Source organism: Rattus norvegicus, chromosome 17 (assembly GCF_036323735.1).
Source record: "Rattus norvegicus strain BN/NHsdMcwi chromosome 17, GRCr8, whole genome shotgun sequence".
NCBI classification, from domain to species: domain Eukaryota; kingdom Metazoa; phylum Chordata; class Mammalia; order Rodentia; family Muridae; genus Rattus; species Rattus norvegicus.
The window spans coordinates 12862794-12934882 of record NC_086035.1 but is presented as its reverse complement, the minus strand read 5'-3'; the positions used below and the strand labels follow the sequence as shown (position 1 = coordinate 12934882).

The 72089-nt window shown below is 46.3% G+C and overlaps 1 protein-coding gene across 3 annotated transcripts; it reads right to left on the bottom strand.

Moving 5' to 3' along the window:
• Window positions 1-21516: 21516 nt before the first annotated feature.
• On the bottom strand, window positions 21517-52659 carry Diras2 (DIRAS family GTPase 2). 3 transcript variants are annotated; one of them, XM_006253671.5, is made up of 2 exons: window positions 52522-52659; window positions 21517-25461 (listed from the first exon to the last, which is right to left on the bottom strand). In XM_006253671.5, the coding sequence occupies exon 2, from the start codon at window positions 25423-25425 to the stop codon at window positions 24826-24828; it is 600 nt and encodes a 199-aa protein (XP_006253733.1). In that variant the 5' UTR covers window positions 25426-25461; window positions 52522-52659; the 3' UTR covers window positions 21517-24825. The 3 variants fall into 3 exon arrangements, with proteins under 3 accessions (XP_006253733.1, XP_038951403.1, NP_001163049.1); XM_039095475.2 differs by lacking the exon at window positions 52522-52659 and adding an exon at window positions 43186-43394; NM_001169578.1 differs by lacking the exon at window positions 52522-52659 and having other exon boundaries at window positions 24257-25457.
• Between the last annotated feature and the right edge of the window lie 19430 nt (window positions 52660-72089).

Below are 72089 nucleotides of genomic sequence, written 5' to 3'. Positions count from 1 at the left end.
ATGGCTCTGAGGAAGACTCTGCTTCATTACTGCTCCATTGCAGCTCCCTCACATTCCTGGTGTCTGGAGGCTGCGGGCATCGCTTTCAGTCAAGGCCTCTTTGCTTGTCTGCAAATTCATCAAGCTCACATCTCACTGACCATTCTTCATGGCCACAGCCTCTCTCTGACCTCCACTGGAATATTTTCATTTGCTGAGAACAGTGGTATTCGGCCTGGGCCTCCCTGCTGACCCAGGATCACCTCCTTTTCTCAAGGTGCTCAGTTTAGTCACAAGTACAAAGTCACTTAACCAGAGGAAGTTACTTACTTTCATATGGTATCTCTAGATTCCAGAGCTTGGGATATGGTGGCCATCTTTGAAGTCATTATCTCTCTACTGCCTTGCTCAGTTGAGTAAGACTTGATTGCAGGGCTGTGGTGTCAGTAAGAGGTAGAAAGCTATTCAACCAAGGCCTGATCCTGGAATGGTTCTTCCCAAAGGATTGAAAGGAACAGGGGGAGAGAAACTCTGAGCATCTCCGGAAGACGGGCAGAGGCTGCACTTGACTAGAGTCTTATCTGCAAAAGGAATGAGAGTGACAATCTCCCTCTATGGCCAAGTCAGGTCCATGTCCAGCGTGTGGGTGAGTATCTGCTTTTCTTTTCATCAAAGAGAGGATGACGTGTCCAGTTAAGCATGGGAGCTATTTCTACAGGGTCATAGAAGTGAAGGACTGTGTGATGTCACTTGGTCTTAATAGAAACAATGAGTCTCCATTCTCCTCTACCTTTCTCACTTTCTCAGGCCCCACTCACGGATATCAGGAAGTAACCAGAGAGTGGGAAGGCATTCTCAGAGGCTAAATGTTGCATAGCACTCACGATTTCCTCCCAAGTGAAGCATTTCTTCTCTTGGGGCTGCTCCTGAAGACTCTCTGAGTAAATTCAAGGTTGCATAAGCAATGACAACTACTGAGAATAAGGGACTCTCTGAGCTAATTGTATGGGAAGCTCCAGGGATGTAGCTTCTGTGAGTTGTCACCCATGCTGGGGTGGACTCTCCAATGATGCAGCTGCCTTTGAGTCAGCTCTGCTACTATGGGTCATCCCAATACACTCACTGGTTCACAACACCAGGTTTGGGTGCAATTGTTTCTTTGTTCTGGCATTGGTGCCCCATCTGAGAAAAACAGATTTGTTTCTCACAACACCCCACGAAGTCAACACAGCTTTGTGATGCTTTCCTTCCAATGCTAAGCTCTGGTTTCCAGAGATCATTTCAGTTCTCAGGATCTGTTCTATTCCCACGGGGTTCACAGCACAGCTATCTACTGTTCCGTCCTACTTTGTCATCGGAGTGGCATGGTGATTTTATGTATTTGTTTTCTCTTGGGGGAACTTTAACCAAGGTTCCACAAATATTGTATCATGTCGTATCAACCAGTGAGAAGAGGCAGAATCATTTTTTTTTATGTCATCTCTGATTTACAGATGAAAACTTGGAGGCTAATCGGTGTCCGGTATGAGTTGGTAACATCACAATCACGGGGGAAGCCAGCCATCGAATCCACGACCTATGGTGCTGAATTCCAAGAATCTGCCCTGGAAAAGGCAGAATAATGAATGATTCTAAAAAAGGTCCACAGGCTTATCCTGGATTCAGGGAATACATTGGTCCATGTGATAAAGGGACTTTGTGGGTGTGACTAAGGATCGTGGAGTAGAAAGTGCCCTAGTCTGATGTCTGTTACTATGACAAAATACCCTGACAAAAACAATTTAGGAAATAAAAAGGTTATGTGGTGTATAATTCCAGGTTATATCCACTGTTTTGGGGAAATTAAAGGCAAGAACTCAAAGCTTAATGTCCATGGTCAAAAGCAGAGAGATGCATGCATGGATCCGTGCTTGCCTGTTTACTTGCTCTCAGATAGTTTTCTTCTCTCTTACACTGTTCTAGACCCCACTGCTTAGGGATTGGTGCAACCCACAGGAGGCTGGGTCTTCCTAAATCAATTAGATGGCAAGACAATCCCACCACCACAGGCATGCCCACAGGCCAATCAAATCTTGATAATTCCTCATTGAACTTTCTTCTCAATTGATTCTAAGCTGTGCCATTTGACTAACCAGCACAGAGAGATTATCTTAATGCATAGCTTGGATATATCATTATAGTGGTTTGAATATGCTTGGCCTAGGTAGTGGCACTATTAGGAGGTGTTGTCTTGTTGGATTGGGTGTGCTCTTATTGGAGGCAGTGTGTCACTGTGGAGGTGGACAATGAGACCCTCTTCCTAACCACTTGGAAGCCAGTCTTCTCCTACCAGCCTTCAGATGAAGATGTAGAACTCTCAGCTCCCCCTGCACCATGCCTGCCTGGATGCTGCCATGCTTCCTGCCTTGATGATAATGGACTAAACCTCAGAACCTATAAGCCAGCCCCATTTGAATGTCATTGTTATAAGCATTGCCTTGGTCATGATGTCTGTTCACAGAAGTAAAACCCTATGATAACGGCCTTTACCAGAAGTCCTAATGAGACTAATGGAACTACCTAATCTTGGACTTGAAACTCTAGAACCCTGAGCCAAACCTTTTCACTTCGCTTCACCATCCATCTGTGCCAGCTATTGCATCAGAGCGGCACATGGCTGATGACTAAGAGAAGACTAATTATTGCCACAGAGCCAATTACTCAACACCAAGCAATCTAAACGACCATTTATTATCCTTTCATTTCTATGAGTCAGGAAGTCAAGCCAAGAGCCAGCAGGGTCCCCCTGGCTCATGGTTCCCTGTGAGGACACAGTGGAGCTGTTGGTGAGAATGGTAACCTAGCCAGCATGCAGGGACACAGCCTCAGTCCTGAGCTGCAATAGCCACTCAGCAAGCTACAGCAGGCTTAGCTAGAGAGAATATGGAGGGACGAAACTTCTCCTGTGCTAATCAGAAAGTGGCATCCTATCACTTCTGCCCTTGTCTGTCCATCAGAAGGAAACCAACCAGACCAACCCAGGGGAAATAGTCTGCACTGGGTGAGAATATCAAGAGGTACATCTGGTCACTGAGAGCCATTTAAGAGCCAGACTAGCAGAGATTCGATTTAAGATGAGGAAAGACTCTAATTCAGGCTGGTGCTACTCTTCTATGGCAGCTGGAACGGTATAAACAAAAGGGCTTTTATTTCCTCTAAATTGAATGAGAGTGAGGAACAAGAAAATGGTCCAGGAATTGGACTAGTTTGCTAGTGCACGCTTGTAACTGTGGCTGAGACAAATGAACTGCAAGCTAGAGGTGGGGCTAGGCTATGAGACTGTGATTCAGAGAAATACAAAGAAAAGGTAGACGGAGGAGGAAGAGGAGAGGAGAGGAAGAGGAGAGGAGAGGAGGGGAGGAGGGGAGAAGGGGAGGATAAAGGGGAGGAGGGGGAAGAGGAGGAGGCAGAGAAAGCTTAGATGACAATAATCAGAACTTGGAGGGAAGATAAAAGCCAAGATGCTGATGGTAAACACTGAGAGTAAAGGTAGAGAATGATCAAGGAAGACACCTGATGTCAGCCTCAGGTCTCCACATGCACACATCCCATACATACAGGCATTCACACACACCATTCATACTACACCAGAGAAAAGAAAACTAAACAAAAGAAAGGAAAGAAAAAGCAGAGCATACCCAGGAGGCTTCAGACAAGAAAAAAAGACTCGACCAGGAATTGGACTCGTTGTCATTCAAATATGTAACTCTCTGGCAAAACAGCAATAACGACAAAACAAACCTGTCTACATGCCTATGTGCTGAAGATTTGAGTGACACTAAATCCAAACGCAATAGGCTCACCAGACCAGCTTATTTCTTAGGGGAAGTTTTATGAGAGCATGGCATTCAAGCTGTGGCGTGGTTGCTACTCGATGCATTTATCCAGATTTAGAGTGATAATTCAGAGCTCAAAGAGGAGACGACAAATGGAGGAAAGGTACGGTTTGGTGAGGAAAGGGACATACACATTAAAAGCTGTAGACGAAGTGCCTGTCATTGTTAAAGAAATGGGTGCCATTAAAGAGAAAGCAGGAGAGATGGTGCTGGGGAGTGCTGCTCAGGCAGGGCAGCCTAAAGAAATGTTAGCTCAGATTCAGACACCCTGGCACATATAATGGCTGTCCGGGTGAGTCCAGCTTCTGCTTGAACATCAGCATAACTTAATATTGTCCATGAAATCTTGAAACAAGAGTTTTGGGGGACAAAAAAAAATCCAGAGACTAAAAAATATATGCAAGAGGACAGGGCACCATGTGTGGAATACGTGAGACAGCTGTGTATGCAGCTGGGTAGGCGAATCTGGAGCTGTCATGGAGACAGCCCCAGTGTGTTGGACATGGCAAGGATGTAGGACATCTACTGTGTAAAAGCACAAGAACTAGGTCAAGTTGACCCAAGAGGGCACATATGATGCTACACAGGTCTTGAATATATTTGTTCTTCCTGAGAGGAGGTCTACTTAAGAAGTCCCAGCTTCCCTTGCCTCTGGGACACTTGGCTAAATATCACTGATCAGCTTAAAAGGAATTGAATCCCAACTCACAGACTCTGAGCAAACTCAGGGTGACCCTTTCAGACACAGCTCTTCCAAAGTCACTGGCCCCATTCGGAGCTCCAGAAAGGGGCCTCAGAAGGGTCACTGTGACAAAGTGAACTGTTAACTTTCTGGATTTAGTAGGATTATTGCGAGGTAGAAATGAACTTAGGAAAAGTTTGACCAGGTCTTAATAATAAAAAGAAATTAAAATTTTAGTTCTTTGGAACCCTGGAAAAAGTTAATAACTATTTTCCAAGAAGAATCCTACCAAATGTGTGAAACAAGACTGGGACATTCTGTTAAATAAAGCAATTGGCCTTTGTGACAAAGATCCAGTTGAGCACCCCTCGTGCTCAAACAAGCCCTTTGTGTGGTGGTATCCTCTAGAGGGCTTCAGCCAGTTTGGACAAGAGAGCTATGTGACTAAGAAAATAGCAAATAATGGAGAGTTAACAACCATAAAAGAAAGACACTGATAAGATAGCTGAGACTTGCTGGAAGCATGGAGCTCAAAGGACTATTGAGCCTTAGAGGAAATGACATTTTAAAAGGAGCCAGAATTTTAAAAAGTGTTTCATTGTTAAATCTTGGGCCATGGTGTAGAACGTCCCTTTGGCTGCTCCAATTGCATGAGCTGGAATTGGGCAGCAAATCTGAACGGAAGATAGGGAAAGGTCATTGGTGATTGGTCTCAGATATGTCTGTAGGGTCCTGGGTATGGAAAGAAGTGGGGACAGTTCCTCACAGTACTACCCAATAGTGCACAGGTCAGTGTCCTCTACTCTGCGTCTCTCAGTGTCTGGAGAAACCTGAGAGTATGAGCAGAATCTCTGGCCACCACAGCCCACAGCTGAGGAGTGCTGAGCTCCCGCCTTTCTTCCCCAGTGTGGGACACAAGTGTCTGTCACCAGAGGACAAGACCCTGCATCCCGAGTCTGTCCAGGGTCATCCTGAGCAGACAGTGGACATCAACTGTCTAGTTTCTTTCTATTGTTTGTGTTTTCAATTTGTGAGATAAGGTCTCACTGTGTAGTCCTAGGGGGCTTATAAATCACTACGTAGACCAGGGTGGCCTTGAACTTTCAGTGATCCCCCTGCCTCTGCCTTCTGAGGGCTGTGATTACAGATGCACACTACCACACCTGGGTCTTATTTTTATCTATTTATTTATTTATTTGTGTGTATCTGTATGTGCTTACATACATGAGTCTATGTGTGTGCGCACATGTGAGCTCATGCGTGTGTGTGTGTGTGTGTGTGTGTGTGTACATTTACATGTGTACCTGAACCTGCGTCCCCTTGTATGAGTCTGAAGTATTTTCCTGAGGTTAGAGCTGTGATAAGTGGATGTCTGTGGCCTCTGATCTCCCATCTTTGATGGATAATTATTCTTTAATTAGAACATAATTTTTTGTATTCCCTGAAGGAATGTGTGCTCAGTAGGAACCAAATGAATGGTAAATAATAAAGCTATAATTAAGCTGATAGTCCGTAGTACTTCACTGCAAGCATGGGGCACACCACTTCTGGGTTTTTAACTCTATTTACTGCAGAGCCTCTCGGAGTTCACAGGATACTGTGCAACACACGAGACAGCTAATATCTTGATTTGATATTTGAGCTGTTCAGAACACACTCAAGTCATAGAACCTTATACTTGTACGCTGAATCTTTGCTATGCTGTGGGGTACTCACCAGAGAAGACTGCTCAGACATGGGTTTATGCCAACAGAAAAATCTCTGTTAACCGGCCAGGGACTACTACACTGGGTGTTTGGGATCCCAAGGTAGCCCTGAGAATTCCTCAGGTGAGCTTTAAAGAACAAAAATCATATCCTGGGTTGACATACTTCAGTTAGCAAGAACAGTTGGCCAGTACCAGAACTACAGAAGCAAAAAAAAAGCAAGGTGAGTGTACTTAGAGAGTTCCCCAGAACTCTGGATGCTGATGAATTAGGTCTTTGTTTTCATTTTAATAGGTGGTGGTGTCTACTTGCTGAGTTTTGCAGCCTGAATGGCACTTCCATTGTGGAGCCAGTTGTGCTAGGGGATGGGGAGCCTTTTACTGCCATAAGTAGCAACTAGATGCTCAACTGCTTAACGGCACCAAGATTGTTCTAGACATGTGCTGTGGGTGCACAGGTCCAACATCTCAACACGATACCCAGTGTGTACCTGTGCTCAGTTGAGTTACAACTTAGGCAGGCAGTGCTACACCCTACAGGCAAAGCCCTGGCAATCTTGGAGGGGATTCCCTTTCCTCAGGGTCTAATTCCTTCTTTTCTACTTTCCCTAGAATGTGGTGTGTCCACGGACGTCTTCCTTTACCGAGTGTAGACCCACAGACCTCCTTGTGTAACCGGAGTGATTTGATTTTCTTGTGTGGAAGCTGTTTGCAGGTCAAAGGAATTTCCTGCGGTTGCTGTGAGTATCCCGGGCCAATTCACACCTGACTGACTGATGCAGCCAGGAGTGGATGTTCTGAAAGGGACGGTCACACACTTGTCTTCCCAAGACCCGAGGCTGAGCTTTCAGCACCAAGGGCCGGAACGCAGGGAGTTTTGCATTTGTGACATTTTCAACACATCAAATTTTCGAATACCAAAAATCCTGCCATAGCCAATCAAGACCTTCCCTTTCTAGGGAGAAAGATAGCCATACTGCTTGGAAAAGGTGTGAATAACATAGTGTAGACTGACAATTAGCCAGTGTTTTGCTCTCTGTCATTGCAAGCTGAGTTGTGCAGGATTGAATCAGTTCCAACATGAATCACCCCACAGTCCCTGAGGGTTAGAAGCTTAGCTGTCACTCAGCTTGGACCGGGGCTATCGCTGGGATCTGCAAAGCTAGCATGGTGGCCATCCCAAACATGGCTGGTCCCGCGTTCTCAACCGTTGTTGGCTGGAAGCAGCCCTTGCTTCCTTCCTCTCCGTGCAGGTTTCTCTGTATGCGGGCTGCACGGCGAGCAAGCACAAAGAGCCAGAGAGAGAATAAGCAGGGAAGCTTCCATAAGCCACTCTCGGAAGTCACATCCCGTTGTTTTTCCAAGTTACATGTTAGAAATGAATCTTTCTATTCAGTCCTCACGGTCAACAGCTGATGACGTAGCACTGAATGCCAGAGGGTGGCGCTCGTCCGGAGCAAGATTCTCGTCACTTTTCTTAAGGCAAAACCGACGTCAGGATGGCAGGGATGATTTGGGCTCCATGTTCTGAGGAAATGCGATCCATCACGACAGGAAAGGCGTAATGGTGGGAATTTGTGAGGCAGCTGTTCACATTGTATCCATAGTCAGGGAAGTATAGAGAAATGGATGTGGGTCTTCTCCTTTATACTCAGCGGTGTGACGTCACCAGGGTGGGTCTTACGAGGGTGCAGAGGAAGCCCCGTGTGGGTCCTGAGTCAACGCGTGCTATTGACATGCGCATGGCCCATTCTCCCATGGGAAAACAGCGCAGCTTCAGTCTTGGTTGGAGTTCTAATGTTGCTAATGTCCACCGTAGCTTTCTTCCAGCAGGTATTTACAGCCCGAAGACCGCTCCCTCAGAGACTGCTCCCACTGAGATTAGCTAAATCCGGCTCCTTTATCCATACATATACCTCGTTTATCTGTATGCATCAGCATCTCCTCCTTGTTCAGATGGTTGCAAAAACACTCTGTCTCCTTGTTCGACTCTGTATAACAAACTAAGCTTCCAGGGTACTGTGGCTTCTCCACCAGAGAGCCCAGCCCACCTGAACCAGATTTGTCTGTAAGTCTCTATGTTTGTATTTCCTTCATTCTCTTGGCACCCGAGTCGGGTCAAGTCCCTAGAGCTGTGCCGAACATGGAAGGGTTTTTCCCTCCTCCATTAAAACCTCCCTGGAGACTCCGTCAAAGCCCAGAGGAGTGTCTTCGAGGTGACTCCAGACCTTGTAAAGTTGATTATCAGGATTGCCCACCACGGGAACCACCCAGAACTGATGGCTACAACTCGGCAGATAGGAAAAGATGCTAATGACGAAGAAATAGTATGCCAGCATTGGGTGTCTCTGACTGTGCTGATGGACCGGAACGCTCAACTCTGGGAAAGTTAAAAAGAGAGAAGTTAACGTATTATGTACTGGAAAGTTCAGAATCTCCAATGAGCTGTGAGAGTTTTTTGCCAAGTCACCATAAGAAAAAAAGCTAGAGAGGGCTGCCTGAGCTTGCCCTTAGTGTGCTTCTTCTCGCTTTAAGTTTTTAATAAATTATTGTAAAATTGTATGCATATTTGATACTTGGGAAGAGTAATACACTCCCTGGTAAATATGAAATAGTAGAAAATGTAAAATATGAATAAAAGCATTAAAATAATTTTATTTATAACAATGTGTATGTATGTACATGCGAATTGGTGTGGGTCCAGGATGTACATTTTGGAAGGCTCAAACATTCTGGTCACCTCAGCAAATCCCTCGCCCCTGAAGCCCTATAGCTCAGTGGTCACTAGCCTCAGAATAAGAAAACCAGCATTTTCTGTTCTTGCTATGTGCTGGCATTAACGCCTTATTTACAGAAGTCCCTCCAAGGGCTGGAGAGATGGCTTAGCATTAAGAAGGCTGCTGTTCTTACAGAGGACCTGAGTTCAGTTCCTAGAACCGACGTGGAATAGCTTACAACACCTGTAACTCCAGGTTCAAGGGACCTGACGCCTTCTACTGGTCTCTCCAGACAACGGCACAGGGGTGCACATACCAAGAATAAATACATACACAACACAAATAAAAATAACGACAAATCTATTTTAAAAGCAGTTACTTGGTGACTGAAGGCAGTCAAAAATGCGGACGAGAGATCTTAACGTCATAACACAAAATAATAAAGTGTAGTCGATTTAAAAACTTAGCTCCTTAGGAACATAGCCGGTATCCTTAGACAAAACCCGCCAGTTATCCAAAAATCTCTACAAAATTAAGGATGGAAAAGCAAATGCGCCGTAGATTCGTGTTTTAATCTTTTCAGTTCAGAGATTAGAAGGGCTTAGAATATATAAGCGTATTTTAAACTAAAATAATATGAACCAAAGAAGAGAGATGGGTTTATTTATTTATTTTTAGTTATATGAGTACACTGTCGCTATCTATCTTCAGACACACAAAAATAGGGTATCAGATCCCACTACAGATGGTTCTGAGTCACCATGTGGTTTCTGGGAATTGAACTCAGGACCTCTGGAAGACCAATCCCTGCTCTTAACCACTGAGCCATCTCTCCAGCCCCAAGAATGGAGATGTTAACAGAGCACTTGCCTACTGTGCCTGAAGCCCTGGGCTCCATCCCCAGCACCACATGACCAGACATGGTGGTTCGAGTGCCTGTGATACCAACGCTTGGGAGGTAGAGGCAGGCCACTTAGATGTTCAAGGTTAGCCTGAGTTACATAGGGAGTTAGAGGCCATCCTGGAATGTGCGAGGTGGGAATACATGAGATTGGGTCAAAGGAAGAAGAGGAGAAATGAAGGGAGGGCAGGAGAGGGGAGGGAGAGAGAGGAGGGAAAGGAAAACTGTGCTGTCTTTCTGGTTTACAGATTTAAAGAGACTTGTGGATCACCCACCATCAGCATGGTCCTGTATTCACTAAGATGCGTTTCAATGGATGAGGGTATTTCAGGAATATGGTGTTTGGTGCTGAGCCTGGACGTCTTACAGACAAGCAGGGTTCCCTGTGTGCCTCTGTGACAATCTCAGGAGCAGGTGCTGAGCAGTACTTCAGACTCTGCTGTGCTGGCATTGCTCCCAGCTGAGCCCAGTCTCTGTCCTTCCCAGCCTCCATAGAGCATCTCTGCTTTCCTCACAACCTCTGGTGTTCACACATAGTATCCTGCTTGCTGGTCAGCAGCAAAAGGTCCCCAATCTGACTGCCTTCCTTTCACTTCAAGCATTTGCAGAACAATCCACCCAACCCCAGAAAACAGCCGAGGAAAGACACAGATGGTAAGGGACACAGGAGGCCCAGGAGGTCAGTGTTCCTGCCACCAAGCACCCTTTAGTCCTGGCAGATGTACACATGTCCTTTCGGCAGGACAGCAGATCACAACAGTGTCCTGTCACCGTCAGATCTCAGATGCCAGCAGAAGCCAGCGGCCTCTGCGTACTGATCAAGGACGCGAGGGTCGTCTTCTCTCTCTATAGTTTCAGCTCGCACTTACTCCCTCTGCTAAATACTTATAGGGCAAAGGCATTGTCCCACTTCTGAGCTACGTGATACTAGAATCAGCTACTTAGGATTGCTGTAGGGTATGCTTCCTAGAAGAATAAAAGAGAACAGAGGCTGCAGAGGTGGCACAGAACTTCCAGGGGACCCAGTTTGATCCCCAGAATTCACACTGCAGCTCCCCACTATCTGTAACCCCAGTTGCAAGCAATCAGATGCCCTCTTCTGGCTTCTGTGGGCACCAGGCATGCATGCGGTGCACATACATACATAGAGACATACATACATACATACATACATACATACATACATACATACATACAGGCAAAGTACTCATATGCATAAAATAGGAGGAGGAGGAAGAGGAAGAGGTGGAAAAGGAGAAAGTGAGTCTGGCAAGATGAGTCATCAGGCAAAGGTGCTTGCTGTGGAAACCTAGAAAACTGAGTTTAACCCCCAGAACCCGCCCACACATAGATGGAAGGAGAGAGACAACTGCACGATGTTGTCCTCTCACGTTCACACTCATGCACATACACAACAAAAAGCTTTAAAGTGGAAATTTCAATAAATAAAGATAAATGGCGAAGCAACTGCTTAAACAGTCTGCTGTCAAGACGAACACCTTACAGTCAGTGCCTCCTCTGGAAGCCCGGAAGCCCTATCACATACACCAACCCACGCTTTTCTTCACCGTTCCCACCCAATGTTATCCAGTTCTCCTACGATCCTTGAGTTCACAGATCCCAGGGCTGGCGAGACGGTCTAAAGGTTTACAGCACTAGCTGCTTTTTTGAAAGACCCAGGTTGGGTTCCAGGAACCCACATGGCTGCTCACGTCCGTAACCCCACTTTCAGGGGATCTGATGCTCTCTTCTGGCCTCCTCAGGACGAAGCACACATGTGGGGGACAGACATACATGCAGGCAAAACGTGTGTGTAACATACAAAGTAAAACTTTAAAAATTAAATATCCTGGCTTCTAAAGCCCTACATAACCCTTTCCCTCCGTTCCCCTCCAGAACCATGACATCACAGCCACAGTGACATTTGCCCACAGTCACCACCAGCTAACAGCAGCCTGGTGGAATCAGCAGTTCTCTGCATGCTTTTGGGGAAACTGAGAGCTGACAGCCAAGGACCATGAGTCTCCTGTGCAGGCCCAGCACTAACATGGCTCACTGTCTTAGTCAGGGTTTCTATTCCTGCACAAACATCAGGACCAAGAAGCAAGCTGGGGAGAGGAAAGGGTTTATTCAGCTTACACCTCCACATTGCTGTTCATCACCAAAGAAGTCAGGACTGGAACTCAACCAGGTCAGGAAGCAGGAGCTGATGCAGAGGCCATGGAGGGATGTTTCTTACTGGCTTGCTTCCCCTGGCTTGTTCAGCTTGCTTTCTTATAGAACCCATGACCACCAGCCCAGGGATGGCACCATCCACAATGGGCTGGGCCCTCCCACCCTTGATCACTAATTGAGAAAATGCCTTACAGCTGGGTCTCATGGAGGCATTTCCTCGGGGAGTCTCCTTCCTCTGTGATAACTCCAGCTTGTGTCAAGTAGACACACAAAACCAGCCAGTACACATACCTATGTGATTTCTGATTGGGTCTAGTAAATTCACATATGAGAATGTTCTTTCTTGTGCTGCTAAGATTTCTCTTGGGTTTCCAAAATGCTTCCTAGAACAGAATGTAAAAAGAACGCTGAGCTTTTTTTAAATCCACTATATTTTAGATAGACCCTCAAGGGTTATTGGTGTGACCCACTGTCAGTGCCAGTGCAAATTGATCTGTACACCCGACCCCGAGGTGTACTCAGCTTTGTTCTTGCTGTTCTGCTGCTGCCGTTCTTGTTGACTTTCGCTGTATGAGTCTCCTGCCCACATGTATGTCTGTGTACCACCACATGTATGCCTGGTACTTACAGAGGCCAGAAGGTTTCAGATCCTCTGGAACTGGAGTAAGAGATGGTTGTAAGCTGTCATGTGGATGCTAGGAATCAGTATATATGAAATGACATATATATTATAGATATATTCCCATATATATATTGGGTTTATTAGAATGACTTACAGGTTGTGGTCTGATTAACCCAACAATGGCTTCCTTGGAAGGTTGAAGAATCCAAGAGTTGATCAGTCCACGAGGCTGGATGTCTCAGCTGGTCTTCAGTATATGCCAGAATCCAGAAGAAGTAGGTTCTGATGTCAGTGAAGGAATTGACTTGCTGTTGGTCTCCCCAGCTCCAAAGACCTGAACTAAAGGTGTGCCTTCCCACCTCAACCACCCAAATTAGTAGTGGATGTTCCCATTTCAAATGATTTAATTAAGCAAAAAACCCTCACAGGTAGGCCTAGCCATCTTTTGGGTTTCAGTTAATTCCAGATGTCATCAGACTGACAGCCCAAGTAGCCATCACAGTATTATGAGGCTTATCTGTGTAACCTATCAGTGGCTATAGCCTTGAGGAGTATGAGTCCTTCCCCTCAGCTGACAGTAACTCAGAGAGGAATGGAGTCGGAGGATCCCTTCCCCCATCCATGAGGGTGTGTGAGTGGCTCCAGTCTTGTGCAGGGAGACACTACTATGATTTAAAGAAGACATCAGCCATGGAATATCCACAAGACAAGTGTCTCACAGCACCCATTCCCACCCTCCAGCAACACAACCTTTCTGTTTCTTCTTTTCTGACGTTCCCTTGAGCTGTGGAAGGAACAGTCACTTGTTCTCAACACTCTGACTCATTGTGAGTCTCTACATTAACCGTGGACCACTGTGAACAGAAGCTTCGTGAGTCAGACTGACTATAAACATGTCCAGATATAAACGTCGCTACCAAGAAGGCAATTCAGCACCACGGTGACACACATACCTTTACCCAACGCTCGGGAACCAGAGGCAGGGGCATCTCTGGGTTTGAGGCCAGCCTGCTTTACAGAGTGAGTTCCAGTATAGGTAGGGATACAAAGTAACACTACCTCAAAAAAAATGGCAACAATTTTAACAGAAGTTTCCCAAAACTAACCAGGTGGAGAGGAAAGGGTTAACGGTGACCAAATTAAAGCCTGATCTGGCTTGGAGGACTGTGTGGCTCACATTATTCAAGCTACAAATGTGTCCATCTCTCTTAAATGATGCAACATGAATGTCTGAGTTGGAAACCAAAGAGAAAATGAAAGAGAATAATTTAAAACAGCCATGATTTATTGATGGCTGTTGGTGTCGGGAAATTTGCAAATATCTTAAGTCCCCTAAGCCAGCACATCTCAGAAGTTAATATGCTTGAGTGTTGACCATGGATCTTGTTAAAAGGCCGTAAAATTCAGTAGAACCATGGTCAGGCTCAGAAGGGCTCCTGGGGATTGGAAGTGTTTCCTATCCTAGATTCTGAAACTACGGGACTCTGTGTGCATTCAAATTCATAAAATTGTATACCAGAAAATAATTTACTTTCAAGGAACAAAACTTTAGGGCTTTAACAACAGGGGATATGAGCATTTGCTCTGTGGGTGCATAGGCCTGAGGGCCTATAACCCCGATGTTGGGAAGTAGAGACGGGTAAATCCTAGAAGATTTTGGTGAGCTTCGAGATTAGTGAAAGACACTGTATTGTAGAAATACAGCAAAGAATGACAGAGGAAGACACCTTACTTCCTCTTTTTGTCTCTGTATGTGTGCCCTCATGTGCATATCACACATACTCATACCACAAACACAAATATATGAACATAATTCGAAATCTCTCACACACACACACACACACACACACACACACACACACACACACAAACATTAGTGTGTCTTGTTCTAATGCCCTGGGAATTTCAAGATCCTGGTCATAAAGAAACAGAGCAGGTTCTGCAGAGAGAGAGAGAGAGAGAGAGAGAGAGAGAGAGAGAGAGAGAGTCTACAGGATAACTAGCTAAGAATCTGAAAAATGGGCAATACCATGAAAGGAGGAAAAGCAAAAACGTTTGAAACTGCTTAGATTGAAAAACTAACTATAGACACCTGACACCCAATGGCAAGGTGTAACCTTTAGTCTCTTCACGAGGGAACCGTGAGGCAAGAACTAGTGCTGGCATAATGTGGAAAGATGACTGTGAACTCTGAAGATTAAGTACAGACCGATGGGCACATCGCTGAAGGCAGTCACTGTGTTCGCACTAGGAAAATCTCTCTGCTCTTCAACTTACTCTGAAAGACGAGGTAGCAGCATGATGGTGTCTACAGCTCGTGTGCAAAAGCCTGGACAGGAGCCACACGGCAACAGAGGGATTTGGAACTGGCAGTCTGTTAACTGACGGGTATGTGAAACAAATGTCATACTAAATCAGAGTGCATTAATGCCTGGTCTGCTGCAACAACTTGGCCCAATGTTAGCGATTTAAAGCAATATGCATCTTGTCTTTTGGTTTTGGAATTCAGAAGCTCAAAATGGGTCTGGGGCACTGTTCACCCATGAAGGCTCTTAAAGAAAATCCATTTCTTTCATTCATCAATCTAGAAGCTCCTGCCTTGTGAATCTTGTAAGTTCCTGGCCTTTCCCCCTGTTGAGAGTTCTCTTCTTCTGAGGACCATTGGAAGCTCCAGAGTTGGCTCCCTATCTCCTAGCTTTTAATTCGTCATGTCTTCAACCCGTGGGTTTATTCAGCTTAGTTAGTTACTTTTCTAATGTTGTGGTAAGACACCATGACCAAAACAGCTCATAGAATAAAGTTTATTTGAGCCTTACATTTTCAGGGAGTTAGAGTCCACGATGGGTAGAGCAAAGACATGGTGGCAGGAACAGCTAAGAGCTCACATCTTTCTCCATAGTAGGATGCAGGGAGAGGGAGCACTAAGAATGACAGCCAGGGGCTTTTGAAACCTCAAAGCCTGTTCCCAGTGACACACCTCCTCCAATAAGGCTTTACCTCCTAATCCTTCTCAAACACCAGCTGGGATCAAGTATTAAAATATAAAAGGTTATGGAAGCCATTCTCATTAAAATACCACATGGGGTTATTTACAGCAGCAAGGGTGAATCAAGGGAAGTTTTGTCACCAAAAGACCCATGGAAGCTTGACTGAGAACCCAGAAAAAATGTGACTAGCTTGTAGTTGGCTCTGCTGATGAGTCTCCTACCCTACCCTCAGAAGTCATTCCTGCTTTGATAACATTGGGGAAGGTCCTTGTGAATCTTCTAACTTTCTGAGTTTCTTAGGTCTTGTAAGTTTTGTGAACTTCCTGAATCTTATAAGGTCCCTTCCTTCTGCCTAGATTGTTTCAATTCAGAGGAAATAGCTACATGACACAACGTAAGAATAAGAGAGCAGCCTCCACTACAGATCCCACTGACATTCAAAGGCTGATAAGAGAAACTCAACAACAAATGGCCATCTACCATTCCTTGAAAATGATAACTACTGAAGTTTCCTCAAGATGAAGGAAGTTCCATCCAGTGGTAATGCATGGAGTAGACTGAAGGACAGATAGCACTTGGTAAAAGTGATATAGGCTGTGGTTTTCTATGATGTTTCCATCTGTGGAGAGAAGTTTCCTTGAAAAGGGGAGAAGGCCACACTTATCTGTGGATATAAGGACAACAGTTTATAGGTTGTTGCTAGAGATTGTATGGATTATTGGTTATAGATCCTCCTCCAATAAGCATAACTTAACTAGCACTAACTAGTCAGCTAAGTTTCCAGGTATTATATCCATCCTATTGAATAAAACTTAAGTCCACAAACTGCCCAGATATGAGCTGAACAAGGATAATATAAACCTTGGTTATTATCTTCTTAATTTATAAAAATCTTGCATCTTCTCTCTGGACTTCGTATGTACTGAAGTTTGAAGATGGAATGTTTCCCCCAGTGACTCCTGTATTTGATCATCTGGTCTCCAGCTGCTGGCACTGAATTGGGAGGCTGTGGAACCTTTAAGGGGTAGGGTCTTGCTGGAGGAAGAGGATTTGATAGTATGGCCACAGTTCCTAGGTGCACTCTGCTTTTTGACTTCAGATGTGATGTGACCAACTCTTTTCTTCTACGATGACCATGCCTTCCCTGCCATGGACTTTATCATTTCCAACTGTAAGTCTAAATAGACCCTTACCCCTTTAAAGTGTTTCTTGTCAAGTATTTGGTCACAGTGATGACAACGATATAGTATTTGATCACTTTTCCCATTCCTATGCTTTGTCTCTTTTTGTTGTAGAGAAAGAAGAACTAGAAATCAAGCTTTGTCAGATTTTGACAGACTACCCACAGCTCCTAGTTGAGTTCATAATGTTCCTGCCATGCTCTGTAATGAAACAGATATTACATGAAAAACTTTAAGTGGCATTTAATTACATTCTCTTGCAGGATTAGATGATGTGAAAGCTGAGAGTCCATTCCTTCACATGACCTAGGACTCTTGAAAAACAGCCTCGCCATCCTCTGACTAATTGCCATGGCAACAAGCTTTAATATTTAGAGTCCCCTGTCTGCCCCTGAGCATCATGCCAGCATTGGCTGCCCCAAAACTTTCCCACCTCTTCCCTGTCTTTTCTGGTTTTTATTGTTTTTCTAAGACAGGCTGTCATATAGACTAAACTGGCCTCAAAATCCCTAGGCCTCAGAGGATGATCTTGGGTTATAGATCCTCCTTAGTGTTGGGATTACAGACATCCATGACTGCCCCCAGTTTATCATCATGGGATAGAATACAAGCATTTTTTTTAACATTTGGCAAACATCCTATTAACTGAGCTATATCCCTACCTCATCTCTCCTTTTCATTAAACAAAGAAATAAACTACTTTTCTTCTACCTACTGGAGAGGAGTCCTCTTGCCTCCAAGACCTTACTCAACAAAACCTCCTGTAGCAAGACTCTCTCATGAGACTTTGACCTTCTGTTCTTGTCTAAATCCTCAACAAATGGATAAAGTGTAGAAATAGGAAGTAACTGAAGCCTAGTGGCTATGCAATGTGTCACAGTGAGAGAAGCGATTGGCAAGCAGGCATCACTTTTGTCTTACTACGTGAGGTCCTGTTTCTTATTCTCACACCTGTCATGCCCCATATCCTCTGCTGCACAGTCTTCTGATTCTTCTTTATGAGTGCATATCTCAGTTAACATTATGGATTCCTGGTGGGTAGAATCCAACAGAAAAACAACTTTGAGTTTCCAACTGCAATGATATTTTGACCAGATTGAGAGATGCTGAAAGGGTTGGGAACGAAGTCCTCTTGGGGTTGTCTGCAAAAAAAATGCTTGCAGGAGACACTTGCAAGTAGGTCGGAGAGCTGGATATGCAAGAGCCACTCCCAAGAGGACAGCACTAGTCACATAGGTGGGAGTCTGGATGGCACAAACAAGCTCAGGTTGGCCTCCAACTTATGGTCCTCCTGCCTCAGCCCCCAAGCACCAAGATTACCAGTGTGTGTCACTGTGACTAGATTTTGTATTAAATAGTTTTTATTCTAGCATATGGAATTTTTAGCAAATGAAGAGTGGGGTCCACACTCACATGATTTAGTGCACGGAGATGTAAAGCAGATAATGAGTGGACAGTCAGCCATGTTGCCTGTTCCCAACCTTCCAGAATAAAAATTTGGTTGGGAGTTGTGTTCTACAACTGATGCTCTTTTCCAGCAGATGAGGTGGCCATGTTAATGATACCAAATGAAGCACTAGAGTAGCAGGCTAATGCCCTGGAATTCTAGAGAGCTCCCATACAGAATAATGACCTAGCTGGCATTCGTTCCTTTCCTTTGTTGCCTTATGCCTGTGGGCTCTCTACTGTGACTGCATTACCTGTAAGTAAGCTGGAAAAATACGGAAAAACAAAATCCCCAGATCCCCTCATAACCATAACCCGACTAGAAAATCTCACCCCATCCCTTGTCTTGGGGATGACACGCATTGCCCATTGCAGCCCCTATTGTTGATGATGGTTGGAAAGGACCTCCAGGAAGACTCCATCCCTCAGCTATGTCCCTTGGTCCTGGCTGATCCAGTCCCTGGAGCAAAGGTCTAGTGGACACGAAGGGGTCTGCTCTTGCACTGGGAGCAGGAGGCCACCACACGCCATCTCCACAGAGAACTCAAAAGGAAGGCGTCTTTTATGGGAAGGTAAATGGCAGTCTCAAGCCTCCTATATTTAGTGCTTCCTGAGAGCTGCTATTTTGGGCTATGTGTGAATGGAAGCAGACAGCCCGGGTTTGGAGTGTAGCGAGAAGCAGTAAAAATGTGACCTAAAAAAAGCCAGATCCCAGCAGAGCGATCCCAGACCACATGCCAGAGATGAGTCCTCGTCGACCAGTGGAAAGTCCAGCCTTGCAGCCAGAAAAGGAAAAGGAGATTTGGGTTTGGACGCTGGCTGGCTGGCTGGGAGCCATCTCCAGCTACTGGCCTGGAGAAGTTCTTTCTCAGGAGGATGTTGCGTGTGGAAGGCTCACTCTGGGACAGTGCAGGGCTGTCTCTAGTTGGTGGGCTTCCTCAATTAGAAGAGATGCTTGCTTCCTCGTTTCAACCATAGTTGAGGGAATTTGGCAGATCACTCTGCCTCAGCCATAGCCCTAGTCTCTCTCTCTCTCTCTCTCTCTCTCTCTCTCTCTCTCTCTCTCTCTCTCTCTCTCTCCCCCTCTCCTGAAAAGGCTGTACTACCTATAACAGAAAGCAACAGCCCTGTTCCAAAGACACTATAAGGCTCATTTACTCAAAGGTGATTAGAAAAAATAATCTCAATTAAGAGGAGTCTTCAATTCTCTGAGTGTTCTGGGCAATTTAATTCTCCGCTTGACTTAATTAAGCTCTAGCCAGTAAAACTTTTCCATTTCCATTAAAACATTGTGTGTGTGTGTGTGTGTGTGTGTGTGTGTGTGAGAGAGAGAGAGAGAGAGAGAGAGAGAGAGAGAGAAAGAGAGAAAGAGAGAAAGAGAGAGACAGAGAATATGTGTATATGTGTATATATGCATTCTTAATTTTGTGAGTCTAATTTAAGTCTTCTTTGATAAGTCACCAAGGGTGCCTGGAGATGACTGTTGTGAAAATAGTGTCTTGCCATCTAGGGATACACGGAACTCCATGCTGTCAGATGTGCATGTGCGTGCATGCGGGTGCGTGTGTGTCCGCACACATGCATCTTACATTAATTAAAACTGGAAGGACATCTCTTGCTGCTTGGGTGGGGTGCTCCTAAGTCTTGATACCTTTGTATCACTTCATCTTCTCAGGGAAGTCTGATAAATAGCAGCCAGCACATCCTTACGCTGTTGGGACCCGCTCGTTGGTGACTACCTCAGTAGATGGGAAAGGCTGGATAAAGCAGCATTGATTATGAAATGGCGAGGGCCAGTTGAAAGGCCGACAGGAACTGGAAGGCGTGGTGTGCAGACAGCATGGCCAGAAAGCTGCTCAAAGGACTTCTAAAATGGGAACGTTTCTGTGCCTTTGTATTTGCACAGAACAAATTCTGCACCGCAGACCTTGCTAAATAGTATGTAGCCCAGGGATTTTGCCTGCTTCCGCTGAAGGCTCACATGTGGCAAGCCAGCACCCAGGGCTTTCTGAATAGCATTAAATGAACCCCATGCCCACCCTGCAGATTCTGGCAAGCCCCAGTTTGCAGAAGCAGAGAGTAGAAGCTAGCCATAGTCACTCAGTCAGCAGCAGAGTCAAGGCTATCTTTCTGGTCTGTTTCCTGGGTTTTTTTTTTTTTTTTTACAACATAGGCTTTACTTCACAGTCTGTGGAGGTAGGAGGAATGGAGAGGTGGCAGGGCCCAAGGCTGGAAGCAATTGCTAGGGGCTTTGTCCTTAATTGCCTGAAGGGAGAGAATGCGTAGAGCTGAAAAGAAAGGGAAAAACTGTCTTCTCTGCTGTTTAGTCGGTGTCTTTCCCTCCTTCTCCCTCCTCTGTCCATGCCTGAGGCATCAGCCCTCACTTCCACCCAGGGGCAGGAGCAATGAGAAAACTTTCCTAGGATATCTCAAGGTAAGCTTGTTACTATCCAAGACAGATTTAGAACCTGCAACCCTCCAAGGCCACACGACTGCTACTGGCGGAGCAGCGGGTCCACATCACACCAGCCCGATCAGCCCTTAAAAATCGGAAGCACAGGGCTAGGGAGATGGCTCAGTCAGCCAAGTGCAGAGTTCAGATCTTCAGATACTCACATAAAAACCCAGACATGCATGGGGTAACCTGACTTTGTAGCCCTCTATGTCATGCCACAATGTGTGTGGCTTGAGTAAAATATATATCTGCTAATATACATAATGTGTGTGTGTATATATGCCATATATGTATACATATACATATACAAATACACACAATATATACATTTATGTATTTGTATTATGTATATGTATACATATATATGTCATTCCCTAGAGTTTGAAACTCATCAATTTAAACTTGAAAACATTATCTTCAGTTTTCTTTTTTCTTTTTTGTTTTAAGTAAGAGGTCTTGAGGCAGAAGGCGTAGCTTACTTGTTAATATAGGTGCTATGCAAGCATGAAACCCTGAATTGGAACCCATAGCCCATAGGTAGTTGTTGTTTGTTGTTATTGTTTAAGAAGCTGGACCTGAAAAATAGGGAGATGGACACAGGATGATCCCAGACACACTAGTGTAACCAGCGATCCTCACGTCCCGGTGATAGACACTGTCTCAAAACAACAACAACAAACAAGATAGTTGGCTCCTGAGACATGACACCTGATGTTAACCTCTGACCTCCACAGGCTCATACACGCACATACAAGCTCACACACTAAAAAAAGCCAAAACTCCAGTCAGGGTGCCGTAACTGAGCTTTATTGTAACTGGTTCCACGGATTGGGGCCATGGCTGCCGCTAGAACCTTATACAAGGTGATTCTCATAACCATAGAGTTATGTCAGACATACCCAAAAAAAAAAAAAAATGGAACCGGAACAGCAAGGGCCGGCGGAAGTGGGAGCATGTGCCGGCATCTCGCATGCCGATGCTCGCTCTGCAGATAGTTGGTTTGACACAAGGTCTTTGTGGGCTACTGAATCCCAGGAGGTGTCCTTCCTGTAGGAGTTCCACATGCCCCTTTGGCTTTGGGTATTTCCAGACAGCTCGTGTAGGAGCAGAGCTTTACAAACTTGGGGGGGTGGGGGTGGGGAGGGATATCACAGCGCAATTCTAAAATATTTAGTACATTTTGTTCTACAAAGGATGTTACAAATAGTGAGACCGATATACTAGCATGTGGATATATAGAGATTAGGTATATACAATTTACTACTTTATACCTCGAAAGTGCAGGAAGATAAATTACATTATATATATATATTGGTTTGGATCTAGTGGACACTTGGATATATTGCTCTTGTATGGACTTAATGCATTGGATGCGTGCCCATGGCTTGTCACTGAATGGAGAGGGGACCGTTGGGGATTAGGGAACTCATGGAGCCCCGTGCTTAACCCCAGAGTGCCATCTTCAAAGCAATATTTCAAGTTTTATAACGAGCCGGGGCTGGGTCAGGAATTTCCAGCCCCGTGTGCAGTGTGGGATGTTACCAAGAGGCCCAGCTTCCTGACTTGGGATGGGACCGAAGCAGAGCTGAAAGCCGCTGTCCTCGGCCCCTGAGTCAGAGGGAAGCTTGCCCAAAGGTGACATTAAGATAGCTACCCAGTGCTCAGCTCGATCTACAGAACACAGTGTCCCAATGAAGCCTGAGAAGGGAGGCTTCACTGACCTCCCTCCCATCCTCTAAACAAACAGGCAGCACAGAGAGGAGCAAAGACTCTTAATGGAACTGTAGCAAGATCCTCCTGCCAATGAAGACTGAAAGCCTTCGGGATCCGGAAACTGACTGACGGGGCTGAAAGAAACTTGATGTGTGGTCACTGGGGACGGGGAAGCATGTAGCAACACTCATGTCAAAAGCGTGGTTACAGTCGGTAGGACAGACAGGATTTTACTGCGAAGGGACCACCACAAACATATATATCCTCTAGGATGTGTATATATAATGTATATAATGTCACATCATCCACAGAGCCGTGGTCTTTCCCTCGCTGTTCCCAATCCAAAATGGCAAGCTGATATGTTTTCTCTGAGAGGAGAAATAGAGCAACAAATTAAAGACATTCTAGAAAATTCCACAACTCCATGTTACTGTGAGGGAATGGCCACTGGGGACAAACAGGGATGACGGGAGAGGTTCAGAGTGGGTCTGGAAGGGGACACAAGCGCTCCAGGCTCTTGCTTGGTTCCCAGACTTGCTCATTTCTCAGGGTGGCTGCTTGCCCAGGTAACCCCAAGGGTTTTGTTCTAGAAGTCTAAGGAGATGGGAAGATCGTTGAGGCATATGGTTTTCTGAGGGACCTCCCTGACCCTCAGCATATCACCAGGGTGGGTTGTGGTTGAAAGAGCAGAGAGGGCCAGACCAGACAAGAGGACTGAATCATAGAGGTCTGAAGGAAGAGAGGGTGTTTGAACACAGTGTGCTTCAGAGGCAATGGTGGAGCAAGAGGCCTACCAGAACACCCCGGCATTGGGACCTCTGCCCACTGGCCATGAGAGTACTGTTTAGGCTCACACAGTCAGTGCTACAACCTCCTCTACCTGCTGGCTGGTCAGTGGTAAGATGGCTAAGAGAGTGATCGAACTGGCACCAAAGACCAGCATGGGTTTATCCTACCGTGTGAAACACCTTCTCATTGGCTGTGTACATAAGAATTTCCAATAATCAGAATCCAGCTGGACTCCAAGATGGGAGGCAAATTACATTAAAGCATGGGCACTGGGCCCAGAAAAGAGAGACTAGACCAACCTATCTGCTGCTGGCCGCTGATCCCTCAAGCAGCGGCTGGGGCTCGTTCTAAGGAATATGGGGTGCATTCAATGTCCTGAGGAGAGGATTTCTTCTGGGGTGCATGCGGAACTGAGGAACTCTTCAGGACGTTTAGCAAGGTTGAAATTGAGAGGAGAAGGTTTACCGGGAAGTAGACGTACTCCCTAGCAATCTACTTCCGGTGTAGATAAATCGTTAAAAACACAGTGAATAGCGTCCGTTTCAAAGTATTTCGTTAAGTCGCGGTGCACAGCATCTACATGCTTGTGTCGTCTAGAAAAATGGATGTGCTTCTGGTTGTTAGACGCTCTTGGTTGGCTGGTTCCCAGCTGGGTACACATGGAGTTATTTAAGACAAGAAAACCATCTTGGGGGGAGGGGAAGAGGGAGTCTAAAAAAATGCCTACTTTTATTTCCTTTTATTTAAAAATCAGAGGGCTGGAAGAAGTGGCAACCCTCGAAGGTCAAAAGGAGGAAAGTTCACATTTCTAGAACCCTCAAAGTATAGCACACGCACACGCGCGTGCGCGGACACACACACACACACACACACACACACACACACACACACGGGCGTTATTGCGATGTTTACATGATGTCACAATGTCCCGACTCAGAAACCGAAGAAGTGCTGACACAGCATCGTGCCACAAGTGGCCTTGGCATTACAGGTGAAGTGTATACTCCTAACAGGCTGACACGGTACTTGCTAAGAAGGCTTTGAGGAATGAGGGGGCCAACCCCCTCAGTGTGTGTCAGTAGGAATGGCATGAGCATCGCTTAGATGGGGACTGTGGTATTTAATCTTTAATCCCACTAAAAATCCACTCATGGGAACCGCTGGGGTCCACGGGTTTCTCACTTCCTTCGACTGCCTGCTCCTCCCCCCCCCCAAAGATGTTAGTGGCTTCCAAACTAGGTTGCCTGATGTGGGGTGGTACCAGTAGCTATGTCACACGCACATGCATTACACAGTACCCTCAGTTTCTCCCGGGTCCACAGCTCTGAGTCCCCTCATCTTCCAATGGCTAAAGCCCATTCAGGACTGGCCTCCGCTCCCGGGGATGCTAAGAGCTTCCCAGATTCTGCGTCTCCTGAGGGGTGGGCTAGTGGGGCGTGTGGAATGCCTCTTAAGGACATTTGCAGGGTGTGTCGCAGCCAAATGCAATGTTTAACACACGGGCATCGGACATGCTGCCCTGACGACAGTGGGGTTCACAGAGGGGAGGAAGAGAGAGGCCCTGAGGGCAGCAGCAGCTCTTTCTGCACAAAGGCCTCTCACATGACCACACACTTGCCCTTGAGCTTCTCCTTCCTCTTCTGCTGCTTGCTCTTCTTGCCATCGATCTGGAGGCTCACGGTCCTGCGCTTCTCCAGGTTCAGTAGCTCCTGAAAGAGTTCCTTGACGTTGTGGTTGAGCTTGGCCGATGTCTCCATGAAGGCACACTTCCACGTGCGCGCCAGGGCCTCCGCCTCGCTGCTCTGGACCTCGCGGTTGGGGCTCTCGTCACACTTGTTCCCCACCAGCATGATGGGGATGCTCTCCACATCCCCCTTGATCTCGCAGATCTGCTCATAGATGGGCTTGAGTTCCTCCAGGGACTGCCGGCTGGTAATGGAGTAGACCAGGATGAAGGCGTGGCCCTTGGAGATGGACAGCCGCTGCATGGCCGGGAACTGGTGGCTCCCGGTCGTGTCGGTGATCTGCAGCGTACAGATGCTCTTGTCACAGCTGATCACCTGCCGGTAGGTGTCTTCCACAGTTGGGATGTAGCTCTCCCTGAAGGTCCCTTTCACAAACCTCAAAACCAGGGAGCTCTTGCCAACGCCACCTGCCCCAAACACGGCCACCCGGTAGTCATTGCTCTGTTCCGGCATGTTGCTTCAGAATTCCAGCTACTGACCAGGAGGTACCTAGCAGAGGAAGCAGACATTGAGAGAGTTAATTTGAAACCCCCCAAAACACAGGTTTTGCCTTCTTTTGCTAAAATTTAAAAAATGAAGTGAATAAGTTTGTGCTCATGATTTCTACCTAAAAAACACTCCCGATTACATTTGGCTACTTCCACAATTCAAAACCCAAAGTCTCTTGATTAGTCCTGTTTCCCGTAAAGCAATCGGTCTACTTGGTAGATAGCTGAAGTCGGTCCATTCTTCCCTATTGACCTTGACTCTGAGCATGTTTGCTAACATATAGGCTTTTTGCCCAGGAAGAAGATAAAGAGCCACCCTGAGGCAGACAGAATGAAGGCAGACCGTGGGTGGTGAGGAATCGTCATAGGCGCTAGATGTACATACAAAGTCCCCACAGCATCACGGTAGCATCGTGGTAGCATTGCATACACAACATGCTGGGCCCAAGAATACAGTGTGACAGGGCCATAGCGGTGGCTTAGTGTGCAAAGTGCTTGCTGCTCAAACATGAGAACCTGAACTCAGATCCTCAGCCCCCAGGTAAAAGCCAGGTGTGGTGGCACATGTCTGGAAGCCCAGCACAGGGTGGGGTGGTAGCGGAGACAAGAGGATCCGTGAGCGGCTAGCACAGCTGAATGTGTGAGCTCCAGATTCAGTGAGACACTGTCAAAGGAAGGAAGGGAGGAAGGAAGGAAGGAAGGGAGGGAGAGAAGAAGGAAGGGAGAGAGGGAGGAAAGAAGGGAAGGAGGGAGGGAGGGAGGGAGGAAGGAAGGGAGGGAGGAAAGAAGGAAGGAAAAGAAAGAAAAGAAAAGGGAAGGGAAGGGAAAGGGAAAACGTGAGCATGCTTCAGTTGATGGGCCCACACTCGTATGTATATGTGTCACATAAATTGAATTCAACAGATTGGGAAAAAAGAGAGAGCACCAAGTTGCAAACAGAGAGTGGAGCAGGATTCAAGGGAGTCGGAGTGAGGGATACATAATTGTATATATGTATGGAGTTCTCAAATAATACATTTAAATTATAAATAAGTGATTAGAGAGAGAAAGAGGAAGATACCCAATGTCTAACTGGCCATCCTGTGAATGCACACATATGTGCATGTACACTCTAGCACACATGTGCACATGTATGTATACAGTGCATACAACACACACACACACACACACACACACACACACACACACACACACACCTGGCTTGCTTTCTTTTCAAAATCCAAGAGGAATAAATAAGCAAAGTGAGCCCCACCCCACCCCGCCCCCAGTGTATGGAGTTACATATATTGAATGTTTCTGCTTGCAGTCTACAACTGAATATATTGTTTCTGCTCCCAGTGTATGGTGTTAAGTATATATACTTAATATATATATATATTTAATATACTTAAATATATTAAGTATATAAAATATATATATATTTAATATACTTAAATATATTAAGTATAACAGTGTTTCTGTTCCCAGTGTACAGCATTACAAAGTATATTGAATGTTTCCACCCTCAGTGCACAGCGTTAAGTATGTAGAATGTTTCTATCAGTCCATGAAATCATCAACCTTGTAGAGAAGTTCTATCATTATCATTGTTGATACACTGGAAACAAGAGACAAGGAATTCTATGTCCCCAACTTCATCATCATGGAGAGACATCATGACCACCTCCAGGCTGTCACCAGGCAGGCCTGGCCACCTTGTCTCGGATGTCAGCCAACACATAGTATAAACTGTGTCTTCTGGGTAGGAAGACTTAAGTGCTAACTAGGAAACTTGCATGTTTTAGTCACTGACTCTAAAACAAGTACACGATTTATCTGTAAAAAGTCCTAAGTATTGACATTATGAGTACAGTGATATGAGGTATGTATATTAATGTCACTAAGATTGAATCCAGTGAGATCTCTGCTCCTATGAGCATTACACATTAACATAAAGGATGTGTAACTATACTTCCTTCGTGGCTGGAGAAATGGCTTGGTAGTTAAAAGCACATTCTGTTCTTACAGAGGACCCAAGCATTGTTCTCAGCACCCATGTCAATTGCCCACAGCTCCAACCCCAGGGAAGCTGGTGCCTTCTTCTTGAGTCCGTTGATTTCTGCGATCACAGGCAAATACCCACACATCGACACACATGCATAACCAAAGGTGCTTAATGAAAAATAAAAGATTTTAAATGTGCTTTCTTCCTTTACAAACCATCGAATACCTTCTTAGACAAAGAAAGACACACCTTACACAAAACCATAGAAAACTAAACCACACCCACCATTTTAACGCTAGAATGGCCATTATGTGTGTGCATGTGAAGCATATGTGTGACCACTATTTGGTTGCAGGCAAATGGCGTGCTGACACTTCACTTCCTTAGGTTTTGAGTCACTATGGAGCAATAGCAAGTATTGCTGGCCAAAATAATTTTCAGAGTCCAGTAAAAAGCTGTCAACTGTAAGTAACTGAGGCAGGAAGTGGGTTTGTGCCATGAGATCCTCTTCTGACTATGTCCTGAATGTCTGCTTATGTACTGAGTCAGCTCAGTTGTCTGTGTTCTGGAATGTGGTAGATAATACCAAACAACTTGTGGTGGTTTGAATATGCTTGGCCTGGGAACGGCACTATTAGGAGATGTGGCCTTGTTGGAGGATGTATATCACTGGGAGCCTGGGCTTCAAGACCTTGTGCTAGCTGCCTGGAAGTCAATCTCCTCCCGTCTGTCTTTGGAATGAGGATGTAGAACCCTCAGCTCCTCCTGCACCATGTCTGCCTGGATGCTGCCATGTTCCCACCTTGATGATAATGGACTGAACCCCTGAACCTGTAAGCCAGCCCCAGTTAAATGTGGCCCTTCAAAGAGTTGCCTTGGTTATGGTATCTGTTCACAGCAGTGAAATCCTAACAGAGACACAACTGATTCAATTAAGTTGGCAGTTTTTGTGGAATATACGGTGACTTAACAAACTAACTAAACATAAGCGCTAAAATAGAGCAGGAAGATGTCAGGCCATTAATTAATAGAAGTCTGCTCAGGGGTTTGATTGATTGTTCATGAGATAATTAAGACCAATCCAGGCATGCAGCATATGACAAATTGTCCTGAAATTTAGATTTAAAAACAAAATTCAATGGCATCTTGAATCTGATTTGAAATGTCTCTCTCCAGACTCAGTGTGGGAGGCCCTCACTGTTGGGAGGGCTATGCCCTCGTGCCCTCTTGGCTGGTATTATAACTACATTGCTCCAGATCGAACAGAAGGACCCAGCTATGCACTGACATGTCATTAGATCTGGACCTTCATGTTGCCAAAAGCATGATTGGTCCACACCATAAGAGTTTGAAGAATGGGCTGGCTCATGGGGCCACTATGTTGCATTCTCTCCATAATTCAACCAGCCCAAGAAGCAATACTAAATTACTAGAATCCATGGTTACCAGTGTTTATCCGTCTAGAGAAATATCTACTTTGCTTTGGCTAGAGTCCAGATTGGTGAGAATCCAAGAAGCTACTGTGTCTGCAAGGACCTGAGTCAGGATGTAGCCAAAGGATGTGAAGTGTGATGTACCTCTCAATGGGACAGAGCTGGGACATGACCCCATGTTCCACCTCAGAATCATTTATCTACTTCATGTCCATAAAATACTCCCATAGACCCTACAAACACGGTGTTTACCCAAAGAAACTAAAGCAGTCTAAGGCCCCAAAATACAAGAGTTATTCAGTGTGGCCCACACAGCATGTGCTGCTACACAATTACAGAAGGCAGGAGGATCCAGTGAGGCATATGACTCTGTCTGGAGCCCAAGGGACATCTCATGGAAAACTGGGGTTGGACAGATGGCAAATGGATGAAAGGCTTGTTGGTCCCAAGGCAGGGCCATATGGGAAGGAGAAAATGTGAGAAAAACAGGATGTTTGTGTCCCTTGGCATCTGGGGTGGTTGGACATGAAGAACTGTGTGAATTCTAACAAGGTGAGAGTGGGGGGCAGGTGAGCTTTATGGGGGAGCTGAATAAAGAATAGAGAATCCAAAAGACAAGACAGAGGGTTGGGGATTTAGCTCAGTGGTAGAGCGCTTGTCTAGGAAGCGCAAGGCCCTGGGTTCGGTCCCCAGCTCCAAAAAAAAAAGAAAAAGAAAAAAAAAAAAACCAAAAGACAAAACAGAAACCCCTCAAACTGGTTCATTCCACATGCAAGTAATTAATTTCTCTTTAGCTAAGATAGTTCCACCAATGGATGGGGAGACTCAACTTACTAAAATCGAAAATAAAACGGGAGACAGAATGACTGGCCTCACAAAAATAAAGACTGTAAGTAATATGAAGGGTTCCTGGCCTCCCGTGTGCCAATGGGGTGGAAATATAAAGGGGAAGGGAAGGAAAATCAGATAAATGGACTCAAAAATTAAAAATAAAACCATGAGGGTCCTCCAAGGTGTTAAGCCAGTAGCCAGAAGCTACCTTAAGAAAAACAAACAAACGAACAAAAACCAGGTCTAAGTAGCTTTGCCAGTGAGTTCCACAAACCCTTAAAAGAAACAGTATCAATTCTTCATAAACTTTTACCAAAAAAACTAAAAGAAGAAATACTATTCCTTGTTCTTTCTTGAGTCTCATGTTATATTACGTTGATAGAAAAACCAGACAGATGTCCCAAGAAAACTATATGCCAGTATCTCTTGATGATAAATAGAAAAATCCCCAACCGAATAATATGTCCTTGAGATCTTTGCTGTATAAAGAGATGGTACGACATAACCAAGTGGCGTTTATACAAAAGGCAAAATACTTCACACTTGAAAATTAAATGATGGAAGGGGGCCAGCAAGATGGCTTCGCAGGGAAAGGCACCCGTTCTTGAGCCTGATGATCTGAGTTCATTCTTTCAATTCCTGGGATCTACATGGTGGAAGGAGAGACCTGGCTCCTGTCAGGGATTGCCGCCATGTACATGTCACAGTAAGCATAATAGACGCACAAGCACACATGCGCAAGCGCGCGCACACTCACTTACACATACCAGAAATAAGAGGAAAACTCCTAGGACAAACAGTGCACTGTGAAAAGCTCGGAGTGGGTAGCATTAAGGGTAGAGGCTAAATGTGCCTCCCTCACAATGGGAGGAAGAGGAGGCACTGATTCTGTCATTCCCAGCCTGTGCTCAGCCAAGGAAATTCAGGCACAAACATGAAGCAAAAGCCTGCGTCAGGTTCACGCGTGTCTTCTAAAGAGCTATGTGTTAAAGGCTGTGGAACCTTTAAGAAGTGAGGTCTAGTAAAAAGCTTGGGGAAACGAGTTCTCAAAGGAGATTGAGGGTCCACGATCTGTTTCCCCTTTCTCTTTTGCTCTGACACACATTCCCACTGTGAAATATCACCCAGGCTCAAAGCAGGGGGTTATCAACCAGTCATTGGAAGGACCCCCTAAAACTTGTGAACCAAAACGACATTTTTCCCTTCCTTAGTTGATCACCTCTGGTGCTTGTTATAGCACCAGAGAGCTGACTGACAGGGATGGGGACAGAAAGTATATCTGTGGTTGCCCTGGGATGGAGTGAGTAGATTCTGAGGGGTGAGAGGTGGTTGGTAAGGTATGGGTAAACCCTCTGCCATTGACAATGGTGATGGGGCCAGTCCCGGAAACACACCAGAAGCACCAGATCATGCATTTTAATTATTTTAATTGGGTGAATTATGCCTCTGTAAAGTTGTTACTTAAGAAAAGCACTGATAAAAGCAGTAATTGTCTGTGTGTAATCCAGCGTCTCCTGGCTCTAAAACCAATTCCTAGACACAGAGGAATGGAAATGAGCCCTTTGTGATAATAACACATGAAATACAACAGGTTAGATTGTGTTCCTAATAGATAAAGGGACTGGACTTATACTCACAACAGAAGAGCCTGCTGTGAGAAGTCACATGCAGAGTAAATGCATTCCTATGGTAAGCAAGAGCGCTAGGGAGAGTGCACAGGACACAGCCTGATTAAACCTGACAGTTGCCTGCTGGGGACTAGGAAAGTGGAACATCTTGACATGGGGTGGGGGGGAGGGGGGAAGACTGACGTTAACACTTGCCATTACATAAGGTAGATATCTAGATCATTCCCAATAACATTTTTACTCACTTAGAATTAGCATAGAATTAAAATCCAAAGTTTTAAAACAATTCATAAAATTCTAGGGAATCCAGAAGGATCTATCATGTGACTCTCAGGTTGAGGACTGGCTGTGCTATGAAAAACACAGAGAGAGGCTTTGACTGGAAAACTGGGAGTTCTGTGAAGACAAGGTAGGTCTCACTCAAGAGATGCGCTGGTGGAAGTGACAGGGGTAGTTGGGGAGTGCAGAAGTCATGGCGGGGATAGGAGTAGTGAGTATGAGACAGCTATAGACCAGACCAGGAATGTGGAGCTCTCTTTAAAGAAATGTATAACTAAGGAACGGGAAAGGAGAGTACAGAGTCATACAGGACTCAGAGGAGTGGGGAAACTGCACACATTCAGTGCTGGATAAACCATCTGGAAGGATCTAGGAGGCCCTAGAATCCAGTGCATGTGGCAGGGTTGTCCTTATTCAGAGAAAAGACCAGAGGCAGGGAGGGATGAAGGATGGATAGACAGACAGACAGAGAGATAGAAGGTAGATTGATGGTAGATAATGATAGATAGATAGATAGATAGATAGATAGATAGATAGATAGATAGATAGACAGACAGACACTCAGACAAACAGAGAGATTGGTGATTGCTAGATAGATAGATATGAATGATAAACAGAGATGAATGATAGACAGATGAATGATAGATAGATGATAAATACATGATAGACAGACAGATGATAGATAGATAGATAGATAGATAGATAGATAGATAGATAGATAGATAGATAGAATTAGATAGACCCCAGTATTTAAATCTCTAAAGCTATTTGCCATTTGTTCTAAACCTTGCCATCAGCATTCCATTCTTGTCTTTGGGTCTTTTCCAGCCCCTGTCTATGGGCGCCATGGACAGGATTTCAGACAGGAGTAGACAACAGGACAGGCCATCTGTGCAGGAAAGGACACCTGTTCCCATCACACTCTGCTGACTGAGGATTAATTTGTTGTTCGCAACATTTGAAATTATTTGGATTCCCCACCCCCTAAATTGCTCTCAGTTCCCAATTTCTTTTCATTCAATTCGTCTGCTGCCTTGAATATACTACATGTTTGGGGTATAGATGTGACTGGCAAATTATTTTCAATGGAGCTGCAGCTCCATGTGATTTTAGTGTCCCTCGAGTTTTAATCCCTGGGGGAAGAGTTGAGGGAGTAAAAACTCATTATGACTCTGGTGTTCACAGCCGGGAATTTGGGAAAATGGTTCTGTGAAAGTGAGGTAGCCCTGTACAACTGAACCTGGTGGCATTATAAGGACAGAAACTATGTTACATGTGCATATACGCTATGCCCTTCACCACCTCTGGATGCCACCATCAAGAAGGCTACCGCTAGATGTGCCTCTCTATCACGCACAAGGGCTAAAGAAAATAGCCTGCCTTAGGGACCTCATTATAGTAACTAAATTTTGGTCAGTACAGATGGTATTCCAATGGTTATTCTCAAGTCCTCTCACCTGATTGAATGTCTGCCTCCTAAGGAGTGAAGCCTGCCTATGAAAACTACACAGCAGGCTCTCACAGCATCTACATCCCCAGATTCAACCAACCTCAGATCAAAGATGTCAAGAAAAAAAGATTGTCTCTACTTAATATCCATAGTATACTTATTCATTCATTTGTTATGCTTCCCTAAGCGACACAGTGTAACGATGATTGGCATTATATTGAGTGTATGGTTGAAAGGCTATAGGAAGGTATGTGGAGGTCCTAAGCAAACACTGTCCATTATAGATGAAGGGCCTGAGTACCCTGGGATACTTGTATTCTGGGGAGGGCCGTTTTCTGAGACACAAGAAAATCAAGGATGGGGAGTTGAAACTAGAGATAAATGACAGAGCCTGAGAAATTCAGCCTTTGAAAAGGCCCAATCACTTAGATTCCTTCCCTGCGAATAACACCCACATCCTGAGCTCAGAGGTTCTCATGTCTCCTGCAGGGTGAACACACCCCCCCAGAAGGGTTCCCCATTGCTCATCCGTGGTACTCACTCTCATTATAACTCTTTACATTGTAACATTATCCCCTTTCTTGTTTTCTTGTTCAAGGCAGGGTCTCACTATGTAGCCGTGGCTGCCCTGCAACACACTATGCAAACCAGGCTGGCTTCAAACGCACAGAGATCTGCCTGCCTCTGCCTCCTGAGTACCAGGACTAAAGGCGTCCCATGCCAAGCTCACTGTTTCGTTTAAATGTTTCCAAGATGTTCACACTTGAGAGCCCACCTGAGCTGTTCATAAAAAGCAAACAAGCAGTGGCTTTGAGTGATATTACAACACGGAAAAGGGGTGGTTTTGCAGGAAATTTGAAGACACGGCTAAGAATTTTCCGAGTAAGCCATATTTTGTTGTATTATAATATGGACTGAGAGGATCTTGTGCAGCCCAGGATGGCCTCAAACTCGGTCTTCCAAGTGCTGGGATTTTTTTGGAGAAAAGTCATATACTACACCCACCCATCCCCACGTTTTACACACACACACACACACACACACACACACACACACACACACACACATATACATACATATGCATATGCGTATGTGTATGTATATACACATACACATATATACATATATGTGTGTATATATGTATATATTTGTACATGTATATACATATACATGTATATGCATGTGTATATACATACACATATGTACATATATGTGTGTATGTATATACACACATGCATATACATGTATATGTATATATGTGTGTATGTATGTATCTTGATGTAATCAATGGCTTGTTTCATATTTCAGGTACCTTCCTAGCTGACTATAACACACGATAGGTTTGTTTGATGGTGAAGAAAGTTCCCCTGATCATCAAAGAGTCAACCATACAAGCCTTGTCCTTCTCCTAAAAGCAAGTGTAGCAGAGGCAGCCTGGGCAGGAGAGGGTTGGGTGCTCTTCACAGGGTGTACAGTGTGTGCAACATAGAGAGGGTGGGCATCGGGGATGGGAGGAGCTGAGCTTCCAGATCAGTTGCTTTTGGGAGACAAATAAGCTCACAACTTAAGCTTGGCCAACGTTCCTAGCAGACATTCGTTTGGGGAAAGCAAGATGCCCAGAGCCAGTGAAGTGCTCCTAGGGCACTGTCAGGTCTGGTCAGGACCTGCCTGCAATGGTGGGCTCTTCTGGGTTTTCTTTTCTTTCCTGTCAGCAAGAGCAACAAGCAAGGAAAACCACATAAATAACAACACCGACTCCTGGTTGCAGGGCCAGTTATCAACGTTCAGTGCAGCATGCTGACCCCTGGGGAAGGGAGGCCAAAAGGACAGAGGCTGCTGCAGCACAGGACTCTGAACATCTGGAACAGGGCAGTGATGCATGGGGTGATGCTGGCCTGAGGGCCTCACACACTGTCCGAGGCCAGAGAGCAAGGCTGCCCATGCAAACAAGGTCAGGCCCATTTCCACACTAGCCAAGCTGCTAAGTGACTAGACGGGAGTTCTAGCTCGTTTGCTATTCTGTGACTCATTTTTTGTTTCCAAATCTGAGAGTTAATCACCAAATGCAAGGTCGTGGGGATTTTCCCACGTGTCTTCTAAGAATTCTATGGCTGTACCTCGAATTGCTGATCCACCAAGAGCTCACTCACAGACATGGTGCAAGCTGTGTTTCAGGCAGCATTTCCTTCCTTACGTCCAGTTGTCTCACTGGCATTCGCTCCCTCCTCATGTGCTCAGACCCTTTCTAATTGATAGAGTAGGGGCCTTGCTAAAAACGAAACAACTGGGGGCTGGGAAATGGCTCAGTGGTTACAGTGGCTCTCAGAGGGCCTGAGTTCAAATCCCAGCACTCAGCTTGGGCAGCTCACATCTACCTGGAATTCCAGGTCCCAGGAATGTGATGCTCTCTTCTAGACTCCATAGGCATGTATACACACTCATAGATAGGCATGTACACAGACACACACACCACATACCACACACCACACCATACCACATACACCCCTACACACACCCCACATCATATACACAGACCACACACATCAGACCACACACATACCACATACCACATATTCCATATACACCCACACTCACACCCATACCACAGACATACACAGACACACACACACATGCATACACACACCATACCACATACCACACCACACACATGCACACCACAAACGTACCACATACACACACCAGACCATGCACACACCACATCATACCACATACACCCCTACACACACCCCACATCATATACATACACACCCATACCCATACCACACACATACACACACACAGACACACACATACACACACAAGACCATGCACATACCACACACACACACACTACATACTACACATACCCACACATACATCCCACATACACACACACCACACCACACATACACACACATCACACCACACAGTGCACACCACACACACACACCAGACCATACACACACCACACACAATACCACACACATCACACACACACCATATCACAAACATAACACACACACATACACACACCAGACCATGCACACACCACACACCACACACACACACACACAAACCCCACATATACACACCACACCACATATACACACCAGGCCATGCATACACCATACACACAATACCACACACATATCTATCTCTCTCTCTCTCTCTCTCTCTCTCTCTCTCTCACTCTCTCTCTCTCTCTCTCTCTCTCACACACACACACACACACACACACACACACACATAACACCATACACACCAGACCACACACATACCAGACCACATACATACCACACACCACACACTCAACACACACACACATACACACACACACACACACACACACACACACACACACACCATACCACACTATTAATCAACTGTAAACACAAGCCTTGTTTTTGGATTCTCATGTCTGCCCCTTTGGCTCCCAGATCCCCACATATGTTAGGGCACATTGTTTTGATTTCTGTAACTTTGGGGTAACTTTGTGAATGGTAGTATGAGCCCTCCAAGTTTATTCTCCATGTTTGAGGTTGTTTTGAACCCTTTAAGACTCCTTACCATCCCACATAAGTAGATAAACTAGGCTTCATTCAACCTTTGCCCAGCAACGAATTTTTACTGAGAAAGTTAAGGAGGAAGCTAGAGAAGAGGGGCGAATGGACAATCTGAGAAGAATCTAGGACCTTCAATAAAGAAAGAAGGTCTACAACCGAGAAAGCAAAAGATGGGCAAACAGACACACCTATAGGACGTACAGATGTTTCTCTAAAGTGCACCTGCTTTAGAGGGTCTAACGCCAGCCCTTAGACACAGAAACCCAAAATCCAGTAAAGGACTGCTTTACCCTCGAGGTAACTATTCAAAACAAAATAAAATTATAAATGAGGGCTGAAGAGATGGCTCAAGAGTTGAGAGTATTTGCTGCTCTTCCAAAGAACATGAATTCACTTCCTTGTGCCTGAGTTAGGTAGCCAACAACAGCCTTAACATTGCCTGTCCCCACTTCCATGGGCGCATGCACACAAGTACATACACACAGACACACACTCACACACACACACACACACACACATATACAGACACCCAGACACATACACAGACACTCACACACATACACAGAGACACATACACACACACACAGACACACACACACACATAGACACATACACAGACACAGACAGACACACACTCACACACACATCATTTTAAAACAGGATAAATGGTGGCAGTGATGTAGAAAAGCAGGAAAGCTGTCATTACGGTGGCAGAATGACCAGGGAAGTTAGTAACTCCACTTCCCAGAACATCCTCAGGTACTCACAGCCACTGTTACTCACAAGAGCAGAGAGCTGGGAGCCTTTCAGATCCCACTGGCAAGTGAAGGAATAGAAAAGGTAGAATTACATACAAGAGAAGGTGCACCCTTCAGCCTTGGTTGGGATTAGGGAGAAATCCCAACATCACACACCAACCTAGAAGACAGCGTGAGTAAGGTGAGCTAAGCTAGCTGCAAAAAGATGCCAAGGCTGAGAAGCTGGCTCAATGGAGCTTTCCCAAGACACACTTAGAAAAAACAAACCCAGTTTGTCAGCACTCAGGAGATGGAGAGAGGCAGAAACACAGGTTTTGCTGACCAGCCAGCCTAGCCTGATTGAAGAGTTCCAGACTAGAAGACCCAGTGTCCAAACATGAGGTAGATGGTGTCTTCAGTATGTGCACACACGTATGCACCTGCATACACGCCAACATGAAAAACACATACAAGATCCTGTGGTCTCGTCTGTGAGGAAAGGTTGGCCATATTCAAAATCATAGAGCAGGACACAGCATTGCCGGGTTAATGGGAGTTGCTGAATGAGTGGAGTGGAATTTTAGCCCTGCAGGAGGGGATGCTCTCAAAATGGAGGATTCTGAGGGATCTGTGGGATCTGTGTGGTGGCACTGCCCAGCAATATGGCTGTACTAATGCCATCAGACCATGCACTTGGAGATGGTTAATGTGGCAGATTTTACATTGTGAAGATTTCACCACAATAAAAATATATAAGACCATATATGGGAAGTTTTTTTCCTAATCATTTAGCAAGACATGTCAGTAAAAATGTTGATATCTACCAAGGAGACACTCTTCTCCTGTTGTCTGTACTACACCATGTAAACAACAAAGATCTAATCTGGTCTGGCAGCCGTTTCCCCAATCTAATTTCTCCAGAGGACCAATGAAAACGCACACCTCTCTCCCAGCTCTAATTTTATATTGGGTTAATGACAGTAAGGAGTGGTGAGTGCTGGGCCCAGCACTTAGAGCCAAGCCTGCTCATGCTTTTAAACATTCTGCCCACCAGCTATCAAGAGTGCATCTGGGCTTTGTCAAACCAAGCAGAGCTGGATTTGAAGGCTTTTGATTTGGACAGCTCACACACGATTCTGACATTGATCGCACGTTAAAATGATAATTCTCCGTCTTTATACAAATAATATTTAAATCAATACCTCGGTATTTTTTAAATGTTTATTTATTTACTGTTCATGTGTGGGTCAGAGGATAACTTTGGGGAGTTGGTTCTCTCCTTCACTCTTTGGGCCCCTGGGAATGGGACTTAGGTCATCAGACCTCACGGGATGTACCTTTAATCTCTGAGCCATCTTGCTTCCTCCCGCCTTTTAAATCATTTAAATGTGGTTACAGAAAGAACATGGTAGCTCACATCTGTGATTCTGGTACTGAGACGGGCAAAGGCAGGACATTCTGGAGTCCCAAACCAATCTGTGTTACATGACTCTGTCTCAAAGAATTAAAATTAAAAAATACAGTTTACAAATCCCCCTGTGTGGCTGGCACGAGGCATCTATGGATCTGCGCTGCCCACCTGCCTCCCTCAAGCAACTTCAGTAGGAAAGTGGCCCCCGCACATATTTTCAAGTTTGTAAGCACTGGTAAGGGGGTCTGTGCGGTTGAAAAGAATCCTCCCCTGTACCTTATTAAAAGGTCATTCCATCTTATGTAAGAAAATTGAACACTGGCAGAGAAAATCCTGGGAGCATTCAGGAGAAAAGAAAAAGAAGGAGGAAGAAGAGGGAAGGAAGGAAGGGAGGGAGGGAGGGAGGGAGGGAGGGAGGGAGGAAGGAAGGAAGGGAGGGAGGGAGGGAAGGAAGGAAGGAAGGAAGGAAGGAAGGAAGGAAGGAAGGAAGGAGAAAGAGAGATGGGGCAATAGTGAGTAAACCTCTCCCTTCTGGTCCAGGGAGATTGCTCAGCAGATAAAGGTATCCACTAACAAGCGCTAGGAGCTGAGTTCCTTAACCCCACAGGGTAGGAGAGAACCAACACCCAAAAGGGATGCTCTGACCTGTATGTACATGCACAAGAGTGCCAACACTTACAGTAAATAAATAAAGTTGTTTACAATAAATAGACAAATAACTCCGACAGGTTTAAACTCTCCTACAGGCACAATCAAAAACTTGAAAATCCGCTTATTAGAAAACACTTCCAAGTGGAAGGTTTCCCATCAGTGTGGGTCCACTTGGTTAAGGTTAGGGTTAGGGTCAGTGCAATGTGTCCGGTTCCATTTCAAGAATTTACAGTGTGACTGGACAAGTGAGATTTTTGAGCAATGATCCAAGAGAGAACTCCCATCCTATGGTGGAATGGACAAGCAGGATATTTGAGCAGTGTTCCAAGAGAGGTGCTGTGGCGGGGGTGGGAGCTGTCCAGCACAGAGCAGCAGGTGCAGACACTGGCACTAGCCAGCAGGCTCTGGATACAAGGAGGAGCCTTCCCTGGATACAAGGAGGAGCCTTCCCCTGGTTACAGCACATAAGGCCAGTGTGGTGATTTGAATGAAAATGGCCCCCATAGGCCCAGTAGTTAGGGGGCCTTTTGGAGTAGGTGCAGCCTCTTTGGAGGAAGTGGTCGCTGGAGGCAGGCCTTGAGTCTCAGTGTTTAAGCCACACCCAGTCTGGCAATCTCTCCCTGTTGCTTGCGGATCCAGATGTAGAATTCTCAGCTCCTCTCCAGAACCATATCTGCCGGTGCCTCAGCATTCGTCCCCCCACCCCATGCCCTGTGATGACAATGAACTGAACCTATGCACTGCCATAAGCCAGCCCCAGAGAAATGTTCTCCTTCATAGGAGTCTCTGTAACCATGGTGTCTCCTCACTAAGACAGCCTGCAAAGTCACAAACAGGAACAGACAGGTCCAATGGAAACTTGGGGGAGTGAGGCAGACATCAGGTTTTACTGTGAGCAGAATGGGAAACCACCAGGTTGGCATGGGGAAGTCCACTTTTACTGAAACAACCAACATGAAGCAAGCCTAGAGCCAGGGCCCCACCATAAGATGCCAGCATTCCCAATGCACTCTTAGAACAGCTCTGCCAGGCTGGGAAAGGAAATCGAGAAGAGCTCTATGTGCCTCGCCAGAGGACTGGCTCCTCTGCCCTGGTTGCTCACTGCTCCTCCACCACCACACAGGTGGCACATCTTCGCTGACTTAAACGTCACCCCTACGCCAACTGTCACAGACCTCACAACCTATGGCGAGGATCTTCCCCCTAGACTGCAGGGATGTGGATGACTTCCTTGACATCTCACCTGCTCCATGAACAAAGCTGAGCTACCCACATAGCCATTTCCGATCCCCCTGCAGCATCCTCAACTCAGCTACTTTCAACAGGATCCTTCCAGTTCCCTGGGCCAAGCAACCTGGAGTCCTCCTTACACCCACATGCCCACATGCCTCCCATCCACTCCATTAGCAACACCTTCAGGAGATACTCAGACACCTCCGCAGGTCGCTCTCCACTGCTGCTACAAAACCCTGCAAGCACTCAGATATAGTACCAGCTGTGTGGAAGCTGTTGCCCAACTGGTCAGTTTCGTGTGGCCCTTGGACTCCTCCAATCCCTGTGGGCTCCAGAACATGCATTATGTTCACACCCTTCAACCAGCCTCTGTGATGTCTTCTTGAGAGTACAAGCTGATACTTGCCTTACACACACACACACACACACACACACACACACACACACACCACACCACAGATACACACTATACACACACCACACACTATACACACACAACACACAGAGATACACACACACTATACACAACACATACAGATACACATACCACACACAGATACACACTATACACACACCACACTCTATACACACACCACACATAGAGATACTATACACACCAGGCACACACACTATACACAATACATACAGATACACACTATACACACACCACACACTACACGCACACCACACATAGAGATACTATACACACACCACACACACAGATACACACTATACACACACATACATACATACATACCCCACACATATACACCACACACAAATATACACCATACACGCAGATACACACACACTATACACAACACACACAGGTGTACATTATACATACACCACACACACACACCATATTTCTATCTCACATACATATACACACATACCCCACACATATATACCACACACAGATACACACACACCACACGCAGATACACATACACTATATACAACACACACCCTTTTCTACCACTGTGCCCCAAGCTCACTTCTTCCCAGCCACACAAGCCTCCGCTGCCCCTTGACACACTAAGCATGCTCCTGCCTCAGGACTCTCCTACCCACTACTCAGACTGTTCTTTCTCTAGTCATTCACGGGGCTCACATCCTGGTCTGTTACAGGCTTGCACTCACAGATCAGCCTTCTCGGTGAGAACGTCTCTGGCCCAGCTACCTCCCTTGACTCCCAGCCTCATCCTGGGTGGCCTGCGGCCTCCTTTTTACCATCTCTGAAGTACACAGGCCTTTCTAGCCTCCTGCCCAGTTCCCCTGTTTTGAAGTTTGATTGCACCCCTGCTTTATAAAAGCTATTCATGTGCCTTTTGTCTGCTGCATTTGTTGCTACTGCTGGACCCCCAAGGGGTGAGAATTGCCAGCCCACAGAAAATGTGTACAAACAGCCTGTTTGGGGCATGAATGAATCTACACTCTGCTTCTAAGGAACAAACTAGAAGGGCGGATTAATCAGCTGGCCGTGGGCAACAATCTCTGGGCACAGAGCTCTGCCCTAGACCCCACCATGTTGCCTGCCCTGGCACCTTTCATGAATCTGTGGTAGTGACGGGTGTTTTGGGTGGACTGGGTGCCCCACTCCTAACCCCTTTAATATCTCTTTCTAAAAAATTATTTGTATGTTTGAGCGCATGAGTCATGGTAACTTTGGAGGTCAGAAAGGAGAATTGGATTCCCCTAGAACTGGAGTTACAGGCAGTTGTGATTTGCTCATGTGGGTACTAGGACCCAAGCTGGGGTCATCTGGAAGAACAGTGCATGCCTTTACTTGCAGAGCCATCTCTCCAGTCCCATGAGTGGGCCTTGGGTGATCCCTGAGCTACAGTAGCAGAGGACTATGTCATTACCACCATAGCAAGACCACGGAGCTAGTCCCCGTCCCATGCCTGGCTCTCTGTTGAAAGATCACTGTCTAATCTGGTTCAAGGTCACATGTTTTGCCTAGGAAGGTAGAGTGAGCCTTTTAGATGCTATAGGGAGAACTATTGTCAACAGCAAGAAAAGGCATAAGCAATGTCTCAGGGGTAGCCAAGGACAGTAGACCACCCTGGGAGAGATCCTGGCTACTCTGCAGAGGGACAAAAAATGGTCTGAAGCAAGGGAGTGCAGAGAGAAGCAACGGCAGGGAAGACAAACCAGTAGGGCAGCAGCAGCAGCTAGGGCTGGGCAGAGGTCAAGAGCAGCTATAAAAGTTAAGTCCTTAAGAGGTAAAGTGGATGCTGGGCAGGCCTAAGGAACTGAGCCCAAGCCCTGGGATCCACACAAATATGCAGGTGTAATGGTATTGTAGTGAATTCTTATAACTGCACCACTGGGGAGGCAGAGACGGACAGACCCCTGGGGCTCGATGGTCAGCCAGACTAGCTGAGGTCCACAAGTTCAGCGGGAGACCCTGTCTCATAAAGCAAGGTGTATGTATGACTCCTGAGGAATGACACCTGACTTTGACTACCAACTGCCACATGCATGCCCACCAGCACATACATGAACATGCGTACACATACATCTACTCTCTACTTGCGGCATATACTCGGCAAGAGTCTGAGGGCCTCAGTGGCTGCATCACCAGATGAAGGAAGCGAGACTGTGTATTCCCAGCCGCAGTGACTTGCCACCTAATGAAGGTGGGGTACTTCAGCTCCAGTTCAACTGAGTATAAACACTCGAGGAGGAGGAGGAGGAAGAAGACATTACATCCTAGAGGACCAGAAAAATGTGGTCTGTTTTGAATAAGGCAAGGCATCTGTGGAGAAGCATTGTCTATCATACAAGATACAAATTATAGAATCCTCAGTCATGTGATGTTACACCCAGGCATGGTCAAGACCACAAATCCAGGAAGCCTTGCAATGCAGCAAGGGCCTGCAGTCAGTCATCATGGGGCTCTGGGTTCCAAAACATTGTGTGCATAGGGTAGAGGCCTGTTTGTCTACATGCATGTATGTATGCAGTACTGTGCAGGGGGTGGGGTGAGTGTGTGAAAGACATTCGCTGCTGACAGTAGTTCTCCCTATAGCATCTAAAAGGCTCGCACTAGTGTGTGTGCATGTGTGTGTGTATATAACATGTGTGCAGAGGGTTAAAGTATGAAAAGAAAAAGAGTGTGTGTGTTCATGCATTCATGTGTGCATGTGTGTATATAGTACGTGTGCAGAGGGTGTATAGTATGAAAGAAAAAGAGTGCTCGTGTGTGTGTGTGTGTGTGTGTGTGTGTGTGTGTGTGTGTGTACACACGCATGTGACAACCTCAAGTGTCAGTCTTGGTCTCCCTTCCTCCATTTGAGCCATGTCTCTTTGCTATTCACCACTACCCTAGCTGGCCTGGGAGCTCCTGGGAATTTTCCCACCCTCCCATCTTCTTATAGAATACTGGTATTAAAGGAATATGGCACCGTGCTGCTTTTAAGTGGGTTCCGGAAATTTGAACCCAGGTCCTCACGTTTGCCTGAGAGCTTCACCCACTGATCCAGTTTACCAGTCCCAGGCCCATCCTTCCATCAGTTTCTACAGTTCCTAGGTCTGAGTCCCTTTGACAGTCTCAGGGCATGTGTGGAGCAAATTGCCTTTGCCCTTAAAGAATGACTTAGTTTCCATTAAGGAGTCTCAGGAAAGGCTAGCACTGTTTCTAAAAGATGGGTATTGCAGGAGAGAAAAACTCTCTGAATGTCACTGTTGAAGTCTCCCAAAAACCTTACCAAGGCAAACACCGTGCTATGACTGCTCAGGAAATGCAAGACACGTAAGACAGACAAACTCCAGTGTCTTCTGGTCTATGCTCAGGGCAGACTCAATGCTTTACACTGATTCAGCATGAGTTTTGACTCCGCTGCCAGGGTCACCCTCTTTCCAGTGTATAACTGGGAAGGGAAGGGGACATTTAGCATGCAGGTTAGTGACTTGGCAGACGCTAATGTCGATTGGCTTGGTGAGGTAACAATGCAATGGTCTACAGATGGAGAGAGATCAAAATAGGGTTGGGGAGTCAGAGAGACAAATCGGAACACAGTGTCCAGGCAGTGCGTCCAGGGCTGCCCTACTGAGAGACAGTTTGCTCCCCATTGGCTGCATAGAAGTCCACTTTGGAGAGTCTCTTACTCAATTAAGATCCTTTTTGCATAAATATCTCATTTTAAAAACCTATCTGTAGAGAAAAAAATCTCCTATGCATAGAATGTCTAGGTTAAAGGACATAATTCAGTGGTTCTCCACCTTTGTAATGCTGCGACCCTTTGTAATACAGCTCCTCACATTGTAGCGACTCCCCCAAACCATAAAACTATTTCATTGCTACTTCATAACCGTAATCTTACTACTCTTACAAATGGTAATATAAGATAACCTCTGGAGACAGAAGGTTAACAAAGGCGTCACACCCCACACATTGAGAACCACTGACGTAACCAGTGACATCACCTGGTTGATGTGACCTCACTACATTTGCCCGTTCCACAACAAAGTCACCACCACTTCTCTCCACCTCACACTCGATAGGAGGCAAACGCTGATTTCACAAGCTTGTCTGACACAGAATGGTGTAGAATTTTTTGGTCTTTGGGATAGATGAAGAGATATGCTTCTGATCTGTAACCTCCGACCCGAGACAGTGAATGTAATTGCACATTTAGAAGCAGCCAGAGTTTGTATCACTGGACACCGGATGTTCTCACCCTCTGTTTAGATATCTCCCGGATTGAATATCTCCTGACATGAACAGACAATACTGCGTTATCTTTTGTGTCTTGGGGTGGACGGGAGTCCAAGGCCATCCTGGTATACACATTAGTGTCTCTCAAACTCCTCATGGCGAAGCATGATCAACAGCATCACGATCTTGAACCAGACCTGCTGAATCAGTGGCTCAGGGCTTGTCTGTCTGTCTGTCTGTCTGTTTTACTTTCCAGTTGTGAAAATCAAACCCAGAGCTTCTTGCCAGTAAGCCAAGGACTCCATCACAGAACTATTATTTCAGCTCTAAATCTTAGAACTAAGATCCCAGCAAACCCCTCAAGGGATTCTGCTGAGTCTAAGCCACAAAACCCACCCAATTAAGAAATCAGGCTCAACTGAGACAGGTCACAAATATCTATTCTTCGATGTTGCTGTTGGTGTTTGTGCAGAAATGCAGAATTTGTATGAATCTGACTTAAATCTTCTCAGTTTAGAAAAATCCTCCCTACTCTGAGATTATTCTGCATTCTCTCCCATATTTTATTTTTGCATTATGTTTTTGTTTTGTTCCAAAACCCTGATTCATCCCCCACCCCGAAAAAGATTACTGAAATTGGGGCACATGTATTCAGAGGGATTCAGACCAACATTTGAAGAATGGAAATATTCTTCCCAAGTGAACCCACCTGGGAAAATCAAAACACAAACCAAAAACCCCTGCTCGGTCATCATGATAATGTAGGTAATTTAGAAGCTTTTCAAATCTGGGTCACCCAGCCATATCCGCTCTCCCGTAATTCCACGCCCCTCTTTGCTCGCAAGCACTCACACAGACATCACTGCCATGGTGGTGTGGGATTTCTGTGGAGCACACACCTCCTCCTCCCACTCACTGATTTTAATTAGATTTTTAAGTGCATGCGTGCGTGCGTGGAGGTCTATGCGTGTTACTCTGTGTACAGTTGCAATTGTGAGCACGCCAGAGCCAAACATCACTCTCAGAAACGCTATCCATCCCTTTGACACTGGGGCTCCCGTTGGCCTATTAGATTAGAATGACTGTTCAGTCCATCCCAAGCCTCCGTCTGCTTCTAGCTTCTCAGTACTGGGACTGCAAGCTCATGTGCCATTCTGCATGTTTTATACTTGAATTCTGGGGCTCCAACACAGACCCCCAGGCCTGTGATGTAAGCACCTTACTGACTAAGCTATCTCCCTAGCTCAGCCTTTTAAAATTGTAATTATACACACACACACACACACACACACACACACACACATACACACACACACACACTTCTAAACCTACAGACCTATATGAATGATGTAGCCTGTTGCATGCTGATACTGTATATGTCATGAAAATCAGGCTAAGCAAGTCTCTGTCTTCCAGCATTGGCTTAGGATGAGAACTCTGCAGGATGATTCTCCTTGCTTTTTAAAAGGCGCAGATAGCCGTTGTTATCTGAGGTTGTTGAGTCATGGCACACCAGAGCACCTTGTTCCTAGCAGTAAACAAGTATCTGCTGGTCAACTCCTCCCCACCTTCTCTCCTTCCGCTCTCTGTATCTGATGACCACCAGTGAAGTCCAAAGTGGTCCTATGAGAGACGGGCAAAGGTCAAGACAAAGAAGCCAGATGTTTGGCCAAGCCGTTGAGCAAGAGAGGACCATTGTGGATACTGCTCTTTAACTCTCGGGGAACCATTTCATCAGTGAGGAGACGAGAAGGTAATTTACTGATCTCAGGTGAGTGCACATGGGGTGGTGCAGGCTAGACCATCATGGTGGGAAGGTGGATCTATGCTTATGGAGGTCCAGCCCTGAGCTGGACTGTTCTCAAGGGTTGGATGTGAATGCTACAGAATGCTGAATAGATTCTGCCTGGCTTTGTCCTGGCAGAGGCATGGGTTCTGACCCTGAACTCAAATGTTTCAAAACTGTTAGAATAAGGAATCAGCTGGAGGCCCTGAGTTCAATCCCAGCATCAAACATACATACAAATACTTGGAAAGCTAAGGATAACAGGTAAGACGCTTCACCTCCTCAAAGGATCCTTAGAGCTTTAATGCATGTCTCAGCCCTACTCCGCTTGAGGCATTAAGAAAGAAATATGGTAGATGCTTTTATGAGTGTGTATGTGAGTGTGTACATGGGTGTGGGTGTGTAGATATTTTGAATGTCTGTGTGGTTGTGTGTGAATGTGTTTTGTGTTTGTATCGGTGTATATACATGGGTGTGGGTGTGTAGATATTTTGAATATGTGAGTGTGTGGTTGTGTATGAGTGTGTTTGTGTGTCTCTGTGCATACATGGGTGTGAGTATGTGGTTGTGTAGGACTTCTGGTATGTGGATGTGTGGATACGTAGGTGTGCCAGTGTGTAAAAAAATGTGAATGTGTAGGTATCCAGATGTATGGGTGGTTGTGAGAGTATGTGTGTGTGTATGAATGTGTAGAAATGGGCATCTATGGGTAGGTAAGAGGACATGTGGATATAGGAGTGTATGGATGTATGCAGATGTGCAGGTGTGTGGATATGTAGATGGGAGGTTGAGATCTGGAAGTATGGGTGTGCAGTGGGTATGCAGGTGTGTGTGTGTGTGTGTGTGTGTGTGTGTGAGTTGTGACTGTGTGGGCTTGTGGGAATGTGGGTGTGTGAGTGTGTAGGTCTGTGGGTGTGGAGGCATGTGGATGTGCAGGTATTATGTGTGGGTGTGTGCATTGATGTTTGTGTGGGTGTGTGCTTGTGTAGAGGTGTGGTAAGGTGGGTTAGGTAGGTTTGTGAGTGCGTGACTGTTTGGATGGGCAGGTGTGTGGATGTGTGAAAGAATATGGGTGTGTGGGTGTGTAAGCGTGTGGGTGTGCACTGTATAAAGCCCTGATGGAAAAGTTCCCAAGTGTTCCCATTTTCTAAGAAAAACAATCTCTTCCCAGACATTAACTGCCTTGAGATTTTTTTTTTTTTTGGCCTGAGATTCTTTGACACAAAGTGCTGCTTTCTTTCAAAGTCCGCCATGATGAATTCTGAGCCAGAGGACCCAATGACATCAACAGGTTCCTCTCCAACCCTGACTGACCTGCAGAACCACCCTGACACCCTGCCTTCCATTCAAATCAGTCACGATTTGGCTTCAAACTCTGGGCAGGTTGCATTAGTGACATGTAGAGAATCACACAAACCTTGTCTAGTGTCACAGAAACAAGCAGATTTAAACACTGACAATATCCCTACGGGTGGCAGATCGCACCTGATGATCAGAGACAGAAGAATATCTAGCCACATAGCATGTCACTACCTGCCCAATGGTCACAAGCTTACCAGTGAGTTTGTAGGCACTTTCTCAGTAAAGGAACTTAAATAGGAAACTTGACTTAAGCAAATCCAGGCTGGTACCTCAGGACAGAAATTAGCGCCTATCCCTGGCTTCTGCAACAGCAGACCTCTAGTCTCCAGGAAGGCTGGATGCAGACCGCTCAGTCAGTACAGGGCTGTGGTGTGAACAGGACCTGAACTTGAGGCCCAGTGAAAGCCAGAACATGGTGCACGTTTGGAAGCCCAATGCTGAAGAAGTAGAGACAAGGGGGTTTGGAGGTCAGGTAGTCTAGTGGGTCAGTGAGCTCCAGGCTCAGCGAGAGACTCTGTACCAATAAATAAGAACTTAAATAAGAACTCCTGACATGGTCCTCTGGCCTCCACACACGTGTGGATATATATACACACAGGCACACACATATTCACACACTCCCACGTGCACACAACAAAGAGAAATAAAGAGGCTCAGATTTCTGAAAAGAAAGAAGAACCAGGTCTCATACCAATGCAACTCCTTTGTTTATCTGTGATGGCCTTAAATTGGCAATGGACCCTGACATGGTAACGTTTATCATTATTTTATATTTTGTTACATGTTATTTATTTTGTGTACATGGAGGGATGTGTGAAGGTGGCTGCTTGGAGGTCAGAAGATGCCATGAAAGAACTGGTTCTCCCCTTCCACCATGCGCATCCCAGGGTTGACCTTGAGTGAACAGGCTTGGTAGTGGTAGCCCTTACCCACTAAAGCATTTCCTGGGCCCCCTTTAGCTTTTAACAGCCACTGGCCACACAGACTACCCAATCTGTATTGAAATGTCTTGTGAGTCTAAGACCCAGCATGGGGAAAGGCAAAGAGAAAGAAAGAGCATTGGTGTTTTAGACTGACTGTAGCTGTAAGTGGTGGTTTTTTTTAATATGCGAAACATTAAACGTGAAAACACTGAACTTGATTTCCCTGCTTCTTTTTCACTTCTGTGGTGACTAATCTCCCCGTTTGAATTATGCGTGTAGCACTCCTGTTCTGTATCAACTGGACAGCAGTGATTTACAAGACAGGACTTGCTGCCCCAGGGCGAGAACTGTACAGAATCTCTCTTCAGAGCTTGCCAGAAGCAACAGCAAGGGAAAAAGAGAGAAGACATCTTCTCCCGTCCCTTCACAAAACTTCTCATCAGGTCAAGGAAGAGAAGCTTACCCACCGAGTAATTAGAAAGCTAAAGCATCATTTGAAGGCAAATAGACAATACTATGTTCTTGCCTGATGTCTTAACTTTTAAAAGGCCACCAGGGCTTGAGCCAGAGATGGCTCAGTCAGTGTTAGTGCTCAGACAGCACAGAGCTCACCATGGAAGAAAGAAAACCCAAGTTCATATCCTTGGCGTCCATGTAAAAGAGGCAGGCATGGCCGTTCATGTCTGAGGCGGCAGAGTCAGGAGGGTCTCTGGGGCTTGCTGGCTGGCGAGCGCCACCAAAGGAGACCCTTGGTAATGATCTCTGGTCACATACTAATTAATGCACATGTGTGTGCACATGCATGCAATGCATCCACAGGTACTTGCACGTGTGCGCACACACACACACACACACACACACACACACACACAGAGAGAGAGAGAGAGAGAGAGAGAGAGAGAGAATATCAGCAAGTTTGAAAACACGGAAACCATCATCTTCATTTTTGATAGATGAATGTTTTCCTGGAAAAAAAAATCACTACCAAAATCAATTAATGTCATAGAAATCAGTTTAGCCCTGAAAAGACATCTGTCCATGGCCAATGTGCTCCTTCCAGAAGCACAGGTGATCGATCAATAGACAGGTCGGAGTTAGCTTGCAAAAGAAAATGGGATATTAGCTCGCCTCATCAAGAAGTCAGTGCTGAGTACTTTCAGCAAACTGGGGGCAAGCGAATTCCCCCATTGTCAGAGAAACTTCCCGGTGTAAAAGCATGTTGTGTTCATCTTGGACACACGATGCCTTTTCATTTAAAGCCATTGACTGAATTACAATATGCCAACCATCCCTTGGTTAAGTACAGTATATTTTTGACTACAAGAGGTATAATTTCTTTCTTCATTAAAAAAAAAAAAACAAACAAGAGCCCCACTCCACTATTTTTTCAGAGGTTTGGATTGCCCCATCTGATGCCTGTCTTTTGTTGCTAGCATAAGCTGTTTCTAGGGAAGTATAGAATGGTGTGTGTTATAGAGAATGGGACACATATGGGAAGCCAGTACCAAGGTCCCCATCTGCCCTTCTCAGGCTGAAATAGTTCTGTTGACAAGGCTGGTTGCTAGGCAGCTGGAGTCCCCTCCCTGCTCAGCTTACCTTCTAAACAGTGTGTTTGAAGCATCAGGAGCATCCCGCTAAAGCACTCACGAAAAAGCTTCTATAGGTTTCTATATAAGGACGGGTTCCCAACACAAGAAAACTGAGTAGCGGGCAGGGATTCTGAGCCTACCTACACACAGTCTGTGTTAGCCCTGGCTCTCTCCACTCCTTGCCTGGATTCTCCAGGAGACAGCCACCGGCACTAAATTTAATGTCCTCAGTCAAGTAGACCTCTTCCTGTGCCATTTCTGTTCCTCAGATAAATTTGGGATGGGGGTGTAGGGGTGTTGTGTCTTCTTGTGTCTGGGCTCAGGGGCCTCTCCAATATGAAAGGCTAGCACGGCTAAAACTGAAGAGTTTGCAATTTCAGGCAACAGCGATTTAAAAAAAAAAAAGTATGATTCCCATACAAATTTGTTAAATTTATTCTAATTTTATTCTCCTCTTTTTCTCTACCGCCCACTCCACCTCCTCGAATCCAAATGTCAGTGGGAAAGAGCACATTTGGACCGATCTGAGATCTAAAATACTTCAGCTTTTTGCTGTTACTTAGAAAATAGTCCTTTAAAATAATATTTTACGGGGTTTATTTTTTTCTTTTAAGCAAATCACAAAACTTCTGCTAGTATAAACTAGCATGTGCGGCGGTTGGTGGGGGTTGGGGGGGGTGCTGATTTAAAGGTAACATGGACCAAAATGTGAAGTAAATGCCAAAACAAGGCCGGCTGTGCACGAACTCCTCCACCCAAGTTACACTGTGTTCCACCTTTGAAGGCATGAAGAACCCAGACGCCGGGCGTCCAGTTCCAAAGATACCCCCAACCCCAAAGACTCTGAACTGGGACACGGAATTGGAAAACAGGGTGGAGAAGTCCAACCCTTGGGCAGCCAGCTGTCATTGTCCTCTGATGGAGACCCACGTTCTTCCGCCAGGACTAGCTGCGGAGGCTTGCCTGGGCTCCCAGCTTCCCACGGGGAGAAGAAAGGGAGTCCCGTGGATACCCCAAGTCTGGTCTTTAACATGGGAAATGAGATGTTGAGCTGGGTCTCTTTCCAGAGCGGTTAAGTCTAGAGGCTAGGGTCCAAACATCAGGAATCCCCCTAGCCCGTTTCTTCTTGGCTCTAAATGTTTCTTTCTCTCGCTGTACCTCTTTGGGAGACTTTTCCTAAATCCATGGAATATTCCGCATTCATTATAATACCTGCAGTCAAAGAATTCCCCCAACCGCAACTCCTGTTAGGACGGGATCCCCAATCCTCTGTAAGACCCTGAGGTTTTGCTTCTTCAAAGCAATGGTAGGTGTTCAGTCTAACGTTCTCCCAACTGAGCTATTGCTTCGTCCTCGCCCTTCCCTCCTGGAAGGATGTAGGATGAGGCTGGCTGGTCCCCCTCTCCCCGTCCTGGGATGGATACTCATCTTCAGCCCCAGAGAGTAATCCGGCCCCTCCGGCTCCCAGGACTTGCCAAAAGCTCCGGGCACCTGTGAGCTGAATCCAGCTCCAGCCGAGAGCCGAGGTGGCTTACCTGGGGAGAGCCGGCTCAGAGCGGCAGGTCTCCAGGCGCAGCTCCGGGACCCGCTGCGCGCAGCGCGATGCGGTGGCTGCCGAGGCGGAGCGCGCGTTGCTCCCGCCTGATGACGCTGTCAGCTGCCCTGCGCCCCGCACCGCCCCGTGCACCGCCCAGAGCACTGCACCCCCAGTGCAATGTCCAGAGCCCTGCACCTCCAGTGCAACGCCCAATGCAACGCCCAGTGCAACGTCCTGCGCCCTGTCCTGCCCCTTGCTGCCCTCCTGCACCCGCCCGGGCTCTGCACAGCCTTGCAACCCCCAGCACCTCTCCCTGCACCGCCGTGCACCGCCCGCACGCGCGCCTGGCCCTGCGCAGTCCTCCCACGCGGTGCTCTCTGGCTCTAGCCTCCCGGCCTCCGGCTCCGCCCTCCTCAAGCTCTTGCTCTGGAGAAGCTCGGTTGCCGGTTGCGGTGGCCACTGAGGCTCCAATGGCGCCTGCTTTTCACCGGGAGCCTTCAGCTGCCCTCTACCGAAAGCTTCTGGAATAGATAGCAAGAGACTGCAATTTTCGGAAAATTAAATGAATCAAATATCATTTCGTGGAAAGGACACTGAATTCTTGTGTTTAAAACTATACCCCGTATCCAAGTGTGCTTAATCACTACTTACCACACAATAAGACTACTAGGTCTTAGTTTCTGTTCCCGTAGCTGTGACAGAAACGACCTAAGGAAAAATGGGTAGTAAGGAAGCAAGGAAGGAAAAAAAATCCTGAAGCAGCTGATCATATCACACCAGTAATCAGAACTTAGACGAGTGTGGAAGCATGCTGCTTCCCAGATCGCTTTGTATGGTCCAGGTTCCCCTACCCAGGAATGGTCTGGCCCACAGTCAAGACCAGTTTGCACATCACTTAAGTAATCAAGATAATCTCTCCGCCCACACGCCAGAGGCCCATCTCCAGGTGACTCTAAGTATCAAGTCGACAATAGTAATCACATGTGCTAAATCACAAGACAGCCTGTCACTTAGAGGTGCCGAGAAATTCCCAGCCCAGTAGCCAACCATACGGCAAGAATTAAGGCATTTTAACAGAGCAGGGCTCCGACAGAAGCACTGTGGGTAAGCTTGGGTGGCCACCACCTTTCTACTCAGCAGTTTTTCATGTGAATTTCAAAGAATTAATCATGTTTGCTAGGGGGTGGTCCGGGAGCAGGAGTTGGGGAAGAGAGAGAGAGAGAGAGACAGAGAGAGAGACAGAGAGAGAGAGAGAGAGAGAGAGAGAGAGAGAGAGAGAGAACTTACACTGGCATTTTGTAAGTGTTGGACAGCATCTACCTATATCACACTTGCACTCTGTGGCTGGAGCAAGGTCTTTTTTCCATTCTTACTCTGTGTGTCCTTTGGCAATGTGCTAAAAGAACTACACAACGAGGCCTGTATCTTCTAAATTAGGCTTCACTTATAGATTCTATAATAATCTAGTCACTTTTCTGTTTGGGTAAGTTCTGGAGTCCTGTCATTTCAGACGATGTAATCCTTTGTCCTTGGTTTCCGAAGCAAATCTCTGCCATGCTATTCACAGGAAACATGTTTGTTTGTTTGTTTGTTGTTTCTTTTATCTTATGCAAGATAAAACCATTTACAGTTAAGATTAACATCTTTGTTCCTTGGTCCAGGTAGATTCTGGCCTTGGTGTTAGGGCCACTAAAATATGAAAGGAGTAAACCGCTTTTACCAAGGCCATTTGTGAGTGACCTCCACAAATATCGCCCGGCTTTGATTATGTCCGTGAGCAGGACGTCCACATGTCCACAGCGTCTTTATTATGAAGGTCTGTGTGGCTGTGGAGAGGGCCCAGTTGCTACAGTACTTGATGAGTACGCACAAGACCGCAGGCTTGATCCCATCCATGCAAAAAAAAAAAAAAAAGAAAGTTAACATTGACATTCTTCTAATCAGAGTTAGAAGGGTCAGAGACAGTGTTAAGGGACAGCTAACTGCATTTTTTTCTTCCTTTTCCGAGTTAAATGTGTTAGAATTTGATTTATTCGTTTACTGTTCCTTAACTGTGCTTTTCTCTAACTGTGTCCTAAGATAAAGGTCCCCTTGCTTTTTTTTTTTTTTTACTTCTCCTTCCTCTATAATGTTGTGAATTATTCATCATACGTTGTTCCCACTGTTTCAAGATATGTCCCAAGAATTGACTGACTGTAGGCATAAATTTTTCTCAGCCTACTTTAATAAACATTCAACCTCCCCTCTAGCCCACCACCCACCAAAGGTAGTGGAAAAGAAAAGTTATCAGGGCATAGGGAAAGTAGACATGTTTAGAAATAGTTCTTTGGGCGCAAATCCAATCTTCGTTGTCAGGATATCAGCAGTTCAATCCAGTAGCGAACACCAAGTTCAAATAAACAGCTGCCATCCGGTGCTCTCCAAAGACACCACAGACAAGCCAGCAAGGGCAGTTCAATCCTAAAACAAAAAACAAAAACAAAAACAAAAAAGTGCAAGGCTCACCAATGGGCCGGGGAAGGGTTGTGGGGTGGGTGGGGGGAGAGCTCACAAGAAGTTCTTTGGCGAGTTTCTCCCTATGACGTCACCGCAAGCGGAGCTCAGCAACGCAATGTAGGGTAAACCAACCCTTGCTTGCGGTCAGCGAAGAAGAGCAAGGCAGAGCAAAGCAAAACGAAGCCCCCAGCTCACACTGTCTACGGGTCGTATTTATATTCCTTCTGAACATTGTGTGCCCTTTCACATGTTTGCCTCGACAAATCGTCCTTTCCCCCGTGACTGCTTTGGGGAAAACATTCTTTCACGTGTCCGCTTTAGCGAAACACCTTTTCACCTGTGTGCCCCACCCCCCACCCAACCCCCGCAAACAATCATTTGACGTAACTTTCCTAAGAAAGCAGAAGTTTCCACGTCAACTGATCAACTCCATGCATGCTATGTCCCTATAAATCCACAACACGTGCTTATCCTAAGAGGATTTAAAAGAGCAACAGCAATACTCTGCCTTGTGATAACTGGTTCGCTTGCTGTGAAAGAAGCCCTCTTGCTCTTGGTCTCGGCTGCTTCCTTCTGCTCTCAATGAGAGGATAAGTTTGACCTGGTCATAGAAGTCAGGTTTTTTTTTTTTTTTTTTACCTTGTGACACTTCGATGTTAGCTCCTGGTTCTCAACTCCAGAACGACAGGAGTCTCCTTGTTCAGCCATCCTGGACAAATAGGTGTGTTCCAGGTCAATGAGAGACCTTGTTGTTTAAAAGAAAAACGTGTTTGACACACCTGAGGTTGACCTCAGACCTCTACATGTGCTTACCTGCTTGTGTACTCTAGGGAAGAAAGGAAGGAAAAAAGGAAGGAAGGAAGAAGGAAGAAAAGAAGGAAGAAAGGATCTTTGTGATACTGGGGAAATTGACCCAGAAGAGTGAACCCATATGGGGACACACTGCTGCTGAGCCTAAAGTCTGAGCAAACCACCCAGGCTAACAAGTTAAGTTCCTGCTTGCCACGACAACCGAAACATAGGTTACATGGTGAAGTGAAACCTCAGATGTAAACAAGAGAGTGGAAAGACCAAAAAGGGAGAAACACAAGTCCAACACCGCTCTACTCTAGAGCAGGGGTCTTCCTGCAGAGCCCTGTGCTCAGCCAAAAGATATCACCATTCCCTCTAAGAGTCTGGCACAGGAGCCCAGATGACCCCAGCTTAAGAAGGAACAGTTAAAATGATGTTCCTACCCTCTCTGTCACTTGTCATGAGCCCCTTGCCCTAGAGGCTAGTCTAAGAGTCCTGCCAGCTGATGGTCAGAAATCCCAGCGTCGCAGCTGAGAGCCTTTGCTACTGAGGTTGCAGGCATAGCAACCATGTTCCTTTTCTACAGAGGAGAGCATTGCAGTAGCAACGAGCCGTGTGCCAGGCCCGAACCTGCATGCTCTTGTATGCAGCCTTCCTCTTTCCTCAGATACCTCCGGGGACCTTACAGACATGAGTAAACCTTTGTTAACAGTCCAAGCCCCTGGTTTCCCTGTGATGCTGTAATGAGGGGTTTTATCCTCCAGCAGAGACTCCATCCAGCAACTTGGACCCCTCCTGGGATCTTATTTGAGTTCCTTAGCAAGCTTTGGTGTTTAGCTTCAGAAGCCACTGAAAACGTTACACTTGGCAACTGTGAAGACACACCATAGCAACTAACTCACTCTCCCCCCCACACACACCCTGGTGCTCTCAAGTGCACATCATGCCTTTCTGCTAACTCCTGTTCTTACATTTGTGTAAAATGCTTAACAAACAAACAAACAAAAACCTCCTATTCTACTTCCTGATGGCCTGTCCTGAAATTCTTTCCTGTAGGGAGTTTATATGAGTAAAGGACCAGGAGGCTCCTGAGAGGGTGGAGGCAGAGGCAGAGGCAAAGGCAGAATGGAGCAAAGCAGTGCCTCACCCTACTGCTGTTGGTCCTGTCACCTTGTCACTTCCTTGGATACAAGAGTCTGAACCATTTGTTTCTGACCCCTTTCCCTTGACTGTCTGCATGTTCTGGACATTAAGGTAGCTGTAAATACCTTAACCCAAGACTCTAGTCCAGCAGCTTAAAGGTTAAAACAACAACAACAACAAAAAACAAACAAACAAAAAACAAAAAACAGGCATATGCAGGTGCAGGTCTAAACCGCCATACCACATCACCCCAAAGTTCATTTGAATAACATGACTCCACCTCAGAACTTCAGCCTCAGAATCTCCCTTTAATTGAGACACCCTCATCCTTCAGAATGCCCCTTCCTTTGAGAGGAGAAGACTCCAGCAACAGGCTTCTGAATCGTCTTAAGCAACAGAATTACTAGAGATAGAGGGGATCTCTCTCTCTCTCTCTCTCTCTCTCTCTCACACACACACACACACACACACACACACACCTCATTAAATGTCATGAATATAGAGTCTTTGATTTAAGTCTGAGATAGAATTTGTGGTAATGGGACTGGAGTTTAGAGCAGGGGTCTATGTAAGGAATGTCTCGCCATGACGCAGAGCGAGGTAACAGGTGATGGTGGGCTTCTGTATGCTGGGGAGGAAGAACCAGTTTCCCTCTCTCAGTGGCAAAGGAAAAACTGGTCTAGCCTGTCAATCCACTGTGATAACCCCACCCTTCTTTACAGACTCGATGCAGAGCCTTGGGGTAGATATGAAAAGGGCTCCTTACCTCCTCTTCCAGTTTGCTCTTACAACTCGGGACTGTGCAAGCTTACCCTTGGCCAACCCTCAAGTTTACAAAAATCACAGTTTCTCTCCACAACCAAACACGCATGTTTTGAGGGAAGGACGACTCTGGGCAGATGCAGGCTCCTCCAGACATCTGGGCTGATGAAGGGCTGCTCTGAGGCTTCTCAGTCCTACTATCGCCCTCTGCTGGTCATCTTTGAGTTCTGTATAAACTGCAATCTGGATGAGGGCTACCGACTTACCCCAGGGCAAGACCTGGGTCTATAGCATGTTGGTAACCAACCAGCAAGAAGTGTTGCGCTCGACTCTAATGAGGCATAAACTTCTGAGGAGAGAAGAGCCGTGGCTGAACAGGGACACTTGTGGGTCTCGAGACAATGTACCTCTGACGCTGTTCTCCAGAAGTCTGCCCTCTTTATAAATTTTTCCTGAGATGGGGTTTTCAGTGTCCGCAGCCTTGGGGACTGTGGGAAATGCTTAGAATTGTACGTGCAGGGCTTCCACTGTGGCCGAGCGCTCACCATACACACAAAGTTCCATCCCAACCCTACGTAAAATGGGCTGGTGTATACCTGTCAACCCAGCACTGGAGTGGTGGAGGCAGGAGGATCAAAAGTTCAAGGTCATTTTGGTTGCATCACACTGAGTTTGAAGTCAGCCCAGGCTATGTGAGATCCTAGGGGTCAGGGTAGCAAGAAGGAGGGGGAAGGGAGGGAGGGAGGGAAGTGCTAGGTAAGTAAGCACATCCCAGCTTTACCTCAGACACACTGAAACAGACTCTGAGATTGGGTACAGCAGTCTTATCCAACAACCCCAGCGTTCCCAATGCGCAGCAGAATTCTAAATACATTGAACTAAAACTTGTCTCTTCAGAACTGGATCTCTCCACAGATGCCCGTTGGCATATTTCCCCCAGAACTGTTGCAAGGTACCATCTTGAGAGAACAGGCTCAGGACAACAGCGCTCTCACGCCCTGGTGATGTGTCTGGCAGGAAGAACTCAACAGATTCTCGAAGCATCACAGTAGCTGGCAGCCCTCCCTGCCTTGCAAGGTTCCACCACACATGAGTTGAGGATTCTGCTTCTCAGAAAACATCACCGCTCTTCCCAATCCTTCCGGACAAGTCGAGGTGTGCCTCTGCCCGGAGTGACTGTGTGCCTATCCATTCTAATAACCAGGGAGGGGCCAGGCCCCGCAAACAAAAGCATAAGCCCTGCTTAGGAGAGCTCGATGTGTCCGGGAAAGACACAAAGGCATCCTCCAGGTAGGGAGGAGAAATAAGAAAAGAATAAGAGCTTCTCTGTGGGGCTGGAGGAATGGCTCAGAGGTTAAGAGCACTGACTGCTCTTCCAGAGGTCCTGAGTTCAGTTCCCAGCAACCACACGGTGGCTCTCAACCATCTGTAATGGGATCTGATGCCCTCTTCTGGTGCGTCTGAGACAGCTACAGTGTACTCATATATATAAATAAATAAGCATTAAAAGAGAGAGAGAGCTCATCTGTAAGTTCACTGGCTCCATAGTAAGCTCTCTAACACTCAGCTGACCGTGCAGAGCCGGCCCACATTGTGGCAAAGGAGCCAGTTATGCCTATGTGTTTCCCCTGCTCCTGGGATGTCATCTTGGGCAAAGTGCCTCTCTTTGGCAGAGGACAATGGCCAGGAAAGGGGCAGGCTCAGCTGCTTCTGCACAAATGCCCCATGCGGGGGTCAGTGAGCTCAGTCTTGAGTGGTATGTGTCGTGTCCATGACAGTTGTCCAGGTCGATTTGTAGAGGACGGTGGCCACAGCTGAGTTGTTTTTGGGGTGGGTCTCTCTGCTGAGAAGAAAGGGGTTAGTCCTAATTCTGTATTTTTAATTATCCCCTTGGGCTCAATCCAACCACATTGGATGCTTTTAAGTCTAATGAGGGTTCTGGCTGCTTTATCCTGATCCTCCGTGGATCCGATCCTCCTTGGATGTTATATGTGTTCCGATAAGAAGGAGGCACCACACTGGCGCCCTGTTCTTAATCTTTACAGCTTGTTCAAGCTCCACGATGCTAACGCTGGCATCTGTTCTTTGTAATCTGGGGAGTTTCTAGTCCCTGCCTCATGTGAGATTGACCTGAGGTATAGGCAGAAACAGTCGGGACCCTATTTGTCTGTGATTGTTAACCTTGATTGTCAAGTGGATGGGATTCGAGTCACCATGGAAACAAACCTCTGTGTGTATCTGTAGGGATGCTCTGAATTCTCTAGATGAAGGTGGAAAGACCCCACCCTGAATATGGGCAGCACCGGCTTCTGTGCTGAGGTAAAAGGAAAAAGTGAACTGCCCACCAGCATTCTTCTCTTCCTGCTTCCTTACCACAGATCCAATGTGACCACCTTCCTCAACATGGTGGATTGTACCGGGGAGCCATGAGCCAAAAGTAACCCTTCCTTCACTTGCTTTCCTCTGGTATTTTGTCATAGCAACAAAACAAGTAATGAGTGTGAAGCACACGAGCGTGCATGCACGTGCACGTATGTGCGCACGCTCACACACACGCACACACACTCACTCACACACACACACACACACACACACGAATATAACATGCCTCATCTAACTGCCTTGTGTAAGTGGAACTGCTTCGAACTATGATAGTTTGGTCTTCCGTCTCTTAATGAAATAATGTCTAAAGAGACAACTTAGAAAGAAGATGTATCGGTCCCCAGCTCCGAAAAAAAGAACAAAAAAAAAAAGAAAGAAAGAAGATGTATTCTACACACTATTTCAGTCCATCCCAACAACCAATGCATTGAAAAGCATCTCACTTCCGGTTAGACCGGAAGCAGCTAGGGGAAACGCCTGCCCTCTCCAGGGCTCATTCTGTTTTCCTGTTTCATTTCATCTAGGCCTAGGGGATGGTTTTATCCACATTTTGGGGTAGGAGCACCTTACCCATGCAACCTCACATCACGAACAGCAAAGTGTCTACCAATACAGAGATAGATGATTCAAGGACTCATAGGTACACCCAGAGTTTCTTATTTTCTAGGTGCTTCTCAGTCCAATCGGGTTGACTGGTGACCAGGATTACCTATCCTCACACCCCAGAAGAGGTAGTGAAGTATTGACTCCATCGGGTTTTATCTGGACACGGTATTGTGGATTCCGTCGGGAGAGGTCACGCAGATGTTGGGTGGGCCTTCTTCACTTTGGAACCAGGGTGTTGCTCCGGACACCTGCCCTTAACTCACAAAGAGGAAGTGGTGAAGCAGATGTGATTTTTCACACACAAATTCAAATACCAGCGAGTACGAACCCTTCTTCGAGAGGCAAAGCCGAGCCAGCTATGACGAGAACAGGAGCAATGGAGCATGAGCTGCAGTGTGCAGGAAGTACGGTTGCAGAAAGATATCCACACATTACAAAACGGCTCAGACAATAGTAAAGCACCATGATGAAATTGCAGGCCTGATCAGGAGAGAAAATGGCAGAAATTCTGAGGTTCTTTCCTCATCCCAATAGTCAGGAAGCCTTCCTTGCTCAACAGCTTGACTTACAGCTCATAAAACCGAGAGGTGGCTTGACATGTAACAATGCTTGCTGCTCTTGCAGACCATCAGCGTTCAGTTCCCAGCATCCTGATCAGGCATCTTGCAACTCCCAGTAATTCCAGCTGGAGTGGGGCATCTGACGCCCTCTTGTGGTCTCTGCGGGTATTGCACTCCTGTGCTCACACTGCACCCTCCCCGACACGTATACATAATTAAAAATAAAGCTAATTTTTAAAGGACAGAAATTAAGGCTTAAGTCCTTTTTTCTAAACTAGTCAACTAGCCAAAGGGAATATTCCTTTTTTTTTTTCCAAGACGGAATCAGATACGAACAAGGAGCCAGAAGTACACGGTGAGCACAGATCAAAAGGCATTATAAATAAGCTTGCAGACAAAACCCTAAGCAGTTGGGACTGCGCCATGCTTGTGGTGTCAGTAAGTGGAAACACAGTTAATGAAACGGATAAGTGGCTCTTTCCCATTGAAAAGCGACTTGCATCAGCCATGTTGCCAGTGAAGGCCTACAGTAAAGAGAGAGCTGAGAGTCGGGAAGCACACACACACAGTCAGTGCACACAGACATCAGAGAACAGAGGCACCCCATGAAGCAGAGCTATGAAGCCAGGAATCCAGGAAGCAGTGATCTAAGGCCGGCTTGGAGTCAGGCGGAAAAAACAGCCTTCAGAGTATCCACCTTGTGCTACAGAGATTCAAGCGTGCGGCGTGGGAATCACTCATGGGTGGGCCGAGGAAGCCTGACAGAATAGAGGAAACCCAGCCCACATCTCCCTGAAGATGCTCCTGCCCACCATTCTACCTTAGGCTTCTGGCAGCTCTTCAGCCTTCTGTCAGAAAGGCACCCAGGGAGAAACCACTGATTTCAGACCTCTGAGTCTGCCCCAGCCTGGGCATGCAGAAGACCACTGTGCCCCAGCCCTCCAGATTCACTCCCTAAATCAGCATCAGAGACATGGAGTCTTTGCACAAAAGACAATCAGATAGGCCAGCCTCGGTCATTTGTAGAGCTGATGGCCTCAGAGTTTTGTATGAGAACTAACCCCAAGGTATCTTGAGGCCAATGAAAAGAGCAGACCCCTTGTGAGGGTACACTAGGGTAGGCAAAGGCTGGGGGGGATGGGGTCGGCAGAGGATGATGAGTTAAGCTACTACCAGCTATGTCTTTACCATTTTACCAGAGTGTGCTGATGCTGCATTGTAATGCCAGCAGTTGGGAAGTGGAGGCAGGAGGATCAGGAGCTCAAGGACATCCTTGACATAAAGTGCATTCAAGGTCTGCCTGGAATGAAACCTTGTTTCCAACAAACAAGCAAAACGGCGTAGACAGAGCCAAGAAAAATTTTAAGGACTTCCAAGAAGAGCCACAGTCCTGAGTGACAAGGAGACCAGGGAGGCATTATGAAGAAGACAGGGTAGTGAGGTTCCACAATATCCCAACCACCCTGCAAGCTGTCCTCTAACAGTCACTGAAGCAACCGGTGCACCAAAGTAGCACTCAGCAGAAAGGCTGATATCCAGAAACACCCACGGCAGGTGCGCAGGCCCTGGACACAGAGGAGGCCTCAGACAGCCAATCTCCAATCTGACTCGCCTGACCCTCTAGCATCCACACTGGCCTTGGGTACCTTCAGCTCAGGTTAAAGCCCTGGTTATGAAATAACATGCTGAAGGTTCTGTGTGGGGTAAACGCTTGGCCAAGGTTAGGTGGTGATTAATCATTCAGGAAAGCAGGCTAGTCAGAATCTACAACCCCACCTCTGGAGTCTTTAAGCAGGAGCCTGCACAGAAGAGCCAGATGTGCAAGGACCCAGGGGCAGAAATCATACATATAAAACACAATTATGGGAGAACACACATGCACACAACATGCACATCTATACACATACACATGCACACATACAGGCACACACACATATACACAGATGCATATACATAAAGACAAATGAAGATGCACATACATACATACACACCCAGACATGTGTGCACACACATACAGATATATGCACACATATATACACACATGCACAGACACATACATCCATACACATCCATGCACACATCCATCCATGCACATGCACACATAAACACCTGCATGTACACATATACATATGCACACAGACACATGCATACATATCCATACATGCACACACACATGCACACACATACATCCATATACATCCATGCACACATCCATCCATGCACATGCACACATAAACACCTGCATGTACACATATACATATGCACACAGACACATATGTACCTATCCATACATGCACAGACACATACATTCATACACATCCATGCACACATCCATCCATGCACATGCACACATAAGCACCTGCATGAACACATATGCATGTGCACATAGACACATGTACACATCCATCCATGCACATGCACACATAAGCACCTGCATGAACACATATGCATGTGTACCCAGACACATGCATACCTAGCCATACACACACACACACACGTTCATATGCACACACATGCACAAACACACACACACACTCAACGCTGCAAGGCCATGGAACTGCTGCGGTGCCGGGAGCACGCTGGATTGCTTTTGCCTTGTGCATTATTAATGGCCCATGAAACGCCCACTGACTTCACGATCTGTCAAGAGAAAACACACTCAGCAGCGGTGTTCCTCCAGGATCCAGCAATGCGGCTGCAGCAATGCTCTTCCACGGGAAGAGCTCAGATAAATGCAAGTATAATCTCCTATGTCCTATCTGCGTGGAAGAGGCGACAATGGTTAATCCATGTCACGGCTCTAAGATCAAAGATCTGAGCCAAGGAATGCCATCAGTGCTCTGTCCATCAGTGGGGCTGGCTTGTACTGGCACCACTGTCTCCGAGGTCAGCTGCTGCCTCCCTTTGGCTAACTCATGCTGCTAGCCACAGCCTGCCCATGTCCCCTTCCAGCCAGGCCCCATCCTCTGCTTCTCTTTACAGGATTACGCATGGAATGCTCCTTCACCAACGTGGGAACAGCCCGAGTTGAGTCCTCTTTAAAAAAACAAAAACAAACGAAAAAACTCTGCTTCAAGTAAAGGAAAAAAATATTTAAAAGCTCACTAGCATTCAAAATCTGTACCATTGGACATAAGTAGGCTCACAGCTCACAGAGCGAGACAGCCATCATCTGCATGGCTTCAGTGAGAGGCCTGAAGCTGAGCTGTGGCTGTTTCCGGGCTGATGCTTTGTCTACACCAGGGCATCTCTGTTGGGGAGGAGGCTGTGTTTGGCTTAGCTCTTCTAAGGTGTGTGCAAAAAGTCCATCTTGTAATGATGCTTCTGGCCAGAGATCAGACCAGAGAGGCAGGAAGCCTCCAGCACCCTAATGGCATAGAGATATCTAGAGCCTCTCCTCCTCCTCTTCCTCCTCCTCTTCCTCCTCCTCCCCCTCCTCCCCCTCCCCCCCCTCCTCCTCCTCCTCCTCCTCCTCCTCCTCCTCCCCAACAGCCTGCCTCTAGCATCATACACTAGTCTTGGGCATCCATACATCTCATAAGGTTAAAGCTTCTGACCATTATAGCAGCTTCTGCCAGCCCTTCTTGGCAGTAGCAGAGAGGAATGGAGAGAAACGTTGAGACTTGCCCCATTCCTTGCTTTGTTTGGGCATTGTTCTGACATGCTTAGAATCTTGGTGGAAATTCATGATGCCTCTGCGTGCTACCAACGATGTCTCTCCTTGTACTAGCATGAGCACCGGGAACAGAGAGAAGTTACTTGCCCCAAAGCCTCCCTGCTTTTCAATGTGGGGCTTAACCACTGCGTGAAAACAACCCTTAGGGCACATTTGATCTTACGTTAGCACAGGTATTCAAACGCCATCTCCCATCAACTCTGCCACCCAACATCTTCACGACAGAAAGCAGAACTGGAGGGTGTTTGTAGTCTAGAAGCAGAGTTGTGGGTTTTATAGGAGTTTCGTGAGATTGGCAGGAGACTCTAGAGAAGAGGGTTGGCCTGACCTCTCCCTAGAGCCCCTTCCCACAAATGTGGGTTTTTAAAGATACCCAGGGAGGATATAGATTATTCGCCCGAGGGAAGCTCAAGCTATTTCTGTCTGTTTATCTGTCCAACTCTTTGCCGTTTAAAATGACACATCTTCTCAACCAACCACAAGCCATGTAACCATGCCGCCCATGGTGAAAGCGCTAGGCCACAGTCCCCTGTATCTGCAGCTGGGGCTGCACAGTGAGGAGAGCAGGGAGCAGACAGAAGCATTTTTACCTCAGACAATGGAAGTGTCACTGGGTATGAAAAGCCCCGCATTAGCAGGTCAAATGCAGACAGAGAGAGAGATGGCAGGTCCCCCTGCAACATTAGTACTGCTGTGTAGACAGCTGCCTGCTGGGACAGGGCAGACTTTATCACCTGAGGAGGCCAGCAGAACACTCCCCTCCCATGGGTTCCCCAGTCTCACTTTATATGAGGGCGAGCTGGGGATGAAACACAGTGGGTAGGTTCAATCCCAGCACCAAGAAAACCAGATAGGGCATTGTGTGCCTGCTATCCCAGCACTGACGAGCATCGGGATGAGAAATGCGGGGTCATCCTCTGCTACCTGTGGAGTTCACGACCAGCCTAGGATCTGAGACCTTGTTGCAATAAGAAGAGTGGAAGAAAGGGAGGAAATAAAGAAGAGTGGGAGGGAGGGAAGGAAGGAAGGCAGGGAGGAGGGAGGGAGGAAAAGAGGAGAGAAAGAAAAGTAGGAAAAAAAAGAGATATTGTGCATGATGAATTCTTTAGACTAAGAAGACTGGAGTATCAGGAATGGAGCACTGGGGCCACAGAGGGAGAATACGGGCACTGTGTGCTTGTCTGTGCACCACCCCTCAGAGCAGAAGGTATCATCGACCACACCCTTCAGAGGAGACGGCATTGTTTTGGCTCGGCACTGAAAACAGGCGAAACTGGCATCGGAAAGGCCAAGGTTCTCCACCACAAGCCATGTCTGCTGTTATTTTGACCAGCATTTAAGTTATTGGTACATTTTAATATTTTCCCCATTAAAAGTGAGCCATCCTTATAGGCAAAGGATCTCGAGATGGCAAAAATAAAAGCAAGAAGTGACCTGTGGTATATTTCCATTTTCTTATCTTCTTCGAGGAGTAATAGACAAACGAAAATGGGATGCGGTTGGAGGCTTACATCGTGTCATCTTGTCATGCATGCATATTAGAGATGATTTACACAACTTCATCATTAACATGTCACACGCATGTGAACCGTGTGTATGTGTGTGTATGTGAGTCTGTGATGTGTGTGTGATGTGTGTACTTAATATCTGTAATCCATCTACCATACATAATTATTGGCTGTCATCATCCTAATGTTTCATAGATTGGGATTGTTGGCATGTTACTGTCATTTTGTTAAAGAAATTTTCCCACACATGAATGCTCCATTCTATCACAGCTGTACACACAGGCAGATATATGCACATACAAGTGTGCACAAATACATACAAATGCACATATATGTATGTGTACTAATACACACACACACACCCCTCATGATCTTTCATTAAAAATAATGATTAAAAAAATTTTTGAATGGCATTAAACATTACCATGAGGCTACATGGCCTGGGTAATGTAAGATGCCTTTCTAACTAGTAATTTCTTTCCTCCAGTTACACAGCTACATTGAGACACTGGCAATCCATCTCCATGTAGCTCTTTTATTAACCGGATCAACTTCTTTTTCTTGGCTACAGTTCACTGAACAAACTTCTGCCCTCTTCTCAGGGACCAGCAATGGACTTGTTGAACATCAGTCATGCACACAGAACAGCATGTTTTGAAGATTCTGCTTCAGTGGTTGCTCTAGAATAAGTCAGTGCCAACACTTGTGTGTGTGTGTGTGTGTGTGTGTGTGTGTGTGTGTGTGTGTAGAAAGCAAAATCATCCCATTTACTCAGAATATATTCTGTTCTTTAAAAGAAAACAAGACTGTTTTTATGTCTGTTGCTCTCTCTCTCTCTCTCTCTCTCTCTCTCTCTCTCTCTCTCTGTGTCTGTGTGTCTGTATGTATGTGTACGTATCTGTGAATGCATGCATGCACACACTTGCCATCAGAGGCTAAGGTAACAGAAGGCTGTGAAGCCACCTGGGAAGCAAACTCAGATCCTCCACAAGAGAAGCAAACGCACCTCGCTGTTGATCGGTCTCTCTGGCCCCAGAATGCATTCTGAAGTTTGAGCTTCCGTGACATAGAATAGATGCTATGAATTCATCCTCTGCCCTCAGGACCCATTTCTCCGTGACATAGCACACTCAGGGTGGGCATCAGGGAGCACGGAAGTCCCTCTACACAGTTGCTCTCTAAAAGCTAACTGTAGACACTACTTAAAAAGAATGTTATAATGTACTTACAAAGTATAATGGCGATGTGTGCAAAACATGTGGTGCCTGTTTTGTGTGTTGTGTGGTATGTAGTACATAGTATGTGTACATTGTGTGTGTGTGTGTGTGTGTGTGTGTGTGTGTGTGTTGGTGGTGGTGGTGGTACATAGTTTGAATGTTCTGTGTGACCAAAGGAAGTTTTGGTTACAATAGGTTGTATATGGCATGTGATGTGTTTGTGCAGTATGTGCTAGGTACATGTGGTACGATATGTGTGCTGTATTGTGCCTATGTGGAGTCTGTAGGGGTGGCTGCCATGTCACCTTTCCTGGGTGGGGAGGGGATGTGCACAAACATCTATTCTAAGAAATCCATGACAGATTCAAGTAATGATCCCACTAAAGTCCATCCTGGCAGACCAGTGAGTTCACGGATGTTACCTGCAGAGCATGGAGTGGGAGTCCCTGATACAATGGATAGGGCTGCTTTCCTAAGCATGATGTGTCAAAGGTACAAAGCTATACTCAGCCTGGACAATGATCCACACAGCCTGCACCTTGGGGCTCCCAATGCCTTAGAAGGTAGGAGAGTTGAAGCTCTTAGTCTCCTTGGCGGTTACTGTTGATTGCACAACCTTGGTGGACCTTGCAGCGTGTAGCTTCTACTACCCCGCTTTAAGCTCCGGGCGGACTGTGCTACCAGTCCCACCTGTGTTCCCTTGGATCTGTGGATGAAAGACACGCAGCTTCCCTATCAAAGCATCAGAACCACCCGCTGTGAACCTTGTTAGTTTCAGGACTTTCCTGAGGTTTGCAAATTGTTTTTTAGAACCTTGTTAGTTTTACGACCTTCCTGAGGTTTTTACTTCCTGAGTCTCATGAGTCTCTTCCCTGCATCCCTCTAGGATGTAATGTTCCAATTAGGAGAACATCGCTATGCAACAGTGCTGTCTTAGTCAAGCTTTTATGGCTGGATGAAACACCATGACCAAAAAGCAAGTTAGAGAGGGAAGGGTTTATTAGGCTAACACTTCCAGACCACAATCCACCATTGGAGGAAATCAGGAGAGGAACTCAAACAGGGTGGGGACCTGGAGGCAGGAGCTGATGCAGAGGCCATGGAGGGGTGCTGCTTGCTTCCCCTGGCTTGCTCAACTTGCCTTCTTATAGAACCCAGGACTACCAACCCCAGGATGGCACAATGGGCTGGGTCCTCCACCATTGATCACTAATTGAGAAAATGCCTTACAGCTGGGTTTCATGGAGGCATTTCCTCAGCTGAGACTCTTTTCTCTGTGATGACTCAAGCTTGTGTCAAGTTGACCAATCAGTACACATAGTGTACACCATATTCCTTATGTATGTGTGGTAGGCCCGTGCATGTATGCTCAGAGAGTGTGTGAGCGAGTGTCCCCTCCATTCGTGTCTCCCCCATTTCCTCCCTTCAGTAAAATACCACTTCACCCCGTTAAGGGGTACATACGTGCACGCATCAGATTGGTTTTTAAAGCAGGGCAAACACATGTGGTTCACAGCCCATCTACAAATGCACTTTGAAGGGCTGAACCCACGGCTGGCTTTAAATGGATTAAAGCCCATCAGACAAGGAGTCGTGGGGCACTTGGCCCCTTCTCTTCTTACCCCTTTCCCTGACACCAGAAGAGTTCTGAGGAGACTGTTAGCTTTTACCAGAAAGCTCCACATTGGCAGATTCCGGGTCTCCTAAAGTAAGCTAAATATACATGAAATTCTCCGGGGCAGCAATAATTTTCTTCCAAAATATCAAGTGACATTTAATCCAATTCCTTTTACCGCAGACACTTGGAGAGTTGACATTTCTCTGCACTTAATTGTTCAAAATGACTCAACATCGCTTACCGAAATTAATATGCTACCTTGGCATATTTGGAGATAAGGAATGAAACTCGGGGCCTTTTAAGAAGGAAGATGTGTTGGGGGAGTTGCTCATTTTCTAGCACGGCGGGTTATCCAGAATGGGGGACTACCCTAATTGTATCCCCAGCTCAAAGCAGTCCTAACAGAGGCTGGGGACACAGCTCAGAGACAGAGCAATCACCTAATGCGTGAGATTTCGGACTCAGTTCCCAGAGTAGCAAAGATAGAATTCTCCCCTCAGGATAGGGTATTCAGGGCCTCAGACCCCAAGCGGCGCAGAGAAAAAGAAGGGGAGACAGCATCTCTTTGTTGGGACCTGAGGGCTGTAGCCAGTTTGTCCCCAGACCTTATAGGACCACTCACCACTGACATCAGAAAGTGGGCATCCAGGTTTCTTCCCTGGGCCTAGGGCAGTCCTTTTAGAATCAGGGATACTTGAATTAAGAGATCTTGAATGAAATGGAAGCTGGCTCCTTACTGAAGTGCAAGCAGCCGAGTGTGCTGTCGATTTTTTATTCAAACAGCCGAGGGAAACGTGCTCTGCGGAAAAGAAGGACAGAGGACCCACTGCCCTTGGATAATTAATTGCTCCATCTTCCCTTGAAGAACTGGTTTTATTATCTCTAATGGATGTGCTTCTGCTCTGGTTGTGCACGGGTGACAACTAAACAGAAGTGCTCTGGCATCATATTGGCCCTCGGCTCTTTAAACGTCTCTCCTGCATGTAAGATGAGAGACGGTTTCCATCATTGATGGGTTAAGGAAGCCGCTCAGGCCCAGGTCCAGCCCCAAACCCTGCCCATGTCAGTGAGCTCCATGCAGTTAGAATGATCATTCCAAAGACATGGGACTTCTCTTAGGATTTTATACTTTTACTACCAGTTAGAATATTATTCATAGAATTTTATTAGAGAGACAGAGACAGAGACACAGAGTCAGAGAGAGACAGAAACAGAGACAGAGACAGACAGACAGACAGATAGACAGACAGACAGACACGCAGAGTCCGAGAGAGAGAGTCCAGAAGGGAAGCTTGAGAGTTTGAGCTCCAAGCTATGTTTGAGATGCTTAGCAGACTCTGTGTGGGGGAGAAAAGGTAGGCAGGTAACCCTGTGAGCTCAAGACCCAGAGAATGAAAGACACAGCTTTGGGGTTCGTGACCGGCACTGAGGTGTATTGTTGGACATTAAGGAGTTGATTTAATGTCACAGACAAACAGACAGCAGCATGGCTTTAAGGAGAGTTCAGGTCCTGGCACCAGAGACAGCATGGCAGGGGCTCTGACGCAGAACCTGTCCTACACGGCAAAGCTGGGGGCCTTATAGCTTTGTGGGGAATGGGATAGTCAGGGTTTCTATTGCTGAGTTAAAACACCAAAACCCAAAGCAACCTGGGGAGGAAAGGGTCACATTCAATTACTGAGGGATGGGAAGCACGCGGATTGGGTAGGAACAGTACACACACACACACACACACACACACACACACACACACACACACACCTTGAGGTAGGCCCCGAAGGAAAACTGTTTACTGCCCTACTCTCTTGACTTGATAGGCTTGCCTTCTTATACATCACCCGCCAGTGGACTCGGCTCACCCACAACCAAGGAAGTGCCCCGCAGGCCTATCTATAGGCCAAGATTATAGAGGTACTTTTCTCAATTAAGGTTCCCTCTTCTCAGATGACTTGAGCTTCTGTCAAGTTGAAAAAAAAGTTTTTTTAAAATAGCCAGCACAGAGGTGGTTTTACAACATAAGTCTTCAGCCAGGCTTTCAGACTCCCAAGCAGGAGACTTGGAAGGGGTGGAAGGCAGGATGTGTGGAGACCAACACTGTCTTAAAAGTAGTCACTTCCCCAGGTGAGACATCTAGGCACCTGCCCATCTGTTAGCTTGAGATTTCACTGTGACTCCATGGGAGGCCTGACAGCCTCTGTGAGAGGGGAGAGGCAGCAGCCAGGGTAATGGCCTGAGAAGCTGAATTCTAACATCACCTTCTCACAGGGCTGCACTCAGAGTGGGAGGTAAATGCCATCATCACAATCCACCAATTCCCTGTAGTGGGATCCAATGAACTCACTCAGGCACGGGCAGGGCTGTCTCAGTGGTACCCTAGGACCTTGCTGGCAGCCAGAGATAGGAAGCAACTGGCCTTAGGCAGAGTAAAAGCTCTGAGAAGGAAATCTGCAAAGGGAGGAAGGAAGTCAGTGGCCTGCGGCAGATACCGAAGTGCAAGTGCTGGAGCGTTAGCCATTGGTCTTGAGAACGAACGGCCTGCTGGCCTGTGGTGTACACACACACCGGCTGCAGAGGAGCTGTGAGGGCCAGACCCTAAGGCAGGGCTGGAGAAAAGCCAAACAGAAGAATGGGGGTGAGAGCTGTCAGTGAGCTAGGGCACTGGGGGGTGACTGCAAATGCCCTCCTAAGTGGAGCCCTAAAGGATTATTGTGTGTGACCTGAATGGGAGATCAGGGACCACCTCAGCTGTTGCTTCTCAGGCAGGCACCATCCACTTTGTTTTGGTTTGTCTCTTACGATTGTGTGT

Bases quoted from the DNA above. Each gene is read 5' to 3' on its own strand.
- Diras2 (XM_006253671.5), bottom strand. From the start codon at position 25,425: ATGCCGGAACAGAGCAATGACTACCGGGTGGCCGTGTTTGGGGCAGGT.